General features: G+C 36.3%; 5 protein-coding genes across 9 annotated transcripts; 3 read left to right on the top strand and 2 right to left on the bottom strand.

Moving 5' to 3' along the window:
- The first annotated feature begins 1,189 nt into the window (after positions 1-1,189).
- Positions 1,190-14,589, top strand: LOC132845443 (soluble guanylate cyclase 88E-like). The gene is made up of 19 exons (XM_060869411.1): positions 1,190-1,249; positions 3,255-3,396; positions 3,527-3,719; positions 7,305-7,460; positions 8,115-8,247; positions 8,394-8,568; positions 8,938-9,029; positions 9,152-9,409; positions 9,949-10,090; positions 10,516-10,641; positions 10,888-11,008; positions 11,279-11,408; positions 11,848-11,994; positions 12,219-12,365; positions 12,931-13,087; positions 13,342-13,451; positions 13,641-13,730; positions 13,898-14,016; positions 14,223-14,589. The coding sequence occupies exons 1-19, from the start codon at positions 1,190-1,192 to the stop codon at positions 14,587-14,589; spliced, it is 2,865 nt and encodes a 954-aa protein (XP_060725394.1).
- A 3,167-nt stretch (positions 14,590-17,756) lies between these two features.
- On the top strand, positions 17,757-24,523 carry tnfaip8l2b (tumor necrosis factor, alpha-induced protein 8-like 2b). The gene is made up of 3 exons (XM_060870234.1): positions 17,757-17,985; positions 20,392-20,711; positions 23,293-24,523. The coding sequence occupies exons 2-3, from the start codon at positions 20,394-20,396 to the stop codon at positions 23,533-23,535; spliced, it is 561 nt and encodes a 186-aa protein (XP_060726217.1). The 5' UTR covers positions 17,757-17,985; positions 20,392-20,393; the 3' UTR covers positions 23,536-24,523.
- Positions 24,524-24,964: 441 nt separating this feature from the next.
- On the bottom strand, positions 24,965-28,145 carry lysmd1 (LysM, putative peptidoglycan-binding, domain containing 1). The gene is made up of 3 exons (XM_060870242.1): positions 27,520-28,145; positions 27,135-27,433; positions 24,965-26,240 (listed from the first exon to the last, which is right to left on the bottom strand). Exons 1-3 carry the CDS (start codon positions 27,697-27,699, stop codon positions 26,090-26,092), a joined length of 630 nt encoding a protein of 209 aa, XP_060726225.1. The 5' UTR covers positions 27,700-28,145; the 3' UTR covers positions 24,965-26,089.
- A 2-nt stretch (positions 28,146-28,147) lies between these two features.
- On the top strand, positions 28,148-32,363 carry scnm1 (sodium channel modifier 1). 5 transcript variants are annotated; one of them, XM_060870238.1, is made up of 9 exons: positions 28,150-28,280; positions 28,464-28,534; positions 29,801-29,889; positions 29,979-30,079; positions 30,181-30,281; positions 30,577-30,689; positions 30,811-30,940; positions 31,127-31,239; positions 31,845-32,363. In XM_060870238.1, exons 1-8 carry the CDS (start codon positions 28,170-28,172, stop codon positions 31,236-31,238), a joined length of 828 nt encoding a protein of 275 aa, XP_060726221.1. In that variant the 5' UTR covers positions 28,150-28,169; the 3' UTR covers position 31,239; positions 31,845-32,363. The 5 variants fall into 5 exon arrangements, with proteins under 5 accessions (XP_060726222.1, XP_060726221.1, XP_060726219.1 ...); XM_060870239.1 differs by lacking the exon at positions 31,845-32,363 and having other exon boundaries at positions 28,148-28,280; positions 30,814-30,940; positions 31,127-31,535; XM_060870236.1 differs by lacking the exon at positions 31,845-32,363 and having other exon boundaries at positions 28,151-28,280; positions 31,127-31,535.
- A 299-nt stretch (positions 32,364-32,662) lies between these two features.
- Positions 32,663-42,251, bottom strand: tmod4 (tropomodulin 4 (muscle)). The gene is made up of 10 exons (XM_060870235.1): positions 42,132-42,251; positions 38,461-38,623; positions 37,982-38,138; positions 37,784-37,906; positions 35,973-36,065; positions 35,569-35,699; positions 34,378-34,485; positions 33,705-33,848; positions 33,458-33,602; positions 32,663-32,875 (listed from the first exon to the last, which is right to left on the bottom strand). Exons 2-10 carry the CDS (start codon positions 38,566-38,568, stop codon positions 32,853-32,855), a joined length of 1,032 nt encoding a protein of 343 aa, XP_060726218.1. The 5' UTR covers positions 38,569-38,623; positions 42,132-42,251; the 3' UTR covers positions 32,663-32,852.
- Between the last annotated feature and the right edge of the window lie 12,066 nt (positions 42,252-54,317).

A 54,317-nucleotide genomic window follows, 5' to 3' on the forward strand; every position in this document is an offset into this window, starting at 1 on the left:
GTTCTCTGCAAACAGCCCTGGGCCATTACACTTCAATGAAGAAAACACAAATGGAGCAATGTACTGGGATGGAGGAGAATTTAATCTCATCAGCCAAGTAGCAGAATCTGGGAGAAGATGACCGTTTCATCAAAACAGTGACTCCAGATGTACAGCCAAAATAACTCCTAGAGGACTTGCATGACCTAATCTTGAATCCTGAATCCTCTGCCTTGAATTCTATTTAAACTGGAAGTCCATCAGAGAGACTCCTCATAACCTAGCGGAATTGAAGTCCACCGTCTAAAAAGAATGGGTTAAAATTGAACCGCAATGCTACAAAATGGCTTTGCAACAAAATCCAAGGTTCATAAAATGTCAATATATTTTTTAATGCTTATGAATACGTGTGTGTAAATTTGAATATGTGTGTAAATTTGAAGTGGATATATGCATTGGAACTATAGCCACAAATAAAATACAAATAAAATAATATGTATCTGCATTCTTATTTCACCTCAATGTATAAATCAATCCAGTGGTACATGGTGTGTATACTAGTTTGCTGGTGTTGTTGTGTATAGCACTGTAGATTATACATTGATGATAGGTGGTGTTCGAATCCTGATAATGTGTATGGAAGACGCAGATGCAGAGGTTATGTTTGAATGTAAAAGTGTCAAGTCACACTCTAGTCTTTTTTATGTATCTTTCCTGTAGTGTATTGTATTGCACTGCCACTTGTCATGTGCTGTCTAGGTTAATTTTACTTTTAAACCCTTAGTTCTGTGTTTTATGTTGCTCTGTGTTTCTATGTAGAATGGTAACAGCTGCTTTGCATCAAATTCCCAAGGTTGGTAAATTGTCACTGAATACTTTTTAAAACAAATTTTTTATTTTTATGAATACATTGTTTTTCATATTTACAACTACAATGTCAAAAGCTATTATGTCTGTCAGTTTGAAGTGGATATATGCAATGGAACTATAAAAAGTATCTGGATTCTTATTTCAACTCACTTTATAAATCAACCCAAAATACTGGAGAGATGTTTGGGTGTGTTACTCATTCAAATATTCTGCATTTTTGGTCATCTGTGTGTAGGAATATTCAGTAATAAAGTCAAAGGACATCTTTTGCTGAGTAAAAATCCAAATATAGACCAGTTTTCTTAACTCACAATTTTATATGAATAAACCGCATAAAAATATGGTTAAATTCAGCGAAAATACAATTACAGTGGAGCTGTCACTGGCAGAAATCACATTGGTATGTGAAGATATATAAGTATTTGAGACTAGTATACATAACCACATTATCTATATCTCCAGCAGGGCTGTAATGGGAAAAGTGTCAACTTTGATACAGTGAAGGACAGAAAAAGGGGAAGAATTAGAATTCACAAAAAGGAAATGGTGCATGCAATAATTCAATTTCAAACACCTACCTGATTGTATGAATGGATTGTCAGTAGAAAATTTATACTATGATTGTTTCCTTGTCTCTGCTCTGCTGTCTAATTTAGAATTTGTGTTGACTGAAGTGAGGTGCTTTATTATATTAACATGCAAAGCTAAACTGAATGAGACCTGGGACCAAAAACTGCACAGATAGTTCACAATAAGTACTGATGACACTGTCACTATACATTTGTCAAACCAAACTACAGATTACCCAATCAAATATTTAATAAAATGTATAAGGCAGTGGTTTAAATACTTGTGTATTGTACTTGGTGACAGTCTAAATGGTATGTTTGCCATTCTGATTAAAAGTTGATAATATGTTTGATTCAGATGATATGAATGTTGTATATGGTGTGTATGGTGTTTGTTGGAATGTTGGTGTTTATAGAACAGTTGATTATATATTGATGACAGGTGTTATATGAATCCTGATAGTGTGTATGGAAGACACAGATACAGATGGTATGTTTGAATGTAGAAGTGTCAAGCTCTTTTTTATGTATCTGTCCTGCAGTGTTTTGTATTACACCATCTCTTGTATTGTGCTGTCTAGGTTAAATTTACTTTTCAGCCCTTAGTTTTGTGTTGTTTTATGTAGCCCTGTGTCTTAAAGTAGCAGCAGAGACCTGGAGGATTGTTCTTTTATTTCACTATGTACTGCATCATGGTTGAAAGGATAATAAAAGTCTCTTGACTTGACTTGCTTGGGTTTTAAAAAGCTCTAGTGCTTCACTTGAAGAAATTGGTTCCAATTTATCAATCTATATCTATCTATAATTTAGTCATTTTAGTCAAGAAAGAAATAAAGAAATAAAGAAAGAAAGAAAGAAAGAAAGAAAGAAAGAATAGTTGGGAGGATCTCTATCCTGGGTGCATGCTGTTAGGATTCAGGTCATGTCCTGACTCTGTGTGCAGGGTAAAGCCAATAAGAAAGAAGTATCATGGGATTCTACAATAAAAATGTTGCACATTGTGAAGCGAGAGAGAGAGAGAGAGAGAGAGAGAGAGAGAGAGAGAGAGAGAGAGAGAGAGATGGAGAAATGGCAGAGGATACACACTGGTATTAAGTATTCACTGCCAGCATACAATAGTTCCAGCTATAGCTTGTTCAGAAGATTTCCATTTCCACATCATTTGAATCATCTGTGCTGGCATTGTGCAGTCACATTCCTATTAAACAACTTGCTTTGTGAACTCTCCTGAGATTGGGACTTACAGGAACCCTGATCTGGCAAATATTGAATTTATATTAGAAAGGCAGAAATATTCTCAGAACTCATACGTCTCTTAAAAGGATGCTGTCACTGACAATGAACATTCATAAGTGACTAGTAATCAGACAGAGGACAGACAGGGCATGTGCAAGCCCCCTGGATTAATAGTCAGCTATTAGGTTAGTTAGTAAGGCAGAGATATGTACTGTACCCTATAGCATAATCTGCATTTACAATTTTACTGGATATACAGACAGGTGACACAGAGAGAGAATGAAAACCTTTTTTTAGACTTATTTATTTTTTAACATAGATGAACTTTGTACATGACTACTAGGTCCAAAGCTTTGCTGTTTGCTAGTCAAATTCTTCAAAGTCAAAGTCTATGTTAATCTGGCTGATCCTTGTATATCACTCTGCCTTGCTGTTCGGTGTTTCCCACCTTATGTATTTTATCTAAATTATCTATTTTTTCTGATTATCTGTGTCCAAACTCAAGCCTGTGTTTATTGGCCTCAATTATGGATCTGGAGTTTGGATTTGTTTTGCGCTGCAAAAATCTGTCTCCATTCCTGTTAACACTATACACCTCAGACTTTTGATACAACATGCCACTTGCTGAAGTTCTATGATGACTCTGCAGTGGATGGTCAGAAGGTGGAATACAGGATCGTAGTGGACAGATTTGTGGAATTGTGCATTAACAACAAAATGCTACTCAACATGTCCAAGACCAGTACGTTGGTGGTTTTTTACAGGAGGATGAAGACTGTGAACCAGGCCCTACCTCCTGAGGAAATATTAAACCTTCAATGTATGTACTAAATTGCTGGAGACTTTTAACCAATCTGTGGTTGCAACCACAGTATTCTATTCTGTAATCGGTTGGGGGAGCAGCATTGGAGCTGGAGATGCAGGAAGGTTGAATAAGCTAATCAGGAAAGGTGGCTCCATTCTAGGCTGCAAACTGGACCTCCTGGTGGTTTTGGTGGTGGTTGTGGTCGTTGTAGGATGGAGGATGAACAAACCTGTAGACTACAACAGCTTCACTAGAGAAAGGTATCGCAAGTCATTCTTGCTTACTGTCATCAGACTATATAATGATTCAACACTAAGGATGGGAAACAATGTTGTCATTGGAGGCAATGGGCATGAAATTTGAATTAATATACCAAGTAATACATTACATTATCACAAAATTCTTACATGGTGTCATTTGGGGCCATGAACTGGTCACTTTATTTCTGGTTTAATGATGACCAATCTATACAAAGATGTCAGTTTCAGTCTGAACATTACAGTACTTGAACGCTAACATGATTTGTTTATCTACTGTATATTATATGTACAGTATATTCATTCTTTCATTCATTATGACACTGTATTTCATCAATAAGCAGTAAGTTCTCTGTGGTGAAACTGGACTGCTATGGTTTAACTCCTTCAATTCATCTTCCTTTTTGTAATAATACCAGACAATTCTATTTTACTTTCATACAAACACTTTATTCAGACTATTGAACATGTTTCACCCTGGTTAAAATAAATTACACCTATATTAGCCTTGCTCACCTTGGCTTAATTATCCTATTAATCTCACGGGGAAATCTATGTCAGATCATCACCATTACGTGACTATAAGTGAGCTACAGAGGCAAGGAACCTGGCGCTCTAACATAAAATGACCCAGTAAGACACAATCTTGTGTCAACAAAGATCTGTCATACAAATTATTTTAACTTGACATCAAAATTGATTGAACCTTATGTTTTCTGCCCAAAGTAAGGTTAATGGGCCTATTTATTGTAATATGTTTGCTTCAAATTGACTACAAGTCTGACCAAGATGAAGACTAAAGAGAATAAACAAATGCTAAGTCTGTTGTATCTTTTACTAAGATAAAAACACATCATTTAACACCTTTCTATTTAGTTTTCCATGACAAGTAAAAGATTGGATTACTTCATTTCAATATAAATGTAACTCATTTTCAAAAGCAACACAAGCAGTTGGTGTCAAAAATATAATTTCTCTGACTCTGATAACCTAACATTCATTCTTGCCACTTTATACGCTATATCACTTCTTGAGATCCCAATATGAACAGCTTTGCTCTGAGCAACGAATCTATTTGGCATCATTGCACTAGAAAATTGTAGTGCAAATGTCAAAAGGTTTAACTTCCTACTTATTCCCCAAAGATCTTTTGGATCTCAGATATGCAGCATATAGAGTGAAAATGATTTGCATTTCATGGTAAACATCTAGATCAATGCTAACATTCTCACACTAACCGAAGATTTTATCCATGGGCCGAATACATTATCGAAGCTGGTATTAAATCTTGCTTTCTTTAGTTTGGCAGCAACTAGTGACAAGCTTAAAGGAAGATCTTTATGAAAACTACACAGACAAAATGATAACATTTAGCTCAGCAGCAAGCCCTGGGGCAGACAGACATTATAGCATCAAAATGCTTTATAATTGTCTTATTTCCCAAGTAAAAAAGGGACTAAAGTATAATTTAAAGGCAATCTTTGTTCAAGTTATTAAGTTTATTATTTATAACAAAATATATAATAAAAAATAAATATACAGTAATAACAAATCAGTATCATTTATCATATCATAAAAATAATGCATGACTTCAATAAAACATTTGAGGGCACTGACTTTAGACTTATAAACATTTTATCCACCCACACACAGAAAGCAAGCAGTCTGTACACACACATATCCACTCATACACATTGCATCTAGTTTCCCAAGTGTTCAGGATTTGCCTCACAAATAGAGTCACAGAGGATTTTTAGCACAAAAGCAGAGACTGTAATGAAGGATTAGTAGAGAGGACTGAAATTGAACCTAGGCATGCATAAATCATGTGCATACATTTCCAGAGCAAAAGCTACAGTAGTTGTGAAGATCAATTCACTGAGCTGCTGTAACAGAGGCAGAAGAAAAGTTATGGGTGGAAACCACTAGTCATTCAGAGCTGAATGTATGACTGCGACTGAGGAGCCGTGACTGCACTTGTCCTCTAACTGTGCCTTAGAGAAATTAGAGGACAGAGGAGAAGAAGAGCCAAGGCATGGGAAAGAAAGGAAAGAAACGCACTGCAATTAACAGAGCAGCATTCAGAGAGAAAATAAGCACAAACAAGCACGACTCACACCTCTCTCATCTGTTTTTTCAGAAGACTGCTAATTGCATTGTCAAGCTCTTTAGGTTCTCGGTAAGACAAAACCACAGGTCTGGTGTTTCACAGCATAAAAGCCTATAAACCTACATACATACACTACATTACACAGACAGTACAGGAGGAGAATGTCATGTAATCTTCTGGAGAACAGATATGTGCCGTATTATTTAATTACAAAAGAAAAAAATGCATGTGTCATCTTGTAAAGTGGATTGAGTGTTTTATTTATTCCTTTTTAGTTATAGTTTCAGTGTGGCAATAGTGCCCCCTATACCATATTTATGGAATTACATATAGAGAAACAGCAAAATCTGAACCCAGGTGGATTAAGCTTTATTTTCAGTATTGAGATTTTTTTTTTTCACTGAAATCTTTTCCAAACATATTAAATTCTTAACTGGCATTTATTTCTTTGCTACTACAACCAATCAGGTACAACTGTAATAATGTTTAACTGAAAGCAGGTGGTGAAGCAGATAAAATTGCTGAGATATTGTGTGTGTATGTTATGTGCATGTTGTCCTTGTGAGTGTTTAGGTTCTCCTGTTCCCTCCCACTGCCTATAAACATCTCAGTAGGTGGACTGGATAAAATAAATTACCCATTGCTGTGAATGAGTGTGTGAATGTGTGTATGCATCATGCCCTATGATGGACTGGTGTTCCATTCAGGGTGTGTTCCACCCTTAATGCCAATCTCCCTTGGAAAGTCACCATAACTCGGGTTAAAACAATTACTTAATGAAAAAAAAACAAAAATGCAGTAATCTATTCCAAGCAATCGTTTTCATTTTATGTAAAAAAAAAAATTATAATATTAAAAAAATGTCTTTGAACATCCATTTATTTGAGTGTTATTATTATATTATTTGAGTATTAGCGTTGCCCAGAATTGCCCAATTTTTTTTTACAAAAAAAAAGGTTAAAAAAAATGCTTTCACTACTAGTTATTATGCCAATCTGTACAATCATCATTCCTCTTTCGTTTATTAAGATAAGAATTTGATTTAAAAAAGTGTGAAATATCAGCTTTCCATATCTTTATATAATGAGGTCTGGTGGTGTAATGCTTTTATCTACCTGCCACAAACACCCCTCAGCTCTCCTGTGTTGGCCTGTTTTAGCCCACCATGTCTATTGTCCTGACAGAGGAGTGTGTGAAGTGCTTCAAGTGCCAGGAACAGGTGTTGAGCAGAGAGAGAGGGAGGCCAGTGTGCTTTAGCCTGGGCCAGTCGCAACCTCCCAGTGCACTGAATTGAGGAACTGCAGGTAGGCAACACCTACACACTATACTCATTTGGTTGTATGATTTAGTAATATTTTACATTTTACTACCATCTTAGCACTCATAAATGTGTTCTGAGTTTTGGGAAGCGTGTGTAAAAATTAAAAGGCAAATACACGTCTCTGATATATTTGATCCTACTCTCTCCGTGGAGGCAGAGGTCAGGAGGTTCTAAACCCTCTGAAGATGTATGGCCTGTATCTGGAAGCAGTAAATGACTACATTAATGAGTCCTATGGGGAGGATGTTTGGAGGCTTATTGAGGCTCGGGCAGAGATTCCTCACCTCAAGTTTGTACGGCACCAAATGTACAAGTAAGTCTCCTATTTCTCAGTCAGTTTCAAAAGATTAGTAATAACAAGCAGTCTTAAATGTTTCCATTATATATAAGTGAGTGAAACGTTGTCATAGCTACAAGGCAAAATGGAAAAGAAATTACATTTATGGCAATTCAGCTTTCACAAATGTTTAAAAATAAACAAAAATGATTGATTAGTTTATGGTAAAGCATTAATAGTATGGGAGGAAAACATGAGATCATCTATTCAAATTCAACTTAACTGCCTCCATTTTTTTACTTCGATCATCTCGGTTTTAAAATTTGGTCCCTACAGTAATACTTAATGACTGTTTATAACTCTGATTATGTGGTGCAGGCTGTCTTCTTCAAATCAGGTCTCTTTTTTATTGATATGTTTTGGAAATTTGTCTTATAGAAACATGCAACATAAGATGTTGGATTTGTACCCTTTGTAGATGTACTATGTAAAATAAAGGAGCACAGTCATTTTCACCAGAAAATGATCAGCTGTTGCATCATGCATATGTGTACATGTATGTTTGTTAATGATACAGGATGCTTTAAGTGTGTGCGAGACTTCTAGAATATTCCACAACTCAATACAAACCCATACATTCAATGGTTAGTTCTACATTTTTTAAGGGTATTACTTGATGTCTTGTTCTAGTGACAATCTGATCCTTCGTCTGGCTAAAGCAGCTGGAGAGGTTTTGGGAAAGACCCATGATGAGCTGATGTATGCCTTCGGAGTCTATATGGTCAAACGAATAGGAAACTATGGCTATGAAAGGATTCTCAAGGTGACTACGAATCAATAGACAAGCCTACAAATTGAAAGCAATACTAGTGCTACTTCATATTTGTTCACTTTCACTCATGCAAAAATACTTGAATACTCTAATTAAATATTAGACCAGTCATCTCTGCACATTTCTGTGTGGTTCAGGTGTTGGGTCGTAATGTGCGAGACTTCATCAATGAGCTGGATAACTTGCATGAGTACTTCCGCTTCTCGTTTCCCAAAGTGCAACCACCCAGCTTTTGTGTGGAAGAAGAGTGTGAGACGAGCCTGACACTACATTATCGCTCTACCAGAAAGGGTTTTACTCAGTTTGTCAAAGGTACTGTAATCATACACCCAAGCACAGGCTGGGTTTGACAATGCATTATCTCTGTAGATTAAATATGTTTGTGAAATCATGTAAATAAAAAATAGGTGAAAATGAGTAAAGTGGAGATTGATAACCATTTTGCCAGTGTATCAACCAAATATTGACCTTAAAAATGCAAATAGCCTCAGCACTTCCTTTTTACAACTGGAACAAGTTAGAGCTTGTCACACTTAATTCCCAAACATGCTTCTGAGCACAGTGAAATAGATAAATTTTTATTTTTCCGTTTAGTGACTGACTAGCAAAATATATAAGATTTTTTTTTTGTACTACATTGTTTGTGCTATTAGACTGAATTTCTGCCATGCATGTCTGTAGGGCAACTGTCTCAAGTGGGCCGTCAATTTTACAACACAGACATTGAGGTGGAGATTTTGTCTAAAGAGGAAACAGAGAAAATGACATATGTGGTAAGAAAAACAATCAACACTTGATCTTATGAAATAAACAGATAAAAGTCATGCAATAGCTGGAAATTCTCAGTTGTTGGGAAATTAATTTGTCTCTATTTTCATTCCCAATACTTTTGTAGGTGTACAAGATGAACTTTGACAATGCTGCATTTAAGCACCGCATGCCCCAGCAGAAAACAGCACCTGGTTATGAAAAGCTCCCTATGAAAAGGGGCATCTTTTTTGACATGTTCCCCTTTAGTGTAATCTTCCGTAGAGACATGACCATGTACCGCATCGGAGATGGTCTGAAGGAAGTGTTCTCGGATCTGCAGGGCAAAAAGGTCAACGAGGAGTTCACTCTGGTGCGACCCATGTTGGAGTTTAGCTGGGACAATGTAAGTAGGGCAGGCAGTTATGTGTGTGTTTTCGTTGAGTAGGCACTTTCTGTTCAATAATGCCAAAGACACATTTAGTGATTTATGAAGCTTCAGCTACTTAGAGTATAAACAGATTTGAGAATATCAGCAATGAAAGATAACGTCAGTGATCTATTGAAAATGGTCAAAATATGATATGTGAAAAGGCACTTAGCTTTTCAGACACCACTAAGACAGTTTCAATTATTGATTCAGAGATGGTGCATAGGAATTGGAGGAGGAATTGAATTTACATCTCATTTCCCATCTTTCTGTGCCAAGAATCACTAACATCAAAAAGGATGAAGGTAGAAGGTTGTTATATTTCAATTAACAGATAACAACATTGTTTATATGATCACAAGAGAACTCCCTGAAGTGTATAGACATGTGTAGATTACAGGAGCTGTCGAACCGTGGAGACAAACTGAGGCTACACAGAGTTCTTTTTGGCTACTAACCAGGACACCATTCTGTATCTGTATCTGTATTTTCTGTACTATGTATTTTCTTTTTAGATCTACACTCACCTCAACAATGTGTTTGAGCTGCTGTCAAAAGCAGTTGTAGAGAGCAAGCAGAAGGTCAACATCCCTAAACTCAGCAAAGAAGAGCCTGAGGAGAAGGAGGAGAATGAGAAACCAAAGAAGGAAGAACGAGGTATGCGTTTGCTCCCACTTTGCTATAACCTGACTGGAGCATGTTGAATATTTCAGAAAGAATGCCAACATTTTCACACCGTATTTCATCTTGCTTGTCTTGAGTTATCTGTGATAGGATTTAAAAACTGTCAGCTACAAAAAAGTGTCCAATAAAAAACTTCAAAGAACATATTTTATTTGAAAAGCTGTCTCAAATTTTACAATATTTAAAAGCTGTGTGAGACTAACAATCAAATGTGATTCAAGTAATGTGGTCTTGCGTACTTTGTGTTGTATCCTACCATTGAATAATATTATTAATATTAGTGTAAAATGAATTTATCACAATTACGAATCATACATTTAAACTGGACATCAGCTAATCAGAATTACAGTCAGATATTAAATCAGTCAGATAATAAATGTGCCAATGTGCTCTGTCAGACGTCAAGGCAATGGATGATATGAAAGGAGCCGATCAGGAGTACAGCAGTGCTTTGACCCAGTACAACAGCTCAGCAAACTCTGGAGGAGAAGACATTGAACTTCTTGCTTTCCAGACCGTCACTGGTTAGATGTGATATCTACAGACTCACTCACAACCACACTGATCTGCACAGAACCATGCTAACCATTTCCAGAGAAAAAGAGGATAATTTTCCCATGATATTTGTAGATGAAATGCTAGATGCCATATTCACAAATTACAACAATATATCAGTCACTTATGTCAGGTGAACATGCATGAAAACATGTTTACATTGACGGGCTATGAGCGATTTGACTGACTGAGGATCTCTTTTCTTTTCTATTTAGGTAAGTGCAGTGAAACTATATTTGAGGACATGCGAGAACCACCTAAAAAGCCTCTTCATCTGAAAGGCCAGATGAAATACGTGCCTCAATGGGATTCACTCATCTTCCTTGGCACACCCATGTAAGCTTTAATTACATCTGCATTGCCTGCTGAATGGTAATATGGCATGGCCTGTTGCAAGCTGAGCAGTCAATAACGAGTCTGATCACATTAGAACCCAGTACTAAAGTGTTAACATCGCTTAGTATTATCATTTCAGATGTCCAATTTAATTGTCTGGATTTGTTTGATCAAACATACTAGCTACTCAAATCTGAACAAACACCTCTAAATCAAACAGTGCTACAAATGATTTACTCCACATTAAAAGATATCCAATTTCCTTTTTAGTATTGAGACGGTGGAGGACATGATTAAAATGGGCGTTTATGTCAATGACCTTAACCTGCATGATTCAAGCAGAGAGCTCATTCTGGCAGGAACTCAGCAATCAGCCGAGCTGCAGCTGGCTTTAGACCAGGTACACACACCATGCTCTCAAATGAGGGAGCACTTAGCATTTCCTAACAACAAACTGCAAAACATAATATTAGCAAGTGAAAATATCTTGAAAATGCAAATGTATCAAGTATTGACTCTATTATGAGAACAAACTGTTATGCCTATTTATTTGCCTAGATATTTGTAATACTGTATAATCACTTTAATAGAAACAAACACTTAGAGTTATCTGAGGTGAATGTTAAAGATGTAAAATGTAGGTAAAATGTCTAGGTAATAATTAATAATCTATTTTTTTCTTACATTTGACTGTAAATGTCTCTTACTAAGATGTGATTTTTGTTATATATGACACTGTTAGATACCTGGGTTTTTATATGTAGAAAAACAAAGAACATTGTGGAGTTCTGGGTTTCAAGCTAAATTACAATAAAGGAAAATGTGTGCTGCCTAAACAGGAGCAACAGAAATATGCTCAGCTGCAAGAGATCATTAAGAAACTGGACGAGGAGAAGAAGAGAGGCGACTCTCTGCTATATGCTATGATACCAAAGGCTGTGGCTGACCGACTGCGCAAAGGCATCACAGCACTAGAGACCTGTCAAGTACACACACACACACAAACCCCCACACAGTGCCTGTCCAGCTAATTACTTGAGTAACCTTTTGCATCATTTAGATAACAGGCCATTGCCCCATGCCAGCATTGTCCTCGTCAGATTCTCTGTCTAAATAAACTTTATTCTCGATAGGCAATAAATGTTGATTTATTATAATCCTCCTATTTGTAGTTTGTGGCTGATTTTTGTCCTGTGTCTCTATTATCCAGGTTTTCCCAGATGTGACCATCCTGTTCAGCGATGTGGTCAAATTTAATGAAATCTGTATCCACATCACACCCATGCAGGTGGTGGATATGCTCAATGAGATCTACATTGTTTTTGACACCCTCAGTGAGAAACACAATGTGTATAAGGTAACAAAAGTTACATTAAAATGTATATCATTAAAAAAGGCATCAATCAATCAAATCAATAAAGACAGGGCTTTCTGACCTGTTTGTGTTTTATGGTCAATCTAGAGCTTCTGATAGGCCTCAGAGACCAAGTAGCTAATCAACAGAGCTTGGTTTAACCATAACTAGATCTTTAACTAGTTTAGAAATCATTTTCAGGTCTTGATTTGGGTAGCATTGTGGCACAGCCAGAAGTGTCAGTACCTCACAGCTAAAAGGGCCAAAAGGCAATTCTTTGCTCAGGATACTCTCTGTGAGGAGGTTCTGATGTTCTTACCATATCAACATGACTTCCCTCTGGGTTCACTAGTTTCTTCCCGCATACTGAAGACACAGCAATAGATAAATTGGTGACGCTCTTTGGTGGGCAAGAATCCCATAGTCAGTGTATCTATGATACACTCCAGAGCCACTATGATCCAAACTATGTTAAAAATAAATGACTGAATGAATGAATGAATGAATGAATGAATGAGATTTAGGTCTAGGAGAATAACCAGGACGATGTGATGTACACTGTTCCCAGGTGGAGACCATAAGAGATGCATACATGGTGGTGGCTGGAGTGCCTAATAAGACCACATTTCATGCTCACCATATCTGTGACATGGCTCTTGATATGCTGAGTTCCATCGATCACCTCAAAGACCCTTCTACCGGGGATAATATTCAGATTCGTGTTGGTAGGTGCACTGAGATCTGGCAAAAATAGTGGTTTTGACACCTGATATTTTATGCAAAAAATGGACATTTGCATCCATGAAATTGTTTTTGTTTTGCTCTTACATAGTCTGCTCTAGTTTTCTGTCATTCTACATATTTAACATCACAGTCAATTCATTGATCTTTTATCAAGCTCATATTCAAAATGTGCAGCATATTTTATATATACCGTTTCCGAGATTAAAACGATTTGTATTCGTGATGTGCTTCACAGGAATTCACTCTGGTATGGTGGTGGCAGGGGTAGTGGGACTAAAGATGCCACGCTACTGTCTGTTTGGAGACACGGTGAACACTGCCTCTCGAATGGAGTCCAATGGTGTGGTAAGACATGATCTAATGGTTTCTCTGGTACCATAACTATATCTTCATTTATAAATAATGAGAGAAGTCAGCAGGAAAAAACATTGCAAATCCTAGTACAAACAAATGATTAAGAATGTTAATCTCAGTCATTTTAATTGGGGATTATAAACTGATGTCTTATTTATTAGTGTCTTCTTCTGTGATTAGGGCATGCAAATCCACATTAGTCAGACCACCAAGGACCATTTGGAGCATGAGCCATATATCATTGAAGAAAGGGGCAAGATTTTTGTAAAGGTACATATTACTCTTTCACCCAGTGTACTGAACATAGAAAGGATTCCTAATAGCTACAGAGTATGTGGCTTCCAGACATATACAATTTCACAAGATATTTATTTCATTACTTTATAAAATGTACTTGTTATGAATATATAAAAGCAAAAATTATAATTATGATTAAGGGGAAGGGCTACATGAAGACATATTGGCTGAAAGGCAAAAAGGACCTGTCTTTTAAAACCCCAGCTGAGCTTCGGTACAGCAGTGAGCAGAAAGATTCTGAGGATCGAAGCTCTAACGGGTAAGTAGATGATTTAAAAACTAGACTGGAATAAATTCAATGCAACAATAACTGGAACCGTTACGGGGATAATGGCAAAGACAACAAACTCTGTAGCAAGACTGTATCAACATAGATTACTCATTGCATACTTTTATTTTTCCTCTAACAACGCACATGATTGTTTCCTTTCTATTCCCTTACCCATGATGGCTGCTTTTGGGCAGTTCCACTTGTACCAATACCAAGCACTCTAACTCCAACCTAAACATACCCAACGAGGAGCAGGCAGAGGGGAAGCCAACCCCTACAGATCTGCCTACTGACACAATCCCACCATTGGAGGGCACCACAGACTCCACTGTGGCCACTAATGAATCTCAGGACAAGGAGAAGGTTAAAAAGACAAAGAACAACAAAGGAGCAACAAAGGCAGAAAATGCCTCAGCTAATTCACAGGAGAGTTCACCCCCTGCTGGTAGCCAGAAGAACGAAGGTCCAGTGCTCAATAGCAAAAAGCACAGCTTCAGAAATCAGTACGCACGGCTACCAGCCAACCTGCCAATGCGCAGTGCAGCCTGCACCCTTCTGTGAGATGCAAGGAATCGTTCATCCTATAGCTTAAACCAGACTGAATTCCTAATAGCCCTGCTTCACTGACAGAAATATATCTAGAACCAGCTTAACTCAAGTTCTGAAATTCTTACATTATTATTGTACATTAAGAGAAGTAAATTCCAGCACTTGATGTGAGTTGATTCTATACAGCAGTGGCTTTCGGGCAGATTTAAACTGCATTTAAAACCTGTTAATTTATAATCCTTAACACTGCTGCCATAGCAGGATGTTAACCAGACAACAGATTTCGGGACATAACTGACAATCAAAAAAAAAAACAAAAAAAAACAAACATTTCAGTAGCACATTTACATGTCTGTCAGTTTTTAAAAATGGAAACTGATATGGAACCAAGTACTGAGCTAGTAGAGAGTAAGAGAAGAAAATACAGTATATTCAAATTTAATGAAATGATAATTGAATCCACAGGATACTCAGACCACAAGCTGTGCTGCATTCATGTATTAAATGTTAAAGAGAGCCATATGCTGCTGTTGTCAGGAGAAGAGAGGTGCTTTCTTTTAGCCTGTGTATCAGACGCTCAGCATTACGCTTTCAAGTCTGATATGCAGGCTTGATTTCTTTAGCTCTCGTGGTGAAATGGTGGGGCACATGTCAGTGCCTAAACAACTCATTTATGTATACACTCATTGGGTTTCAGTGGATTCATTTCATTAGCATATGTGTATGTACAGTTAAATTTTTTCTTCTCAGATTCATTGATGCTTTTATGAATATAATAGGTGATATAATAGACCTGGTACAGTAAATCTGCATCAAATCTGTATTGTATTTGTTTTGTCTTTGCTTTGTCGCAGTTGGGCGAGTATGTTGTGATTGTTTAACTGCTTTTAAGTAAGGATATTTATGGAACAATGTTGTGTAATTTTTTTAATCAATACAGCATTTTATGCTTTTTTGCTGTTTGTTTAATAACTAAAGCAGTGTTACACATACAGTAGATAAAAGTATTACATGCAGTATACAGTTGGCTCACAAAGTATATCTAAATGTTATCGATGTTAAGTGCATGCAAACACACAAACACCTATCATATTTGTGATTATGGGAAAAAACAGGGAAAAAACACAGTTATATAGAATTCTTCCATAGTCACAGATCATGTTAAAGCTTTAGGATACAAAATGAACAAAAGCTAAAAACATGTAATATTTGCAACACAACAACAATAATGAAAATAATGCCTTGTGTAGATTGCTCTTGGTGACCTAGATTATGTGAGTGTGTTTTTCTCTTTGAAGCTCAGGTGTATAATGAAAACATGCAGAGGTAAGCAAAACCTGGGGTTAGATCAAGTTAGATCTCTCTTCCACCAAGCACACATACATATAGACATGTCAGATGTCACTCCACGATAAAGAGGAAGTCATCAGGAAACCCAAGTAAGCGACACTTCCTGTCTGTTGCCTTGGAGACAAACCTTAATTCCGCAGTTGCCCTGACTCTCCCTGCACTGCTGTTCTGTTTCACAATCATTCTTATCTCAGAGAAGAGCATGAAACAAGAATCATTTTCCTGCTCACTCTGATTAACAACTAAATTAAAATCAGTCTGTTTTCATGTACAAGTTACTCACGCATTAAAAAGAGAACAGAGATCTTAACAGAGACCAGATTTTTTTTTTTTACTATGTTCAAATAAAAAAAGAGGCCTTAATGACATTTTTGGGCTTCTTTAAATTGGACTTTTATGACATCAGTTCATTTGTCATCTTTATTTATTCCTATATATAAATAATTTTAGTTTTGAAATAAGTTTCACATCCATAATGGTTGTCATCTTATACATCCTCAAAAGGCACATTAAAGGCTAAATATAATGGTTTCATTAATGGCAAAGGTGTTGTTTTCACATCTTTGTGCTCAGTGGTCTGACAGAGATGACTGACACAAACTGACACAATTCAATGCAACAGTTTATCGTACCCTAACGGAAATGTAGTCTAATTTGAACCATACTGTCAGATTTCAGAGCACTCTGCAAATGTGTAGCACAAAATCAGAAATTAGAACTGTATTTATGTTGACCCCAAAGCCTGCAAACAATTTCAGGCTAATGACCAAACTAAACAGCTACATGGAGGATTGTAATAGAGATTGATTCTAGTCCAGATGGTTGTAATTCAGATAACACACAGATAAGCGTTCATCTTTGGACTTAGTCTGGTCTGGGCCATACTATTATGTGCACATAGGTAAATGTAGGATTTTTTTTCAAGGAGAGCTTTTGAAACAGGTGTTTAAATATGAGAAATATATATATATATTGTATATATTGTGCATGCTATATCAAAGGTGTAGGATAAATTGACTTCATAGTACAAAGAAAGTTGTTTAACCACAAAGTTGTACTTCCAAGTTTCAAGAATGAGTTGCCAAAGTGGAGCAGTTCGTTGTTGTTCATTAACCACTTTCTAACATAATGCACAAAGTGTAGTTTCGGTTAAATGATACAAACCCTGAGTGCTGGACCTTCCATAAAAATACCATGAGTTTTGAAAATTAAACCACCATTTATCCAACACAAAAATGACATAATATATCATCTATGAGGGCTTTTTTTCCTCAACGCAGATCTGCTCAACTGGAGTCATGTCAATTTATGGACGTTTTCCTTGCAGAAGTATTAAAATGTTCAAATGAAAAAGTTTTTACAGTTGCACTGCATCATCCTCATCTGCCAAACAGCCAGTTCTCAGGGGACATGTACATGAGTCAGTAAGCAGCAGCAGTGCTTTTGAGGCTGGGTGAATTCCAATAATAGTGATCCAAAAAAAAAGCAACCCCTCCCAATTGCAATGACCTGTATACTAGGATTACTGCTAAATACTTTACAGGGGTTTCACTTGTTAGGACATGCTGGTGCTCTGTCAGCAGCTAGCAGCGTGAGAGAGGAGGGCGGTCTGTGTGTGTGTGTGTGTGTGTGTGTGTGTGTGTGTGTGTGTGTGTGTGTGTGTGTGTGTGTGTGTGCGTGTGTGTGCGTGCGCGTGTGTAGAGAAAGCAAGAGCACGCGTATGCCACAGAAAGAGAGAGAGAGAGAGAGAGAGAGAGAGAGAGAGAGAGAGAGAGAGAGAGTGAGAGAGAGAGAGAGAGAGAGAGAGAGAAGCAGACTGAAACATGTACACTTAGGGGTGTGTCTTAGACAATTAGTTCCTCAAGGAAGTACAGCTCAGATTATCTTGAAACACAGTGTTGAGCAGATCAGAGAGTTTCTCTGTAACTTTTGTGTAGTTCCATCCTTGTTTAAAGAGAGCATTGATTCAAAAAACCTGGATGTTGATCACCTAAGCTGCACAGACAAGGAGGCCAGATACTTGACAGAGAGGAGGGAGGGAAAGAAAAGAAAAAGCAGGTAAGCACCATCTCTTTCTGACCTATGCCCTCAGCTCTACACATACTGTGCAGCTCTAGAGACAGGTGTGGGATTGCAGAATCAATAAACTAAGCATAAAGCTATAGGAAACAAACACAAAATCTCTGTGATCAGTTTCTCTAAATCTAAAAGAGAAGGCAAGCTGTTTCTCAAAAACACTCTAGTACAAATAGTCTTGGCTCTATCCTTCCTGCCTCCCTTTATAAACAGTTAGGAGAGAGTTTATTCTGTGTTCAGACTGAAAGAGATACATCATGTCTTGATTCCTATGTCAAGTGCCGATGGTACAAGATAGAGTTATTTACTCTAATTGCACAGGCATATTTTAAACACTGGAGTTTCCCTATCTAACATTGACCTAATTAAGCGGAGATGTTCACTGCTTCGTTTGATGTAGAGTAGCCGTTGCCTGAAAAACTGGAGGGCCCCTGGTATCAGAACTGACTCACTGTCTTGTGAAATTGCGACAAAAGCAAATTATTGGTAACTCTTCACTGCTGCCTAACAGAACAGAGTTTCACTTCCTTTATGAACAACCGTGTACATTCCTCAGTCATCTTTTGAAAAACAACTGCAGTGCTGAACAGGGCGTAAAGATTATGAAACACACTAAGACATGTAGAGTCTGTACTTGCCATGGCGCAAAGCAAACATACCACACTCAGTTAATGTGTGCTGTCTTACCTGATAAAACACATCAGTAAAATAAGGGAGAATCTGTTGTTGATAGTGTACATGAGATAAATGTTTCGGTGATGCCCTCATTTATTTGCATTAAGGTTTTTTTTGTCGGGTTAACCGCTGTGAAACCTGACAGCTTGTTTTCTCTGACTCAAAAGATAAAGTTAAAGTTATGAGTCAAACTCATATACAACTCACAACAAGAGATTAATAAAGCTTCTCTCCTTATATGTATAATACAATGCCGTTATTATGAAATACATGGCAGCCTGCCTGCTCTGTTTGAATCAGAACATTAACGTTAGTGACATCAACATGATCACCGTCCCAGTTCTCCAGCAGCAGGTTATGACCTGTTCTTTAGCTGTTTTCTAATGACATGGTTAGTGCTGCTGCCTCCAACACAAGCCAGTAATACACTTTACATCTCATAAATGCTCCAGGACTTGCTTCTTTAGATGCACCAGCACATACAGCCCTAGGCTACATGCTACAGTCATCTGAAGAATAATAAATATTCACCTTGCCTGTAGATAATTCTCCAATCACAGTATACCGTAACTAATCTGTGCGGCTCAGGATGTCAACAAATACTTAGTCCTAACTGTAGAATGAATGCTTGCAAATGGGAAAACAGTTTAATGTCACTGGATTGGGAACCTGGTTAATGTAAATGTATAAAATGCAAATCGATTTATACAGAATGACATAAATAGCAGCATTCTTTGATTAAATTACTATTGCATTACATTAATTCATTACTATTTTCTCATTAGGTAGTATACAGTTAGATGAGGTCTGATTAAAGATGATGTCAGGTTCCAAAGTCATCAGTATTAAAGCATTAAACTGGAAAATGCAACTTGTTTAACAGCCTATTTTCAAAGTTGTGTTATTCAGATGTGACAGTGAGTTAGAATGTAAACATAAGCATAGAATATGTTTTATGTTTTGTTCCTCTTATAACCGAGAGCTGTTTGAGCAGCTTTGGGCTCTGGTCTTCCTGTTTTTATGGCCCAATCTGGAAATGCATGTGGAAACTTGCGAACTATGCAATCACCTTTTCCTTCATACCTGCCTTTGCATGCTCAGACAGTAGCAAAAAGCAAAAATACCAGAACAGGAAGTGTATTCTCATGTCTGTCTGCCTGTCTGTCTGTCTCTTTCAATAGATTTTGTAGTCTAATCTGTGTTAATTTACTTTAACTGTGTAAAATTTAGATCATTTGAAAAAACTACTGTTTTGGTATTGAGAAAAATAAATGAGATCAAGGCTGACAGTCATTAGTTTGTTTACATGACATGTTAGTTCTGATGAAGTCCTGCAGGAGGCAATTTCCCCTCCCTCAAGGTTACTTTTTCTACAGCATAGCCCTAAGGGTGTATCCCTAAAGGCTGAAAATCTCAGTAACACAATACACAAACAGAAAAAAGAAACAAAGGATGTGGTATTGAGGACAGCATACAACATAAACGAATAACAAGTCTTTTGCTGGCTTGAGATTTAGATTTAGTTCACATCCTACATTGTAAGAATGCACTCCTGTACATGTTTAAATCACATACATATCATGGACATTCATTTCAAAGACTCTATATTTAATGATTAAAAAAAGGCATGAAAGCTCAAACTACAAATGAGCATTCTGAATTTTAACCCATTTTGCTAACCTGTATCTCTTTTTCTCCCTTCCCCTTTACAAGAAATGGAGAACTTTAGCTCCAGAGACTTGGCTATGAAAGCCCAGAAGAAGCTTCTTAGCAATATGGCCAATAAGTCAGTAGTGCAGATGTTCATTGATGACACCAGCAGTGAAATCCTGGACGAGCTGTATCGTGTCTCAAAGGAGTACACAGGGAACCGTGCAGAGGCCCAGAAAGTGATTAAGGACCTGGTTAAAATTGTTGTGAAGATTGCAGTGCTTTTTAAGCACAACCGTTTCAGTGAAGAGGAGCTCCACTTAGCCCAGACCTTCAAGAAGAAATTACACCAGGGAGCCATGACAGCTATCAGTTTCCATGAGGTAAACCCCTAGATATACAGAGACAAATATTTGACTGATATATTTTTTTAAAGAAAGAGCATTATAAGTACAAACGCATAATTATCACTTATCAGTTACATACTGAGTAGTCTAAGCTATAGAGGGTGTGCACAGCTTCTAAAGGTAAAAAAATGCTGTAAAATATTTAACACAGTTACGTGCGTTTGAGTTAGTTACAGATTGCACAAAGCCTAACCACAAGATTCATTAATCTGCATTTTGTTATATGGTGTGAAAAATACTGTTAATATGTTTCACAATCTGTGGTTACTGCATTATGTGTGCCTTTTATATAGTGCATCTAACAGAAGCCAGCTTAGCCAGATGCAAGCAGGAACGTACATACTTTTGCACACATTACTGGACTCAGAACTTAGTTGACTTACTGAAACTACTGTCTTGCTACTGTATACTAATTGCATTTGCTTTTTTCAGGTTTTCAAATTAGCATTATTAGTTTTCTCTTTTACGAACTTAAACTAAATCCCTGCTTATTTCAAATCCGTTATGCGTTGTAATTGTGTAGGCTTGTGTCTAAGAGATTAGCATATGAGTTCTTTATGGGAACAATTTAGGGTTTACCAATGCTCATTATGTATGACAAAACACTCAAGGCATTCATAGAGGCCACTGTGCACAGTACAAAACAGTTGAAGCTTCCTTAGCTAATATCTTATGGTAATTGCTGCCCAAACTGTGTGGATTATAATTTACTGTTATTCATGACAAACATATTAAAGCAACACTACTTATTTACAAGCATGTATATTGGGCTGTGTAGAGATGTCCATGCTGCTTTTCAACATTAATACAGGATTTTGTTCTATTTTACGAGCAGCCGGTTTGTGTAGCATTTTAATTTGTATAAAAATGTTGATTTTTTTTTTCTGATACTCCGTATATTTACAATTCTACTAAATTGTAGTGCTTTTGTTCCGTGCAAACATTTGTATGAGGCGTGTATCACCAAACTATTTTTTTTTTTTTTTGACACCGGTCAGCCTTACCACAAAGAGGAAGAATGTATTTGCTGATGCTAACAGACATCTATCTACATGCAATCATTTAAACACTTATAGTTAGATTAATGCAGAAAGTAACTTCATAGTAGATCAAATGAAAGAAAACGTAACACAACAATGTTAAAAATAAGAGCTGTGTATGTGTGTAGGATTAAGGTAAAGTTTAGGTGCTATTTATCTTTGTTATAAGTGTTGCATGAACTAAGTTTGACAAGAACTTAGTCCACATCCAAATGAACGTGTTTCTCAAGAGCAGTTGATAAAGAATAGTATGCTTTGAATATACTTTGAGTCTGTAACAAAGCTAACCAAGCTAATAAAATGAATACCAGCAGATAGCATGAGTAACATGATTAAAACCAAAGGGGATGCACTTATTTCCAGGGATTTCAGAACAGCGTAACAGATATTGCGTCATCGGGTAGGCGTGGCCTATTTGATCATCTAACCCTAACCCTAGTTTTTGGTTGTTTATTTGTTTTCTAAAATAAATCTACCTATATGACTGTTTTGTCCTTCGTAGTATGCTCTTTTTTTTAAAGAGGGCGTTTTTTCAAGACCTCCGGAAACACGCCCACTTTACGTCGTGGTAACGAAACCCCCGGATTTTAGTGAATGCCGAAACTACAGCGTTAAAATACTTGCAGGGCTGTCAAGTGTCAAGTGTCATTGGGCGTGACATTTCGGTCTTTTGTCACGCTCTCCCGCCACACATTGTATTTGTCACGCAGAAAAACTTACTATTTATCATATATTTAATATGCCGCAGCGCCCAAAATGTATCCGTCCGCACCGCTGTTTCTATGGAACCGGGCAGGAATCAAACGCGTCGCCCTTGGAGCTCTTAGTCGAGCCTGACACTTATCAGCCAATCAAAAAATAGCACTATTGTATCTGGGTAAGATTTAACGCAACAACCAATGGAAAAAAAAAAAAAAACCATGTTCATTAGCGAGGGTGTTTTCGATGGTCGGTTTGAACAAAACCTCAACACGAAACAGCTTGTCTCTGGAGGGGACATTGTTCTCAATCATGACCCTAAAAATGGCTGGGCTTGAGCTGAACTGTTTTAAATGGGAGCCAGCATTACAAATGATAAAGGAGTCCAAAAAAGCAACAAACACTTACAATAAACAACACGTCATAATCTCTAAAAAGATTAATAAATGGAAATCGAACAAATACTTTGTATTTGGTTAAAATGTGGTCAGTGATCCTGGTGAATCAGTTTTCCTTTTTTTTTTGGTGGGGGGGGGGGGGGGGGGGGGGGGTGTCTGTACTTGTCTTAAACTGTGTTGTGTAATTGCCAAAACTGAAGTTCATGGTTTGATTTTGAAATTAATTAAATTGTCTCATATAACTTTTTACATTATCTAAATTAAACCATTAGCTAATATACAGGATTTATATCTTTGATTAGTAATCTAGCCCTGATTATTTTAGTCTATTACAGGAGATAACTGATTTGCTGTGTTTACTATCAATCTATTACAAACACGTATGTTTTCTAACTGAATGTACCTTCTTGTCTGCTTCAGGTTGAGTTCACCTTTGACAAAGCAGTGATATCAGAGATCCTTAACTCATGCAGAGACATGATGCTCAAGCTTGTAGGGACTCATCTCACAGCAAAATCCCATGGACGCATCAACCATGTCTTTAACCATTACTCTGATCCGGATCTTCTCACCCAGCTGTACAATCCAAATGGCCCTTTGAAGCCTCATCTCAGTAAAATTTGCAATGGACTTAACAAACTGATCGAAGAGGGCAAATTATGAGAGCGCCGTGCCATTGGGACACCAAACAGTATTTCTTTAAAGGGACCAACAAAGTGCTGGACTAGAAAAACGCAAGCCATGAATTATATATTCAGCACACACAGTGATTATCTCACTGATGGCAGTCTTTTTGTTCAAATTTTTGTAAATTTTAGTCCACCACTGTTCTCTGTTTACGATAAGAAAATTAAATTTCACATAATTGTTTCTCGGCACAGAGAAATATTGATCATTTTGAATTTTTAACAGGCATTTCAGCAAACTTGTTTTGAGGTGAACAATTTGATGATGACCTAATTTTATCAATAAGCACTATATTTAAATGTACTTAATGAACCATCAAGGTTACACTTATCTAAAAAGCTTAGTGACTTATGCTTTCCAGTAAAGCAAGAAACAAGGAAAGAATATATATATATATATATATATATATATATATATATATATATATATATATATATATATATATATATATATATAAAGGGGTTTTTTATAAGGGGTATTAATAAATACCAGCCCTCAATTTTATGCCACTGAAAAGGAATTCAAGTTCTAGTTAAAATTAGGAATGAAAAGCTACAATGCTGTAAGAATAGGGGTATAATAAATATATCTGTAAAATTATGCCTTGGGAAAAACATTATCAAATCAAAGCACAGTTCCACATTAGTAAATCTCTTCACTGCCACCTGGTGTAACGTCAATTGAACTGTGATTGAAGTCTCTGTCTGCCCTAAACGAACTAATGCACATATATGCATTGATGATTCTATATAATGTGCTTTTGTTGCCCCAAGTGAAAATAAGATAATTCATAAAAGCCCATGTTACTTTAAACTTCAATATTTGGATAAAGCAGCAATGGTGATCAATCCGGTTATTTTAAAAGCCTACAGATTCTCAGACATTTTATACTGATACACTGATGATATACACTGTATATTTCATACATAAAAAATCCTGGTTGTAAATAAACCTTGTGCATTTAGTTTGTTTGTATGCCTTTGAAATTAAGATCCAAATTAATATCTGTTAACTGGGAACGAAAGGAAATTCAACCTATTCTCATGGGGTTTATAAAATCATACATTATACACACAAACAAAACAAATTCACACAATGAGACATTGATTTGTCTCTGCTGTATCTATGTATTGTTTACATTCATGCAAGAGTACCCAATTTAACCATACCAGACAGAATGATGATTCCCTCTGGCAGTCAGTGGGACATCAGCTTACATAGTACAAACTAGGGACATACTGTAGGTGAATACACAACTCCATTGTTTGAATAGATCATGTGTTTTTAATGGATACAAATTCAGATACAAAAGAGGCACACTATTCTTTTGCTTTGCCAGAAAGATTCACAGGTATTAGGTCAAAATTAAAGGTGTGTATAAGGGGGGGGGAAATGCTGGTCTTTATTTTATTTTTTCACTTTCAAGTGGGTTTGAGCTCAACTAAAGACCACATTCATGAACAAGAAAATGCAGAGTCCTTATTAATTGCCAGTTCAGGGTAAAATTGTTTAAATTAGAATACAAATACAACTAACATGTAAATTGTGCAAGTTAATTTAAAAACAGAACACAGACAGCATTGACATTTCAACATCTGAGATTTTTAAAGTGTTTCTGGGCGAATTGGAATAGGGTTCCTATATCACTAATTATTCAATTCAATAAAAAAAAAACAAAAAAAAAAAACAATCAGACTTAGGCCAGAACAACTTCAGGTTTAAATCCAAATACAGAAACAGGATATTTGGCATACTAAACTGTTATAAGGTACATTTTTTTAATCAGAAGTAACATACCAATTCCCCTGACGAACATGGAAGCCAGTGTATACAACCTAGAAATCAGTTCTGTTTCACAGTGACAAAGAAGACAAAATATTGCATCAAGGCGGTTTGGTTACATCACCAATGACAATTAATAGTGTTTCAGAGAGGATTACTCAGTGAGCTAGGAGGGCTACTGACTGATTTTCTTTTTGACTTAAACTTGGCTAACTGAGCAATCCTGCTTCATTAAATAACCCCTAACAGTGCAGCAGCTAAGTGACCTAATCAAATTATGCAGCATCACATACAACATGAGAACAAACATGAGAACAAACATATGGTAAAGCACTAAAGTGTCCATGAGAGATTATTTCAAACTTGGCTTAGACACCTTAAATGTTGTGCAGATGAAATATATAGCTTATATTTTCCTTGATTTCTAAACAAATGTTCGGTTCTGATTTGAACCAGATTACTGTCATGACCAGCGCTCCTTTTTCTTCTGTAAACAATTAGGCTAGTATGCCAACATGGCACGTGTCCCTGAGACCATATTAGCACAGTCAGTCAGGTGGCAGCGCACATCAATTCCACAATACTTTACATCATTCATGTAGCGATCTCAGATCCTTGCAATCTAATGAAATAAGCAGTGTTTTTTCCAGTGAAATCTGTCCCTCACCTGTGCAACCTTAATTTTTCATTTGTTCCTGTGGACGTAAACACTTCACACTAATCATGCAGTTCGGTTAATAAGCCAGCCTCAGAGCTGAAAAATCTCATCTTCTCTATCCCGCAGTTTCTTGGTACGTTTGGTGATGGTGAGTGGCACAGAGCCCAATGTGACCTGTTCACCCAGAGAAGAGCCGCAGGACTCCTGACGTCTGTATAGATTCTGTTGTGTTGAAGAAAACCTTTAAAAAGCATTAGAGATAAAAATTTGTCATATAAACACACACAGATGAATGTCAAACACACTGATAACATATCAGCTTATTAAATTTGTGTGATGTACTTATTTCTGGGATTCCCATTTCCAATGCTAAAGGAACAATGCCCTACAAATCTCAGATCTGTCCTTAAAACTCACAACTTACTTCCTGCATATTCTTTCTAACATACTGATTTTTTATGCTTTATATCAAGGACTCCATAAACATGAGCAAGTGTGTTTGGAGCAGGTAAAATGTGATTAGATCAGTAGAATGATCCTCCAGGACTTGACTTGAGAAACCTTGATTTAAAAATACTTCATTTAAGTACCAGCAATCTAATATTTGGAATTTAAAATTGTTGGGGGAAAAAAATGCAACTAAACATCAAAAGCTATCATTGAGCATAAAAATCACGTGGTACATAAGAACTATGAATGCCATAATATCCATGGGTGTTAAGATGTTAAATATACAACAAGGGTTATTTCAGAAATCATATCGCAGTGTGCTCAATGGGATTTTTTAACATGTACACATGAATGCTATGGTCAGGTTTGGCCATGTATTCTATCTGTGTAAACTTAATACAAAACGAATAAGATATTAAAATTACATTATAAAGACTGTTAGCGTATTAAGTGTCATGAATGTTTAGTGCCAAATGGATTTCGACAGAGATACTGAGAGAGTATTTAAGGTACTGACAGAGAAAAAAAAATCTATTAAGTTTTTATCTTCATTTTTGAAAATAAGAAATGTATTCTAATAAACGGTAAACTCGTATTTAACTGTATCGGATTCCCAATCTTTGTCCATTCTTTGTGACAAATAGTTTACTTCAGATCAGGTCATCGCACTTTTGGCTTTACTTACTTTACTTCTTGTGCTTCTTGACATGTCTTTATAGCTGCTTGTTTTGACTGATAAATCAAGCTATCCATCCTTTTCAAATAATCTGAGGGAGAAATATCTGTAGTCACTTCTTGAATTTCTGAGACTCTTTGGCCATTCTCAACAGGGACCTGCTGATGCTGAAGAATCGATTCATCTTCAAGCAATTCGTTCTCATTAGTAAATGACAGTGACTCTGTTAGAATGGGAATGGAGAGGACCTTCTTCAGGAATATTGAATCGTTGGTGTACAGTCTATTGGCCCTTTTGATTTGCTCCATCTGAAAAGAGCAGGCAGAGGTTAGGTCAAGAGCTTAGCATTTATTAACTAAGGTGAACGAAAATAGTTTTCAGAGCTTCAGCTTACAGACACGCCGTATTTTAGTGACAATCCTTGTAAAGTTTCGCCCGGTTGGACGTTGTGTTGGATGGGTTTTTGTCGGACTGGTGATACAGAGGAGGTCACCAAGCTGCCGTAAGATTTAGCTCGCTGTCCCTGGAGCAGTCCATGTGCTCCAATCCCCACAGATGTCTGATCCGCGGACATGGTCACTTTCTGCAGCAAGCTCAAAGACGCCCAACACTTGTATGTGGTATCGTAACACTGTGCTAAAGTTCCCTTACTAGCTGGCACTTCTGAAGCTGGACTCCAAAAACATTTCGGTTCCAGTCATGAAGATAATATCAGACGGATAGCTAAAAAAATACATAACAGTCCTTTAAGTAGTTTATATAACGATCAAGCTAAGTAGCTAACAATGAAACGCGCACTGCTAATTACTCTCATGTTAAACAGTGCTACAAATTAGTTTAGCTAGAAAAAACATCACATCATTAGATTAAGTATACATTAAGCCTACACGCTAACCATGGCTGCTTTATCAGTTTCATTATTTTATTTCTGAACAGTTAACTAGATAGTAACTAGTTTCTAAATGGAGAATTAAAGTAAGCGATTTGGCGAAGCTAATCTCCCTGTGTTGCCATGGCGCCCTGTTGTCTCTAAGAACCACCCTCATGTCCCATAATTCCTTTGAACAAACAGGAAGTGCTTCGCTAGCCGTATTAGCTTTAAACATGTCTTTTAAACGAGAAGGCAATGACAGTAGTCAACTAAATGTCTTAAAGGTAAATAATTACGTGTTTTTTTTTTTTAATAAATATATAAATGTAATATTGCAGACACTTTAATCTAGCTAACAGTTCTACTTAAGGCTGCTAGTTTATTAGGTATCAGATATGCTTAGAGAGCACAGTTATGAGTGACTATAGATTATAGTATAAAGACTGTGTTTATGTTTGTGGTTGTAGAAACGACGTGTTGCTGATTTGCTGGCAAACTACATTTCAGAGGACGAAGCTACGTTGATGAAAAATGGAAGGTAATGTTTCTGAATATCTGCTGTTTTGCACAGTCCTTTACAATGTCTCAGGTAACTGCTGCTATAATAATAACGTGTTTATTCCAGTATTTCTGCACACGCAATATTGTTAAACATGCAGTATTTACACTGGTTGGTGCTGTTTTTGTGTATTGTCTTTTGTGTATTGTCTTTTGTGCATTGTCTTATATATTTTGTTTGCACTGTTTTTTGTCCTGCACTGTCTTGTCCGTCTTGTTTGTCTTGTCCTGCACTGTTTGCACCAGGTTGCACAGTTGCACTTTATTTGGCTAGGACTAATTCCTAAGTCCTTCGCTCTGTCTTTGTTTTATGTAGTACCATGGTCCTGGAGACATGCTGTCTCATTTCACTGTGTACTGCAACAGCTATATATGGTTGAAATGACAATAAAAGCCCCTTGACTTGAATATCTATGGTGTACAGACATAATTACGCATACTGATAAAAAGCCATTTTGTAGCCTAACTGATGCACCATGTTTACCTAAGATCTACATGTACAGAGCTTCTACATTGCCTGCATTTAAAGTCTTATCTTTATATGGCTCATCCATAGACCTAGACCAGAGACCTTGATGTATTCATCATTTTCTGCAGTATTTAAGTACGTGTCTCCAACTACAGTTGGAGTTTGATCATTAGTTATGTCATGTAGTCCATGTACAGCCAGTTTAGCAGTTAGTTTAACAGCTTTTTTAAATACTCATATGACTGCAATAAAATATGAAGATACAAAATACAGTACACTTTATAGATAGTTTGTGGACACCCGGCCTGTAGTGACACTAAGGGGCCCACATGTGTTCCAGTTTAGTGGGCTGCATACAGTCCTGATTTTAAAACTTCTGAATATGCCATTAACCTTTGCCCATAGAGTGAATGTTGAGATATACACTGACAATTACCATCACACCTGTATGTGCTTTTGGAACAGCCACCTTTAGTTCTCTCTATGCTGTTATAATAACCTCCACATTTCTGGGATGGCTTTCCACAAAATTTTGGAGTGTAGCTGTAGGGATTTGCATTCGTTCAGCCACAAGAGCATTAGTGAGGTCAGGTGCTGATTTTGGGAGAGACCTGGCACACAGTCAGTGTTCTAGTTTATCTCAGAGGTGTTCATTTTAGGTCAGGGTTAAACCAGGTCTTCCTGAAGTATCTATGTACTTTAGGCTGTGTAGAGTATATTCATTTGTGTATGTACACATTAATTTGATAACATCTGTTCAACCCTTGTATTGTATAGGTATAGCTGTTTGGTGTGTTCACAACGCCCTGTTTTTGACACAGTCGATATGCTGACAGTGCACAGAAAAGGGAAGCGGCATCTCGAAGGTGAGAATTGCTCTTCACATTGTTTTTTATATTGTATATTAGAGTAGTGTTGACTTGTTTTTTATTGTCTCTGGTCTTCTGGTGTCCAGGTCTTAAATGGTTTTATGGCAAAAAAGCTCGGCTAAAAAATGAAATTGATAAGAGGCGACATCAAGAGTATGTTAATGAAGAAGATGATCGGCAGGTAAATGTAAATAGATTTTTTTTTAACAGGTGTTACTTATAACTGCATTATGTACAGTATTATTCAGGGTTGATGTATATTGTGAGCTTGTCATATTATGATCGTAGGAAACAGGCAGCTCTGCTCCATTACTAACACAGACACGAAAGATAGCGCACCATGCCTTGCTGAAAACTACACCGTATAACAGCTGTCATAAAAAGGCCAGGTAATGATTGGACAGTTTAGTTTCTTTTTTATAATTAAAAACTATATAACATTTTTTGATAGTGTAAATGGTACGTAGTTTAAAATACCATATTGGTGATAATGGTATATTTTATGAATGTGTTTTATTGTGGTGTAAAAAGTTCACTATATATGTACTCATGTCTCAGGCATTTTATATATTAAAAAAATAGATAATATTTGATTGTTTCCCTTAAAAATGTGTCTTCTTTTTTTTTCTTCCTTTCTTCTGTCAAAGCATTGGATTATCATTTGTTTTTGTCGATATTTTTAAGTGAAAGATGTGAAAACCCAGTAACTCCAGACTGCAGTAGAAACTACAGTGTTGACCAGAACATTATCCCCAGAGCTAAGAGCCAAATCTACATGGATACCACACCTGTTCCTGGTGAGATATATAATTCTAATACATTTCAAGGGGACACATTTGATTTGATTTGATTTGACATTTTGATGTGGTAGTGCATAATTTATTTGTTGGATTTTTTGTTCATGTTTATGCCATTTAGCAGATGCAAGTCATCACCGGATTGAGACACAAATGAAAAAAAAAAAAAGGAAAGCTGCCAACCCTGCTGCGTCTGAGCCTGTCACAGAGCAGAGATGCAGAGAACTAGAACATTACCTTAAATTAAAGAGGTATGATGTCATTCAGCCATTTTAAGTCATCAGTCTTTTTAATGAACATATTATGTACGTTTAATACTTATGCAATGTTTAGTTTTTCAGCCATTTTACATGAAGCAATTTAGGGATTAATTTGAACTTATTAAACCCTAATTATCTCAAATTGTCTCTGGCCTGTTTTGATTTTTTTCCCATTAGCAACGGTTGGATACAGGACCCCAGTGGGAAATGGGTAAAAGATGAAAATGTAGAGTTTGACTCAGATGAGGAGGAACCGCTTCCACCACTTCCTACAAATGGGACTTCATAGAGTATGTTGTGACGTTCGGGTCAAACGTCATGCTTTCTGGACTGCTATCTTCTTCCTCAAAAATACTTGCTTTTTGTCTTAAAGCTACAAACTCAGACAATGCAAAAAAGCAACAAAAAAATGGACTGCATTAGGAACTGCTGATCAGTGAGGAAGTTAGTTTCCCCCACAAAGCTGAGTTGTTTTTTTTTCTTTTTTTTTCCCCACAACATGTCAAGAATGTGTCTTGGCGTCTTGCTAAAAAGAACCACATTTTTAACTTTGTAATAAAATAGAGAAAACCGAGACTAAAAGAAAGCATGACTTGATATACATTTCCTTATTTGTCTTTGTCACTATACTAAATACTACTAGTGAAATACACATGTGAAATTAGAGCTAGTAAGTCACAAAACTGGATCCTGTTCCAGAATGTCAGAGCTGGGAGTGTACAGTGTCGTGCCACTTCTGTCTTCTAATATTAATCATGATGGCCTGTCTGCGGTAATGAGAAATAAAAACAAAATACAAATACGTGTTAAAATCAACATCTCAACATTGATTAATTCATTTCATAAGTAATGATTTATTTAAGCAGTCACCCAGTAGTCTGACCTGTGTTTTTAGATGAGAGAGAGAATGGCTGTGTCTGCACCCATTGGTCAATAAAAAAAGACCCAAGAGATCAGCAACTGCTCTGACGGTGGGGTTTCTTCATACACCCCCTTCTCTCCAGAACTGGTATGAAGCTATATTTGGAGCTGTGTAACCAAATCACTGGGCTTGTGACTTGTGCAGGTATAAATAGGCAGAGGATAGTCAAGTGTTATGGTGGGAAATTGAAAAGATCCGACTAATCTGAAGGCAGAGGTTACAACTAAAACTAACTCTGTACACAATAGTTTTACCACAATGTACTGACTCAACAGTGGCTACATAACACGGACTCTGAAAGCTGTTGTGTTCAGGTAATCATGTGACTGAACTGAAATCTGACTTTGTTTCTAATCAACGTTAATTAATAAGATTTTAGACCTGAGTAGTTTTCCTTTCAGTGTGGATAAATGGACTCTGATCCAGTGCTATTTTCTTAGAATAAATTATGCATGTTAGATGAATAAATCACATTAAACAATGTTGTTGATCGCTATACATTTAATGATTAAATGCTTATGAATTTGCAATGTGCTTAGAAAATGAATCTAATCAGGAATTAAGGGTGGCGTTGGCTTTATAACCGTCCAATGAGACGGTTGGTGACAGTTTTATAATCTCAATTTAACAAAACTGAAGCCTGATTAGACAATGAAAAAGATAATGTTTTATTTAAAATATGTACATTTCTTTTTGTTAGAAGCACCATATTCCAAAAAGAAAGAAAAAAAAAATCATGGCTCAAGAAATGATCAAGTAATGTCTTTTTTTCACAAGAATATATTGAAATATTTGAAAGCACATGATTTTTATTAAGTGAGATCACATTTGGCTTGATGAGACCCAGTGTATACAAACAGCAGAGCTGGTGTTAATGATATCCACAATGGTAGATGATTAAAAGGTTAAAGCATAGCAGGCTGATCTGTGTCACCGTCTCGAGTCTTCCGAGCAGTGCTGCGGCAGAGAGCACCAAAGCCCTCAACTCATCCTCTGCTGACGGACTAAATATGAAGAAAACAAGAAGTGACCATGGATGATTATATATGTAAAGCCATATATAATGTAATACATTCATTATTTTTCAATGAGATTTAAAAAAAAATGTTAATGCTATGTTAATAACAGCTGAGTCATATGAGAAAGAATTATTAAATCAATCCATTCTGGACTCGTCTTACAACACACACTACCTAATCTGGACTTTTTGCACAGCACACTTTACAATTATGCACTGTAACTGCAACTTTATTTATAAACAGCAATGCTGTTTTATAATCACCATATTCATATCCATATAATCAGTCATTATACTGCATTCATATGCTATAGTTTGTCTGTTTTAGTGCACAGTACATGTATTTTGACATAGTGTATATGACTGTGTATGTGACATAAAATTTTAGAATTTATAATATCCCCTTAATAATATCCAGGCTCCTCTAGAACCAGATCTCCCAGTGTTTTATTCTAGATTTGAAATATATTAAAGGTGTAACAATTGCAGCTGTATTTCATGCTGTTATGAGGACTGCTGCACATCTCTTGTAAATGTAATAAGCCATTTAATGTGATACTGCACTCACAGTAGTCATTGTTCCTGGTGATGGCCATGGCAGCTCTAGCACGAGGACCCTGCTGGGTGAAGTGGTAGCCAATCTTTAGGATGCTCGAGTTGTTCTCCAGCATAGATGCGATCTCCATCTCTACAGAATCTCCCAGTTTCTGCCTCTGTATCAAGGGAAACAGAGCCACAATCAAAACCTTAAAAAAGCACAACCAAGCATTTATTTTTATATATGCATGCAACATAAGCTGGTCAAGACTTGTCACCTGGTTGTCAATCTTGATTTCAGCTAAGGTGTTGTTTTCAGACATTGCTTTAATGATAGCCATCATTCCTTCAGCAGTGATGAAGTTAGACTCGATGTTTAGGCTTTCCAGTGTAGTGTTCACTGTTAACATCTCAGCTATGGCCTAGCCGAGAAGGACAGACAGATTAGCTCAAGATGAAATGTCCTAAATGCTTCAAAACTATAAAAGATATTTAGATACATTTCATTTCAATATTTTTTTTTAAATAAATAAAGTTTGGGTGTGTTGACTTTGGAAAAGCCTTCACAGGGTCAAATGTATGCATCTCGGATACAAGATAAGTCAAGATTGAGTAATCCCAAAAATGTAAAGAGAGAAAATGTAAGGATGTCCTTCTAACCACATTGTGGCCCAAAAGCATCTTAAGCATTTTGGCAGCTTCCATCTAATCCCCAACTGAAATGATTAGTCTTCTGTCCATTTTGTTATGGCACATAACTGTTCAATAATCTGATCAAAGTATGACACTCACTATTTCACATCCTAGTTTTTATAAATTATATTTATGATTTCTTAAAAGCAGAAATGCTTTACATGATGCTTTTGCTGTTTTCGGCTGTTTGTCAGACTTCATCCACAACCTCATCCAGCAGGTTTTCCCAAATAGCCAAATGTAACTTGGAGTACTCACATAAGCCACAGGATCATTGCTCCGTGTAGCAGCAATGCTTAAGCTCAGTACATGAGTGTTTTGCTTCATACTCTGGAAGATCTCTTTCAGAGTCGGGATGGGAATGTCCTAAACAATAAAGCAGCCATTACATTCACTGTTCATTGAAGAATAAAGCAGCCATTACATTCACTGTTCACTTCCAGGAACAATGCACGGAACAAAAAACATTCAAATCAAAAGCTAATATATATAAGTAGAGTTATAATACATTTAAACTGAACTATAATAAAGTCATATTTTTTTAAAATAATACACAAATGCGCCCTGTGATGGATTGGCACTCCGTCCAGGGTGTATCCTGCCTTGATGCCCGATGACGCCTGAGATAGGCACAGGCTCCCCGTGACCCGAGGTAGTTCGGATAAGCGGTAGAAGATGAATGAATGAATGAATACACAAATGCGTAAAATGAGCAAATTGTCATGTTAAATATAATCTCTAAGATATATATTTTTGGTTCTCAAACACTAAAGATTTAAAATTCTACATTGTTTTAAATGTCACTTATAATGCTTATAATGTACTTATAAATAACTTATAAATAACCTATAATGATATATATCACTTATGTACCTGAGGTACATTAATCCTACAAAATGACAGTTTAGAACATGTTAAATCAAATCAATTAAAATGCACAGCAAAGAAGTTCATTCATTCATTTTCTACCGCTTATCCGAACTACCTCGGGTCACGGGGAGCCTGTGCCTATCTCAGATGTCATTGGGCATAAAGGCAGGATACACCCTGGATGGAGTGCCAACCCATCGCAGGGCACACACACACTCTCATTCACTCACGCAATCACACACTACGGACAATTTTCCAGAGATGCCAATCAACCTACCAGGGGAGGAAACCGGAGTACCCGGAGGAAACCCCCAAGGCACGGGGAGAACATGCAAACTCCACACACACAAGGCGGAGGAGGGAATCGAACCCCCAACCCTGGAGGTGTGAGGCGAACGTGCTAACCACTAAGCCACCGTGCCCCCCAGCAAAGAAGTTAATTATGCTTAATAATATATATTTTTTTAAGTTTAAAACTATAAGAAATATAATGTAGGTTTAAAATGTTCTGTTACAAAAGCATTCATTTATTTGTGCAATATGGTAATGATTGTAATGTCCTGTAACGGTTTAAATTACCGGGATGTTGTTAAAGTTGACATCTGTCAGGCTGCTGTCATTCTTCTGGATCCTATGCAGTGTGTCTTCAATGTCTGTGTCATTGGGAGGCTCATCGGGGTAGATCTTATACACATCAGGTTTTACCACACCTGTAAGGGGTTGCAGGACAGACCACGGTTAAGAATTATGGAAAGTGGTGAATAATCATATATAGTGCTGCATTAATTAATATTCAATTTCAATTAAATTTTTTTTTGTATAGCGCCTTTTACAGCTTTACAGAACATAGACATAGAACAAAAGGTTAATATAAAGAATAATATAAAGATTAATAGAATGCAAAATTCAAGATTAATATTAGATAGATTTAGTTCACAATGTATATCACAATATATATATATGAATATGAGATGGATACATACTGTTGATGCCTTCTGTGTTGGCAATTTTACCAGTGGCACCAAGAGCATCGTAGTACTGCTTATTACTCATCAGGGTGTACATTCCCAAGATGGCTGCAAAGATGCAAATACAATGAGTTAAAACAAGGTGCAATTTTTTTTACATAACTCATTTTTTTCCTGATTAGAATCATGTGAGATTTTCAAAGAAAGCATGATAACTTCAGCATTAATAGCTTAAGGGTTCTTTTGGAAAATATGGCAGAGATGACTGTTGCATGTCCTCACCAACAGGTGGAAGCATTTTCTCAGAAAACCATGTGGTAAATATGTTTCCAACTGCTGTAGCGAGGCTCTGCATTTCTCACCCTGTCGTGCTATTTATTGGTTCACATTGGGATAGGAAAAAATGGATGGCTGAAATGGATTGGCAAGGTTACAATTTGTCCAGCAACGCTGCAATGCCACTGAAGCAAGAAGACCTTTTCAGGACTAATGGCATAGAGAAAGGCAGCTACTGATGAACACACTACTCTGCCTTTACACTATGACTTATACTCACTATAATAAACCTGCGAACAAGGCACTATTAATATCAATATCAAAGACAATAGCACTGGCAAAACAACAAGCATCCACCAGCTTTCTATGCATCAACTTGGTAAATGTGAATTGTCATTCAAAACTGACACAGACAGAGGAATGGCACAGCTGTAAAGGAAATTAAATCCCAAGTTGGATGTGCTCCAGATGAATGGCTTTACCACACTTAGTTTAGAGAACTGCTAAAAACCTCGTCCACCACCACAGCACAGAATTAACCCTTTCAGCTTTCTTTTAATGACCAATTCAACAACAATCTAGAATTAGATTTCTGCAACTTTTACTCAATGTAAATTGAGTTGTTTAGTCAATCAAATATTAATTTGAACAGAATATAGAATGTTGTTTTCTTTTAGAAAGCAAATAGCCAAGTATTTTTTAGATTATTTGATTTATTTTACTTGATTAATTGACCAATGATTTCAAAACCAAGTTTGCATGATGCTTATCGATGGGTATAAACTTTCATTGTTAGCCTCAACAAGCAGGACTGCTTCAGCAGGACAGGGTCATACTTTACACAACTACTATTGAAACTATGGTTTTAAACAGCATTATCAACCTGTAACACACTGGTGTTTTCCCATATGTTTGTATAAGTGCAGTCAGCCAACAGGCCCTTCTAAATATTACAAACCTACCAACCCCCCTTCCTACATTTGTTAATACTAACCCAGTGGCCCTTGGCCAGCTTATTTTGGTGATCTGCTGAGCTATGAGAATCAGATACTGTGGGATATGGCCCAAGCTCAGTCACATCTGTAATGCATAGTGAGCCATAGGATAGGACCATTACTATTTTAGACCATATTATTATTCCTCTGACTTTTTAAGTAATTTTGTGAACAGATAATCCTGGATTGTTAAAATGTGGCATAAACATTTGTGTGTCTTATATATCTGCAGTATGGCTAGCAGTTACTGTGATCGGACTGTCTAATGCAGTGTTCTTAGTCTCATCTCGATGCCCTGGTTCATTTAAGACTAAAATAAACAAGCTTTTTTACTCATGATGACATATTTCACTGACTGTATACCACGGGGTTCTGTGCGCCTGCTGACTATATTTTAAGTAACTGTAGCTAAGACTGAGGATTTTGGAGGAAGGTTAAGTAAAGGCCAAGGATGGTCGAGATTAAATATAGGAACAGCTTTGCTCCATCTGTCAACAGAACAGAGAGGCTGAGAATTTTGCTGAGAATTGCTGGAACATATGCCATTCCACCTACCTGCAATGTCACACATCTCAGCGTCTGTGGCATTTCTCAGAGCTTCTTCTAACTCTGGCTCCAGAGTGATCTGCTCCTCTTCTGGGATCTTTCCTGCTCCAGGTTTGGGAACAAATTTCTTTCCTAAAATTAAACTGAGAATTAGTTTGAAAGAAAGATTCCATGTTTCCTTTTTGATAGAAGTAGTAGCTAAACTACCTTTCTTCTCCCCAGTGAAGGGCACGAGGTCTTCTCGGTCCTGATGTTCCAGAGCCTGTTTCTCCAGGTGCTCAAGAAGAGCACTGCGGTCAAAAGGACCTGTTGGATTTTTCTTGGTCTGATCACGCTGACGGAAACCAGCTGGGAGCATTGCATTCTGAAACATGACCAAAGAAGTTCATCAGTCATTAAATTGTAAACATTTCCTGTTTTCAAAAAATAACTAATGGTGTGCAAAGACAATCAAATGTTTACGTTATATGAGATGAAGTATACATTTTAGACTTTCCAACCAGCTTTATGCTGTTAATTAATGCATTTAAATCTGTAAAGTTCTTTGCATGTTAAATTACATTACAATACAAATTCGTCTTTCTCCATGTGTAGGTTGTGCAGAAATTGAGCACTTGTGTGGGTGGAGAGCACTTAGATATGCTTCAAGATGGAGAATGTTTATTAATGTGCTATATGTCCTTTACCTCAGGGTCCATCTCCTGCAGCTCATATTCGAGCATATCCAGCTCCTCTGCACTGAGCCCCCTGAGGATAGCATCCTCATCAATGTCCCGGGGGTCGCTCTTTGACATCTTGGCTGCTTGATGTAGCTCCTACAGCACAGCACCAGCCCAGACACAGAGAGCTCTGGCAAAAGAAAAAAAGGCTGTGCAGTATTCAGTGAAAGTACAAATACATTCATTACACAGACACAAGCATGGAAGGAACCACAACAGACGGCAGGCTGAGATAAAACCCATCAAAGTGAAAGAATACTCCACTGATAAATGGTCTGTGTCTTTACAAATTAGTGTCATTCATTCTCTAAGCAACAGATTCAATGGGGGACTGTTTTTCCAGGATGTACAATGACTAGACTAAAAGCTAGCATGTACAGAGCAAAGACAAGAATTGCTTTCATATTTAAATACAAAACCCAAGATGAATACTGTACTTTGTTTTGTTTACATGACTGTGTGACTGGCATTTAGGTTTCACTGTATTTCCTTCCTGCAAATGTGTGGGATTTAATTAGATTCTTTAAAAAAAAATAGGCCAGTAGGTGGATTGGTTTAAATAAATTGCCTGAAGGTATTAATACTGTAAGTGTGCTTGTGTACACACACACACACACACACACACACACACACACACAAAGATGCCCTCATGACTGGCAGTTACTATATGTGAGTGAGTGAGACGAGAAAAAGATTTGTTTTTTATTGCTATTTGTATAAAATTAACTTGATCATTTCAACTGAGTGAGGCAGGGAGTGGGGTGAGAGAGAGAGAGAGAGAGAGAGAGAGAGAGAGAGAGAGAGAGAGAGAGAGAGATCTTTGCTATTCTTAGTGCCGGTATAGCAGACCTGAGTTTTGAGTTACAGTGGTGAAGAGTAGAGAGAGACATGCTTCCACATTTATCAGCAGATTGCATTCACATCAACACAGACCTCAACCCAGTGCGGAGCAGAACTACAGTACTGATAGGAAACATCATACAAAGCCACAGTTTCACATCACCACACCCAAATAATAAAAAAGCCATGTCCTGAGGCTTAGAAATAGAACTGATGCACACAAGCTTGTAGGTTTTACATGGATGCGACTCTTCCTGAACCCTGACTCTCACTAGACACTCAGGTGTTGTGAGTAGTTCTGACGAATGATCAGTCTCTAATGGCTATATGTTAGAACAAGTAAACTAAATCTGTGTGCAGTGTATGTGAAGGTTCTCACACAGGTTGCAGCTAACTAAGCTTAATCCTGTAATACTAGAAAATACACTTGTGATAGAGCCGTTTAAACTGTAATGATATCATTCTATTCATACAGTATGTACACATCATTAGATCCATCGTCGCAGAGATGCTAAATCTGACATTACGTAATATACATAATAGCTCTGTCTCCTCCAACACAGCAATCGGTCATAGAAAACACAGTGGTAATGAGTTCTCTTTCAGTGCAAGCATTTAATATAACTCTAAGGGTTTCAAAACCGATCTGAAAAATTGCTTTGCTGTATTTTTAGGGTATTGTTTTATATTGTTGTATTGTTTGCTCTCTGAAACCACTGACGATAAAGACTGCATATGTGTTTGTTATCAGAGATTGGGCCAGTACAGAACAGCTTTATTTTGTTGAGTCAGTATTTGTAATACTGCACAAACAACTTAAAAAAATGACAAATTAAAACAACTCTAAAAGTGAATTTGAATGGATAAGAGGGTCTTTGTGGAGGGGACAGAAATAAGAGGTCTTAAACATTTTGACCTGCTCTGTGTTGCAAAAAAATGTATTACAATAAACAACCAACCTCCTACATTTCTCACCTGCTACCTTGGTACTTTATGAGATGCATGTCTATTATGTATTAAAACTAAGGCTTTTGGCTTTTGATAACATCATTATAAATAATCTTTTATAAGCCATTTGCTATTGCTGAAAAACTGACTTCCCTAAACCCTCGAACACATGTGACATTGGTTTGTCATAAGCTAGAAGAAAGACTAATACAGTAGGAGACGAAATTATAAATAGGAATTAAGCAGGTCAAACACGGTCAGTCCCACTGGCCAGGTGACATCTTTACGAGCCCTTCACATTTTTGTAGCAAGCCACCTGTCTACAGAACTCCAAACACACATCAACCCCACTTCAGACAATATTAAAGCACGGCAGAATAGTATGTGCCACCTGTTCAGCCAGCTGGTAATGAAGTGGTTTAAATGAGACCTTTCCAGCAGGAATCTCTGCAACTATTATGGCAAAGCTTCCATAATATACCTCATTGCATTCAAAGTGTTGTTATCTGCATTTTGATGACTGGTAGGTTTCACAAATTAACATGAGGAATTTGTAGATCTGAAGTGCAGAAAAAAAAACATTTTTTTAGTGCCAATTGTGTTAAAGGGTAACACCATGAGATCAAATAACATTCTGTTGAGTAAAACTCCAGGGTCAACAATTTACTTTAATAAAGCTGAATTCAAATACAGAAAATTTAAAAATAAATAAGTAACTTAATCAAAGCAAGTGTCTGACCAAAATAACATCACAAAACACAAGGAAGGGCATGCTCTTTCAGTGTTGAGTCTCAGAAACCCAAAACTGCCTGTCTGCTGTAACATGAGTGAATGTCAAGATGCTGGCACAAAGCAAAAAGACTTGAGGGTGAACTACTTGAACATAACCATGTCAAGTTGAAATCAAGGATAAAGTCCATTCTGCCTGGAATATATATATATATATATATATATAGATATATATAAAGATATATATAGATATATATATATATATATATAGAGAGAGAGAGAGAGAGAGAGAGAGAGAGAGAGAGAGAGAGAGAGAGAGAGAGAGAGAGAGTTTGTGTGTGCAAGAGCAATACGGTTCAGCTCCAGCAGGGCTATTAAACAGAATTCACACTATTTGTGTGTCAGCTCTTTCACGACTCACCATCCAAGTGTAAAATTCCAAATCAACCCAAGCTTAATTTTAGCTTCATAAGTCAGCTCCTTCCAACAGAGTAAATCTCACTGCCAGCCTTAACTTCAGCCTTCGGTTAACTCCAGTAAGAAGTATCCAGTAATCCAGTATTCATAAGAAGAGACCCAGTTTGAACTATTTCACTTTGATATTGAATATAACTAAGCTGTGTAACAGTCTAACAAGTAAATAAACATGAATAAGTCTTAATGGGCTACATGAATCCCATGACACTTGTTACAAATCCTTAAAAGTCATGTTAATCCAGAGCTTTCCTGCTAATACTTAGCTTACTGGACTGAGGGATGTTATCCATGTTATGTTGCACAGTGGCCATGCTAAAACTGATCACTTCAATCTTCATTAAGTGATGGCTGCAAAAATGTGACTTACCCCACACAAGATAAATGCCTCATGGGCACATCCATGGACGTGAAATATACATCACAAATAAATAATAAATCCTATACAAGTAAGAATATAGGATATTGTATAAAATACAAAGTACATAGAATTAACTAACAGAAAGTAGAAGTAATTGTGACCAGAAGTGCAGTATTATCCATTTCACTGAATCTAAATAATGAGCAAACAGTATACTCCAGGAATAAACACATAGTTTAGAGGAATCATAGGCCCTAGTCAGTGTAAAAAGTTGACTTCTACCTACCTCTACTCAGAGTCTCTGCTCAGCAGGATCCAGCACTGGAAACCAGAGAGCTGCAATACATTTTCCCCTTTCTCCCACCCCCAGTGTACACACCCCACCCAACCCCATTTATCTCTCCCTGCCTTGTGCCTGCTTTCTAGGTAATGTTGATCCAGGCATTCTGGCACACATTTGTAGATATGTTTTAATTTATATTATTTTAAGAAAGAAAGAGAGAGAGAGAGAGAGAGAGAGAGAGAGAGAGAGAGAGAGAGAGAGAGAGAGAGCGAGAGCGTAATCAGACTGAGCATGTGTTTATCTATCAATCAAACTTGGGGTGATAATTTAAAACCAGCAATTCCGCCCTCTAGTGACGAAATTCTGTAGCTTAGACTGAAGATAGATAGATAGATAGATAGATAGATAGATAGATAGATAGATAGATAGATAGATAGATAGATAGATAGATAGATAGATAGCAAATTAGTGATACTGCAAATTAATCATTTAGAGTACAAAATATTTTAGAGTACATTTATTCCATTTTCAGTCAGACAGACATGCAGAACTCACTGCTGTATTACTGTATTACTGTTTACCATTGTGTGATTTATCAAAATCAGGTGTGAAAAGGTGTCCAGCAGGAAGGTAGCAAAGAGTAACAGTGTTATGAACCCTTGTCAAAATGTTAATATAGTGTACATGTCCACTAATTTCAGCAAAAATGTGGCATGTTCCCTACTGCCATTGACACAGTGAGCTAACGGAGAAGAGGTAATATTATTAACTGCTCCTCCCTGCTTATAGAGCAAGCATGAGGCAGAAAGGTTCCTTGTGAAATGGGCCTCTGTTAGCTCTTGGTAAACAATTAGTGCAATAACAACTCTATGGAGACTCAGCACACTGTTAAATGTTTGCAACATCTAGAAAAGTGAGCAAAGCAATTAAATTATATTAGGATGCGTTTACCGCCTTCGGCCAGCAGAGGGCACAGCGAGAGCAGCCGTCATGGAGGAACGTAAGAAATGAAAAGAGGAAACATCGACAAGAAACGAAAGAAAGAATAAGAGAAAATTAAGGCGTGACCAAGTAAACTAAAGTATTTAAGGGCAAATGAAAAAAAGATACACCCTAAAGATAAAGAAACATCTCTGATATAATATATACAACTAAAAATTAGACTCTGAAAAGTTTCAGTTTCAGTTTAGTAAAAACTTCCCTTTTGTTTTGATACACCATTTTGGCATCCCCTTTTTTTGGAGATCCCCTGTTTGAGTCCCTTCCCTTAACCTGTATTTCACCATTATAACTCAGTCATTTACTTAAACAAGTAGGGTTTTTCCTTCTGCAGTCTTTATATGGTGCATTTTACATTTTAAATTATTTATTTATATTATTTTATTTCTGAGGGAGACAATAGTTCAAAAGCACTATTTTAAGTCATCTGCTTCACATGACAACTAAGTACATATGGTAAAAATATCAACCCTAGGGTAAAAAACACATCAGCAAACACTCATTAATTCAGTCAGGATATTTATCCTATAATTAATCTCATTCAAAAATATTATCAGACCCAGTAGAGTGACAGGTGTTGTGAATCTGTCGTTTATAGATATATGACAAACCACAAAATTAACACACACAAAAGAAAAATCTACTTCTACATTTCTAACCCTACTATTATACCTAGAAATATAAGCAAATGCAATAAACACTACAAGTTTTATTTATGTTGATGCTATAACTGAACTTGTCAGTCTGTCAGTCTAGTTTCGCGCTGTTTCTATTGGCAACTCACATGTTTGGCTTGTGTTTGGGTTTCAGTACGTCTAAACGAAAGAGCAAACAAATGTCATGTACCAGATTGAGGGTACTAGGGTCTTTAGGGGGATCTCAGCAAAATGGTCGGTCAGACTTATGCTTCACACTTTGTTGCTATCTCAGCATTACCACCTAATCATCAAAGAATATCTTGAATTATTCCTGCACCTAAGATCATCATGGAAAAATGTGTTCTTTTTTAATGATCCTGATGATGTGCATGATCAAAGATGAAATATCAAGTGATCAGCTTAAATGTATGTGGACTGACATCAGAATGCATTCTATAAATTTAGGTCTTGAATGGCTTTTTTTTTTTTTTTATTTGTTTAGCAGAACAAAATCATCATCTTAGGTAGTATCAGTATTTTATGGTGACCGGCAAAAAGCAGCAACTGTAGCTCAAAAACCTCCTGTATGATATGGTGATAAGCAAACATCACCCGTACATTTTTATAACATTTGGCAGATACACTTATCCAGAGCAACTTACATCATCTAATTTTTATACAACTGAGCAATTGAGGGTTAAGGACCTTGCACAGGGGCCCAACAGTGGCAGCTTAGTGGACCTGGGATTAAACTCACAGCCTTCCTATAGGTAGCCCAACACCTTAACCACTAGGCTACCACATGCCCTAGAACATAAACATGTCTGTGATGATACTGTTAACCATTTGTTATTGGTACTGGCATTTGCTGGTGTGTGTGTGTGTGTGTGTGTTTGTGTGTGTGTGTGTGTTTGTTTGTTTGTTTTTCATAAAACAGCACAAAACACATTTCTAACCCATTTTTCAGCATGGAAGCACTGCTGCAGGTCCTGCTTCAAACCAGGTTCTTCTAATAGATCCCAACAAGCCACCTAGGATTTGAGCACCAGGAGGAGACACATGCCTGTGTGAAACCACATATTGTGTATAAAGTGTTAAATACAGGAAGTGAACTAAAGTAACCCTGTTTCCGGGATCAACGTACAGCCTTATATGTGGCTTATAGGCGGATGTAGTTACTCACACTCCTCAAACTTTATACTGGGTTTATTCTTGTATAGTTGTAGGCTGAATTATAATTCACATCTTAATTCTCACCTTAAATGTTATCATACCAATACCTGAATGGCATTTGTATCATTTAGAAAATGCTACCAAGTAGGATGCCATGGCTAAATTAAACAAACCTAAACAAGTCATTTGTTTCAGCGTCACACAAGGTCCAACTACTTGGGACTTTTATACGTGGAAAATTTTGAGAAGTTACTGGATATAATGAAAGTTAATGAGTGTTAATATAATAATACCATTGTGGTTTAAGCCAGGTAATTTCATAATTGGTCATTTCTTCTAGGGTGTTGTACAGAAATAAACATGTTCTATAAACACAATGAAAGCCCAGGGCATCTTACGGTAATACATTAGGTCTTTGGAGGCATGTTCTAAAATTTCTTGGCATAATCACAGACAGAATTTGCAAAACGTTCATTTGCAAACCGAAAGCAAACAACTAATACATACTGAAAGTGTTTTCTGCTCCTACCAAACCATAAAAAAGTTCAAACATTTTGATTTGGAGATAAAACTCTAAAAGACTACTTTTATCAATTTATCAACTACTACATATCAATTTATTCAGTTTCCTATTCTGTACAAAGCAATGTATAGTTTGTGTGTTCATTTATGAAGTTGTTTTCTATTTAGTTTTTTTATTTATTATTTTTATTATTATTATTACTCTGCCTTTCAAAAAATGAGGCAAAACGGAAGCTGCTTAAAGTTGCCACTTACTTATCTTTATTTATTGCTTAAGGAATTTGTTCTCTTATCTGCCACAGTTGATTATAAAATCAGTATATGAATAGGAGGGTCCTATTTATGTTATTTTATTTTATTTACAATGCCTGCTGTAAGACAAAGATTACTGTAAATGGCTTCTAGCTCTGCATTTAACTGTAGATAATTGAATGATTGAAAAATGATATTTTTATATGTCTAAAACCACTTATTGTTTGATGCTGTGCCAGGAGAATAATCCCATGGTCTTATTGGCAGTATGAATATATGATGTGGTTAGATTCAGAGTACATTGTACTCAAAGGAATTTGATTGCTTATCTCTTTGAAGTCTGGCATATTCCTTACCCCTCCCTCCTACCCTCCATAAAAACATCTGTAAAAGACGCCTCTATTCACTCAACATAACTAAAGATGATAAATGTTGTTTTAAAGAGTTGCAATACCTAAATGAGCGGTGTCTTCACATCTTTTAGATGAATACAGTTTGTTTGCTAAGGACATTATGATGAGAGTGTGTACATGAGCTGTGGGTTGTGAGTAACTCTCTAAGCCCCTAGCACTGCATGAGCTATTGTTGTGAAAGAGACTGGACAATGATCTCACTGGCCCGGTATGTGTTGTTGCTGCTGTTGATTTCAAGACTGCAATCTTCCCACCACCCACTTCCTTTCAGAAGCTTAGTTCGAAGTCTAGATTAAATCTAGTTTTTTTTTTTAATCATAGAGATTTTTGTTTTGAAGATTTGTATTAAATTAAAGAAAACAAATGGAAAGCATAGTTAATATCTAATTTTTTAAATATCAGGTACTAGTTAGCACTGAGAAACTAGCAGCAACTCTTTTGAAGTGTTTTTGATTTAACTTACAAGATCTCTTGAATGTGTTACAGCAGCACTGTAACACACTGGATAACATTGTCACCTGAAATCTCCAGGGTCCAAGATTTGATCCTCAGCTTGAGCTGTTGTATGTGTGAAGTTTCTCACAGTTATCTCGATGTCAGTGTGGGTGTCCTCAGGTTCCAAAAACTTTCCAGTTGGCCTAGTGTGTATCTATGTGTGTGTTGTGCCCACCTCACACACCAGTATTAGATTTGAGTCCGAGGCAAACCTGACACAAATAAGTAGTAACTGAAAGTGTTTGAATGATTCTGACATGAAGAAGTGTTGTGGTGTAAATCCTCTTATATTTAAATAACATTTACGTTTTCCAACCATTGCATATTTTCAGAGATATACAAATCTTTGTGTAAAGCATGTTTGAGTAAAATCATGTGCTTTTTATTTTTAGTTCTGAACAAATACTTACAGAAAACATAGCACTAAAATTATCACAGTATACTGTTTGCTTATGGAAAAATGATGACTGTTTGATTCTTAAACAGGAAAAAGAATGACACATTTTTCCTCTCATGTGATATAAAACTGACATGACATACAGCTGTTGTGTTTTGTGTTTTTGACTGAGTCTGCTGCTTTAAAAAGCCAAAACCAGAAAGTGTTTTTTTTTAACAAAAAAGACCTTCAGGTTAGTGTCATTAACATGCAGAGACCCTTCAGGCTTTAATTTTGTTTGGAAAGATAGTTAAAGCATTATGTCATCAGTATCCATGTCAAAATGATTAAATCATTATGTTACGTAAGATGAGATTTCAAGCTGGTACAAACTGAGGCTATTTCCCATAGAACATTGTGTTCCTTCTGGAGAAACACTGACTCATTTCTCCGAACATAGAAGAATGAGTTAGCCATTTAACAATGACATTACTGTATTCTGCTCACATTCCTCTTCTCAAACATTTTATATATAAAATGTAAACAGTTTATACAGTATAAAATCTGTATCATGGTATGTATGACCAAAAAAATCCCATTACTAGGTAATATTCCTTAGTGACATTGGCTGGTATTTATATTCCAGGAAATTTACTGAGGAATTTCTCTGTATAGAAAAGGGAAATTAAAGATATTAATAGAAAATGAAAATATCCACAGTATACAGTTTTATACAAAGTCTTTAAAAACATTTTCTAATTCTGCATATGAAGGAATAGGCAGTAAATCCACGTGTATCACATTTAACCTCTCTATGTAAAGAGACATTGCAAGTATATAACTCAATCAATGCAAACATTCAACTAAGCAGCTGACAGATAAAGGCATTGCTAAAGGGACTGACAGTGGCAAATGATTCAGTGATGGCACAAGATTGATGTGCGTTTTTATTGAAATGAAAGTGTTCTTAGAGTTGACTTTTACTTAGTAAATCAGAATAAAAATATCACACAGCATGCAGTTTACTGTAAACAATGCATTATGAGGGTGAGGCTGAGAACAGAAGTAAACACTAGAGGTGGTGTGCTGTGAACAAATGACAAAGCTGAGCAGTCAAATTTACATGCAGGTGTTTCTTTATTACCAATCGCCTGAGAAATCTCAAATTCATATGGATGTGCAAGACAAGCACAGTGAAGCACTCAATTGTACTGTAGCTCTATAGCCATCGTCCCAGTGTACAGCCCTCAAAGCATAAACAATGAATCGTATATGATTACAGAAAGTCAGCAGGAAATACTGCAAATATAATAGTCATGTTTTCCATAAACTATTTAACCTGTTGTTTGGTTTTTAAATGGAATTAATGTAAATGTAAGTGTTGCAGCTGTTTGAATGAACACACAGACATTAGAATTCATCAGTTTCTAACTAAAAGGTTTTTGGCTTTTTTTTTAATAGAACCACCTAGCCTAAATTAATGTAGAGGGTGTGCTTCACACCAGCTGATTATTCGGTGTTAGGGTTTGAACTGTGTTTATGTTCTAACTCCAACACAGGTGTTTATATGAAACAGAGCAGTATTTTTTCATTAACATATAACTTCACATGATTTATTTCAGTATAACATTAAAGACTGACAAAAAGCTTTTAATATGGTTTTGTTTGCAGTGCATAGCAATTAATGACACAAACTACAAATGTTCCCTTCTCTTCCCACAGGAGCACATTAAGTCCAGACACACCACTAATTTAGGTTATAAGTATCATCATCATATCATTTGAGTCGACCAAAACCGAAAGTAAAAAAAAACATCATAAAACAACACAAAAAAGTACCTACATATTTGGTACTTCTTTTTTTACACCCATAAAATACCAGGATTAAAAATGAGATAACAAAAGTCTGCATTTGTGTTTTACTGTTGCTAGTTCTACCCTATCGCAAGTCATAACATCAAGCTGACACCTTGTTATTGGGAAGTGTGGGAATTATGTGAGGTGCATCAGAGCAAAGTGACAAACAACACAAGTTCATTCATGTACGATGTTTCTTAAGTTGACATCACAGGCATTAGGAAATGAAGCTGTCACCATTAATTCACATCTTTGGATTGTAGTCTTTGGATTGATCAAACACGTTGTGTCACACTGGTGTGCAAACGGTGTTATTTGCTTTTTTTCTCACAAACTCTAAGTACAAGGCAAGTGTATGCAGTGTTTTAGTCAATTAGGCGTACTCTTGTCTCTATCATGTTTGATGAGTCTCTGTAAATTTGCTCAGCATGCTGGAAGCAAACTGAGTTTAGTGACAGAGTTTACATGGCAGCAGAGCTTTAATGAGGTCATCTTGACCTCTGGCCTGGAGCAAAACAACTGAAATTACATCATATCAAGGGTAAGGCCTATGTGATATCAAACGATAACTTCCACAGGTACCCCTTTTTCCAGCCATTCACCTATCCGATTTATGGTGTATTATTTTTACTACCATTTTAACTCCCATTCCTGGGGTTAAATGTTTGTTTTAAGTGGTGGATATATAACAACACGCATCAAATATAGATAAATATCCAATTAACGGCTATAGTATACAAGACTTTGCTCCTTAATTAATTATGAGGTAAAAAGGTTTGAGGTCTTACTAAGATCTGAAAACATGTGTCATGTAACTAGAACCATCAACAATGACTTGAATTGTACAAGCCAGATCAAGCTTGTGCCTGAGATCAAACTTATCAAAACATTAAATAAAAATAACCTTGAGGCCTGTGCCAAGAGTCACAAATCTGAAGATACATTATCAGTAAAGATTCCCGTAAAGTTCCTGCTCACACAGTACTATCATTCTTTAGAATATACACAAGGAAAGCGAAAGAATCTGTTTGGGTGTGTTTGTTTCTGTACAAGTGCGAACAGGCTGTGTGTGGGTGTGTTTCAAAAATTCCTTATTAAAAACAAAGGTCTTGAATACATCCAAACAGAGTTTACCAGATGCTGGAGCTGAAGGTGACAATGTGTTTCATTTTATATACCTACAGCCATGATGTAGGTTTGATCTTCCAAAGACTTTGAAGATTTAACGTTAGTTAAGCTGTTTATTACTAACAAAAACAGTCTTGCATTCATCCTCCTGGTATTTTTTACTGCATTCTTGTTACACCTACTACTCAGTTGTACACACCTGGCAACAAGGTAGAGACAAAACAGTCTGCAGTCTCAGGCTTATTTCAGTAATTCAACTCAAATAGTGAAACTTCTCAAAAAATTCGAATATGGTGACATGCCAATCAGCTAATCAGCTCAAAACACCTGCAAATGTTTCCTGAGCCATCAAAATGGTCTCTCAATTTGGTTCACTAGGCTACACAATCATTTGGAAGACTGCTGATCCAGAAGACAATCATTGACACCCTTCACAAGGAGGGTAAGCCACAAACATTCATTTCCAAAGAAGCTGGCTATTCATAGAGTGCTGTATTTAATTTTTTGAGATGGTGAATTGGTGGGTTTTTGTTGAATGTGAGCCAAAATCATCAAAATTTAAAAGAGCCAAAAACTTAAACTACTTCAGTCTGTGTGTGCTGAATTTATATAATACACGAGTTTCACTATTTGAGTTCAATTACTGAAAAAAATGAACTTTTCCTTGTCATTCTTATTTATTGACATGCATATATATATATATATATATATATATATATATATATATATATATATATATATATATATATTATTATTATTATTTTGCAATAGGTATCACAAATTGTGTCAGTTTTAGTAGCAGAGGCTAAAGAGAAAAGTGGACCAGTAAACATTTTCACTTTTGCAGGTGTTGATTCAAACTTCAATGTATTATTTGTGTCAAAAAATGTAATGTATTAATTGGTGTCAAACATTTATGGCTTTCATTTGACTCACTGACGTGTCCTGTTGCATGAGATGCAATGGCACACATATGGAAAGGATCATGAAATGTGGCCATATTTTTTTTTTTTGGTTTACCAGGTTGACCTATAATATAAAATATATTCACCATCATCTTTTTTTAATAAATTGTACCCTAGACTATGTGCACAAATTATTTTTGAGCCTAAGGAATCTGACACAATGACCTACTGCACTAGGTTTAATTGAATAAACTAAAAAAAAATGTTGTTTTATAAGAGAAAAGTTTATTGAAAAATAATGTATTTATTTGTTTATTTACTTACCTTGTACTGTTTTAAAAGAAACAGCAACATTTTGGAGATTTTTGATTGTATATCATTCCTAATAGGAATTATGTGGAGCTTGAGCTTGGATTTGAAGAACTCGAGAGCCCTGATCTCAACCCTAGTCAACACCTTTGAGATGAACTGGAACTCTGACTGCACCCCAGACCTCCTCCACCATCAGTGCACTCCAAAAAACTGAGTGAAAATAAACAAGGATAGTCATGGAGAGTTGTAATGTATGATGTAAAGTTAATGTTCTGCTTGGGGACCATGCCAGAATGTGTGTTTACATTCCAGTATCTTTACTAAGTAATAAAAAATAAAGTAATCTGTTTTTAATTACATTTTAAGGATCCAATAATTCTGGAGGTCATGTGGTTTGATCAAAGCTAAAATATCCATGTCAAGCATTTACTTTTAAATCCATGAAAGCTAAATTTATTTTCACTAAACTAAGTACAACTGCTTAGCAAGATAATGAAAAAGGTTCTTTATCTTTGTACATGAGTTCTTATATCTTCTTTCATCATATTTTAGATTCTTTCATAAGAAAGAATATTTCTCTCCCCAGATAAAAAACTGATGACAGTAAACATATCTGGAATATATATATAAAACAGAAACTCCTAGCTACACGTGTTGCTAATTGAGAAAAATGAGTAAAGTCTATGCCATCTTTTAAGCTCAATCATTGTCTAAAATTCTTTGATCTGATAGTAAACGGAAGTTACTCATCCACTATCTTAAGCATTTTCATTGGTTAGCTAGATTAGCCTGATCTGTGTAAAGGTCAGAAAAGCATGATTAGGCTCGTCATTTCCACTCCACGTGTAAGAGCACTTAACTGCACTCTATAAAGTATGGAAAGTGATACATTAATCATCCCTATTAAGTCTTTTGTCATCAAATTTATTAAATGTACGACAGACCTCCAAATTTCTTTCTCTGTAGGAGGCCAGATACATAGACTCCACTCCCCATGAATATATATTTTTTTGTCCTGCCAATTAATTAAAAAAAATATTTCAATATTACTCCATATCTATAACACAGATATTCAAACGCAACTGATTTCGTACCATTTTATAATATTCTGTAAATCAAGTTTCCACTACAAAATGAATTATCCCAGTGCGTGTGATGTATTATCATGTCTGTTTTCATAACTATGTTAAAGCTTTTAATCTTTATTTACTCAAAAGAACCATATAATTACTGTTAGATGGTGAATATATAGTTTATTATTAGTCTACAAACATTATTATTTGTGATACAAATGAACATCAAAATTCATCGAATAGTTATAGGTGTTGGGATTTCCAAAAAAAATACTATATTTTGGGGGTTTTTGATGATGACGTGATACCCCCAGGGCTAGGAGAGGTCATTACTGTACAACAATGTCATGTCAAACTCCAACTATATCAATATAGACTCAGATTCTCAGATGACACATTGTTAGTGTCCTCTCAACCACAATGATATACACTGACATAACACTTTATTAGGAACCCTATACCCAAAGCATTCTGCTGGATTCTGAACTGGTGACTGGGAAGACCACTAAAGAACAAAGAATTCAGTTTGAGATGACTTTTGCTTTGTGACATGGTACATTATCATGATGGAAGTAGCCATTTGAAAATATTAAATTGTGGATATGACGTGATACACACGTTCAGCAACAATACTCCTATAGTCTGTGGCACTTAAGCAATGATTGGTATTATTTGACTCAAAGATTGTTAAGAAAACATTCCACACACCATTACACCTCAGGCAGGTCAACGGAATCATGCTGCTAGTGCCAATTTCTGACCCTATTGTCTGTGATTTGTTTCAGATTTGTCTCAAAATTCTTTAGACAAAGTTTTTTCATTCTTCAACTGTCTTGTACTGTTTAGTAAGACTATGCCCACTGCAGCTTCAGTTGTCTATTCTTTCTGTCTTCAATGCCCCATTCTCAGGAGGTCAACAACAGTTATAGAAATACTCAAACCAGCCCATCTGGAAACAACAACCAGGCAACAGTCAAAATCACTGCAATTATACTGTATTTGTCCCTGTTCTTTTGGTTGATGTGATTATTACCTAAAGCTGCTGTCCCAGATTTACTTGATTTTATTCATTGCACTGTTGCCTCATAATTGTATTATTAAATAACTGCATGGATGTTGGTGTATAGGTGCTATAGTAATGTTTCAGTGATTGTGCATTCATTAATTTGATAAGACCCTATTGGTAGGCATGCTTCTAAAGATAATACACTGAAATTGCTTTTTATAGGCTACTAAGTCTGATCATCACCTAGCTAGGAACACATGTAACTGCAGCTCATATGCAGTTAGCTAGTTTAAAGGAAGTGGTCCTATAAATATCTATAAGTCATCATTTTAAATGCACAAAAGCATGCATGGGTCATAAAAATCATGCACAGATTGAAATCTCAAAGGGTAAAATAGAAAAAATAAAACAATGATGTTTCATTACAGGGTGCTCTATTACTGTATGTAATAGACAGATGCAAATGATTTATGTTCTTGTATTTTTGGATGAACAGTTTATGATTGGAGCTTCTCTAAATTGTTCCCTGTACTTTTGTGTTATAGGTCAGGCTTCTGAGATGTTTTGACAACTAAAGTGAGAGTTGTTGATGAAGGGAACATGGCTAAATGACCCTTATTCGCCTTAATACAGTTGACAGATTAAACATCAAACTTGGTCACATTTTCTCCCTAAATTTGCCTGGAATTGTAAACTGTAAACCATGACACAAATCACGAGGACATTTAGGACACAGGCAGTATTTTACAAATAAATAAAGGACATTTTATGTGTCTAGTTATTGACCCACTGTTGCTTTAAAATCGAATAAATAAACTCAAATATTTAACAGTTTTCATACATTTTAATGCTGGAAGACAAAATCTAAAGAATCTAGAAAACTGATTAAATAAATTGTTCACATAGAATACATGACTGCTTTTTCATGTTTATTTACTAAATGAAGTCTTGTGGGACATTTCTGCCCAATACCAATATACAAACTTCTCAACATAGTTTTAGGTTAATAAGATACTATAATTTCCAAAAAGTACAAAATC

This window comes from Tachysurus vachellii, chromosome 5, assembly GCF_030014155.1.
Source record: "Tachysurus vachellii isolate PV-2020 chromosome 5, HZAU_Pvac_v1, whole genome shotgun sequence".
In the NCBI taxonomy this organism is placed as follows: domain Eukaryota; kingdom Metazoa; phylum Chordata; class Actinopteri; order Siluriformes; family Bagridae; genus Tachysurus; species Tachysurus vachellii.

Bases quoted from the DNA above. Each gene is read 5' to 3' on its own strand.
- LOC132845443 (XM_060869411.1), top strand. From the start codon at position 1,190: ATGGTTAAATTCAGCGAAAATACAATTACAGTGGAGCTGTCACTGGCA. The intron at 13,452-13,640 runs GTAAGACATGAT...TTCTGTGATTAG, and splicing joins GAATGGAGTCCAATGGTGTG to GGCATGCAAATCCACATTAG. The intron at 14,017-14,222 runs GTAAGTAGATGA...GCTTTTGGGCAG, and splicing joins GAGGATCGAAGCTCTAACGG to TTCCACTTGTACCAATACCA.
- tnfaip8l2b (XM_060870234.1), top strand. From the start codon at position 20,394: ATGGAGAACTTTAGCTCCAGAGACTTGGCTATGAAAGCCCAGAAGAAG. The intron at 20,712-23,292 runs GTAAACCCCTAG...TGTCTGCTTCAG, and splicing joins CAGCTATCAGTTTCCATGAG to GTTGAGTTCACCTTTGACAA.
- lysmd1 (XM_060870242.1), bottom strand. From the start codon at position 27,699: ATGTCCGCGGATCAGACATCTGTGGGGATTGGAGCACATGGACTGCTC. The intron at 27,434-27,519 runs GTAAGCTGAAGC...TGCTCTTTTCAG, and splicing joins CACTAAAATACGGCGTGTCT to ATGGAGCAAATCAAAAGGGC. The intron at 26,241-27,134 runs GTAAGTAAAGCC...TGCTTTTTAAAG, and splicing joins CAAGAAGCACAAGAAGTAAA to GTTTTCTTCAACACAACAGA.
- scnm1 (XM_060870238.1), top strand. From the start codon at position 28,170: ATGTCCCATAATTCCTTTGAACAAACAGGAAGTGCTTCGCTAGCCGTA. The intron at 30,080-30,180 runs GTAAATAGATTT...TTATGATCGTAG, and splicing joins AAGATGATCGGCAGGTAAAT to GAAACAGGCAGCTCTGCTCC. The intron at 30,941-31,126 runs GTATGATGTCAT...TTTTCCCATTAG, and splicing joins CATTACCTTAAATTAAAGAG to CAACGGTTGGATACAGGACC.
- tmod4 (XM_060870235.1), bottom strand. From the start codon at position 38,568: ATGTCAAAGAGCGACCCCCGGGACATTGATGAGGATGCTATCCTCAGG. The intron at 38,139-38,460 runs GTAAAGGACATA...GTCATGTTTCAG, and splicing joins TGCAGGAGATGGACCCTGAG to AATGCAATGCTCCCAGCTGG. The intron at 33,849-34,377 runs GTGAGTACTCCA...CTTCTCGGCTAG, and splicing joins GCAATGATCCTGTGGCTTAT to GCCATAGCTGAGATGTTAAC.